Raw genomic sequence first — 65,450 nt, 5'->3', positions numbered from 1 at the left:
ACACAGCTGCGTAGTACACTCCTACGCACATGGACACCCACTCACATGCGTACACACACACACACACACAAACACGCACAGCACATGCAGACACATACATTTACTTAAGCACTGTTTCCTCCTCATGCACATGCTTATAGAGATATATTGTACAATGCAGTTTATGAATCTCAAGACATTTTAAAGGGACATTTTGGTGAGAAACCACCAGAGCAAATTCACAAAATGGCTTCAGCACACAACAGCAAATATATTAACACTGCAAATCTGCATCTAAACAAGTCCACCAATATAGGCTACAACATATTATTATATATATTTATAATGCCTGTTCAGCACACCCACACAGTGGCTCATGTGGTAGTGAAACCACTACAGTGTTACGAAAACCATTACAGTTTAATTCAGTGCTGTTCTTTGTTAGTCATACTTAGTGGGTTTGAAAGTTGGGGAAAAAAATTCAAAGTAGTAAAGAAAAACACAAGATGCTCCTCAACACTCAAGCCTCAAACTAGGCTGCTGCAGTACATGAATATCGCCCCCTGGTGGCAGGAGCACCGCACTGCAACATTTAGGGCAAAATGGAATTGCACAACATATAGAAACCATGACTTCTAAAAATTGCAAACAAATCTATAAAAAGTATAATATTAGTGCTATTGGGCTGTATTGATGATGTGCCAGTGATACGAGACAGACATTGCTGAACTGTGGTATTTATATTGTGCTAAAAACCTTCAAAAATCTCTAACTAGACAAGCAGCACATTATTTTTATTATTCACATGAATCCCTACTGGCAAACACATGATCAACAACACAGTGCAGACAACACATGACATATATTTGACTATTTCAATGATAATTCTGTCTCCTTTTGATATGATAAATGTGAAAGAATGAAAATGATGGTTAAAATTACAAAAAAGGGAAAAAGAACAAAAGTGAAGAAGTAGGATTGCCTAAATTCCTAGAAACACACTAGTCTCTACTCAGGTTTCTCTCTATCACAGACTGCATGTACGATACTCTGGACCCCATCACAGTATCAACAGTATCAGCCAGTGTCTGAGTGTGTGTGTGAAGGGGGGGAATGTGTGTTTTTCTGAGTGACTTCAGCCCCCCTTCACTAAGGTGAAGTGGGGGCAGATTTAAATGAGTTAAGAAAACCAAAGCCCCCTCCCCTCTCTACCCACGTCACTGTGTGTCTCTGTGTGTCTGTCTGTGTGTGTGTGTGTGTGTGTGTGTTTGTGTGTTGTGTGATTTTAGAATGTTTCAATCCCCATGTGTACCACTTCCAAAATTTTTTCCCCTATGCAAAAATGGGCAAATGTGTTTTTGTGTACTTTGTGAGTACAAATTATTAAGTTTAAATTATTAGTTTTTCCCCTGCTGACTATATGTTCAGGCGATATGTTCCTGTGAGAATATCTGTAGTGTGGACGAGGAGAGGAGGGGGTTTCTAGGGGCCCAGATAAAGGAGGAGGAGGAGGGGGGGGGGGTCACATGGGAACCTTCCCCGGGCCCTGCGGTGGAGGGGGGGCATTGAGAGGCACTGGGGTGGGGTTAATCCCCATTCACCCTCTCCTCCACTCAGCCGGGCCGGGCACAATAGGCCCCGCCCGCCTCCCCCTGCGTCTCCGCGATGACCCCTGACCCCACGTTTACCGCTGCTGTCCCTGGCCCCTTTATACCTCCATCCTGTTATTATCTGCAATATTTACTCCTTTTGATTTCCCTGCTGGCCATTGTCGTCCCCCCACACACCACTCCTGACTGACTGGAAAAACTCAAGTGCTCTCCTTCCCACTCCAGTCTCACCCCCGCGACCCCGAAACCCACGGCAAACACTACCTGAAGTGGAAATAAGACCGCTTACTTCCACTTGTTTCTGACTTCAGATGATTTAGGCTACAAGGAGCTGCACAGAAGAGCAGAAGTCAATGAACGGATAAACTAAGTGAAAGAATACGTGTAACCTATGAAGAAACACATCTAGATTAGATTAGATTAGATTAGATTAGATTAGATTAGATTAGATTAGGGTCATTGGAGCAAATAATAGCATACAGCAAAAAAAAAAATTTCATAATAATAATAATGTAAACATAATGTACACATAACACAGTCAACATATTCAATGCTAGAGCATATTAAGTAAAAAATATCTGAAGTAATTTATGAAGGTTTTATGGATTTAAAGCATATATGCAGGATGTGCAAAATGCAAACAGTAGAACATACTGAGGCAACAAAAATGTATTAAAATATATAAAAAATATTAATATAGAAGCTTTTCCATACAAATTAGATGCATAAAGATGCATCTTGATACCAAAAGATTGTCCTAATTGGGTTGTATGTTTTAAAATATCCAGCCCTCCTCTTCCTCGCCCTGTGTGAGTCTAGATGATGAAGGCTCACCCTGGATCTCGGCCTCCATGTCCCTGTAGTTGTAGATAAGCTGGACATGCTGCTGATGAGCCTGGAGATACCGCTCTCTCTGCTGGTTCTTCTCCACCTGCAGCTCTTTGTGCTCCTGTAGCCCATCCAGCACCACCGCTGCCGGTCACAAACTCAGTCTGGGGGGCTGGGAGGAGAGAGAGACGGAGAGAGAGGTGTGTGTGAGGAGGAGAGAGAGACGGAGAGAGAGGTGAGTGTGAGGAGGAGAGAGAGAGAGGGCAGAGAGGGATGGAGAAGGTTCTGCAGAGGATGAGAGGGTGGGAAACTCAAACTGTGTGTTTTAGTAAGTACTTTATCAGCTGGATTCACAAAAAAGGAGAGGAAAAGGAGGAGACCAGACTCATGACACTAACATACACCTCCATGTTTAAAGACATTCAAAACCATTTTCAGATGTATTTTCACAGAGGTCTGGGTGGTGGCTGTTTACCTGTTGCAGTCTGAGAGGAACCAACACGTCCAACTCATTCACTTTTCTCTTGTCTCTCCCTGTTGAATAGCTCCAGGTTGCCATCTGCTGCCTTTAGACTGCTCTGCACCACGTTCTTCTGCGGAACCAGGCTCTCTCTCTCTTTCTTTCTCTCTTTCTCTGCCTGCTGGAGCTGAGAAACAGCAGAGGATGAGTATGAGTGCTGTAGTAAGATAAGATAAAATAAGATACAAACTTTACTGATCCCTAAGGTTAAACTGGGTCACTGCAGCACTAAAATACAGTAAATAAACAAATGTATAAAAATAAAATATAATGAATAAATACAGCATCATTCATCATAAAACAGCTCATTTTAGCTAGAAAGAATTCCCACTATGTGAACTACAAGCAGATTTACAGACAGTAGAAGCAGTAGCAGTTTATAAAAAAAAATGAAAAAAAAGGACAATGCACATGAAGAAAGAGAGAAATAGAGAAAATTGTTTACATCTGGTGACTATTTTTTCACTTTTTCCCCACACTTTTTCAGTTGAATAACTCAAAAAGAACTGTGTCTAAGAGAGAAAAATAGCATGAAAGAAAGAGATATGGGGAGGATGGAAGTGGAAGAAAAAGACTGAAACAGAGACAAAAAAAAGAGATAAACAAAGACTTAAAAAGAAACATGAGAGAAACAGAGAGGAGAAAAACAGATGTGTGTGTGTATATGCGTGTGTATGTGTGTGTAACAGAGAGCCAGAACAGGCCAGGCTGAGTTGAAGCTACAGTGGAGAGGAATTGCTGGGGATGTAGATGGGAGGCAGCTCTTCTTCCTCCTCTTCCTCAATGGGCTCTCTCTCCCTTTTATGGCTTGTCAGCACGCAATTTCCCTCTCTCCTCTGAAACACACAAGTCAAATACAAACACACTGAAGCTGAAACTAAGTGATCAAAAACACGCTTCAAAGACAATGGAAACAGAGCTTAACCAAACCAAACCAAACCACAGCCTTAGAAACAAAAAGTCAGACAGACAGACAGTCTGTCCTCGCTCAGTTTGGACCTTGATGCGGGATTTGATGCTTCTGAAGTTGAAGTTGAAGTCCATACTGCTGTTAAGTCTTGCTTGGCCTCTGGGCCCCTCAGCCTGTAGACTGCACCTCGACCACATGGCTCACTCAATGTACTTTTGCAGGAGAAAATACAAACACAAATACACACATACACACACAGAAGGTGCACAATAGGGAATCAACAATCATTTAATCAGTTAGGTTTGGAATTTACAAATAAGAGATTCTGTACAGAAACACTTACCTGGATTGGAAACTAAGACTCACTCAACATTGGACAATTGTCTAAAAATATCACCAGAGGAAAACAAATTTATATGATTTTTATGTTACAATACTTTCAGTTAGCTCATCTCCTTCAGATAGCATAAGAATGAAATAGGAAGAAGAAATGGGAATTTAAATTCCTCAGGGCTTAATGGATGAGTCTCTAATATACACACATGCTAAAACAATTCCAGACATTGCCTCATTCAATTTAAACTGCTACGTAGACTACATTATTCCAAAGTAAAATTATATACAATATTCCCAGACATTTCACAAATAATGTGATCGATGTAACACGGCAGAAGCCAACCAAAGAAAAAAATGGATCTACTTTGCACCAATACTGATTTCTAAATTGTTTATAGATTCTTTGGTTTTATACAGGTGTTCCATAGATACAGCGTGTGTGCCAAGGCTGGCCCACTCAGTGGTTAGGACAAAAAAAAAACCCACACAGTTCACTTTTAAAAATCAACACATTTAATTCATTCATTTAATAATGCATCCATAAAACAATAAAACAAATATCAGGTTGTCACATCCTCAAGTTTCCCAGGCTGAATCATTATTTCTCTTCTTGTCATCTCACATGAGTGGACAAGGCGAACCATCCATCTCGTTCTCTCAGCTTGTCCGCCTGTTTGGGAGAGAAGGGATGTGTTATTTTAGACCCAAGTGGGAACAGCACAATGAAATAAGAGTGCATCTGTATAATCTAGACTTTGTGTGTGTGTACCTGTGTCTTGCCGTCCCTGGTCTCTCCTCCAAGGCTTTGTGAAGACATTTCACCACTAGCAGATCTGCAGCACAGAAAGCATCACAAGAGTTAGCAAACAGAAATTCTTGCTGTGTGAGACAAGTGTTCCCTATAATGTATCTGCTATATACATACAGATGTAATAGTAAGTACTGTCCTTACTAACCATACTGTACTGCTAACCGTGCTGTTTCGCGATGTACAATGTGAAAAATGTCAAAATGTTACATGACACGACTGTCAAAATATCTAGTCACATTGTCCAATTTTAATTTTTAATTAAGGCATTCATTATTTTCATTCCAAATATACCCTTATAGATATAAATAATACCCTGAGATAGGGTAGGCAGAGAAGTGTACTTACCTGACAACAGAATTTAATTTGGGCAAATAGGGTGAATCTACGGCATCTCAATTAGTGAGGATGGGATGGATTACTTTGTGATATAAACTGATAAGAGGGGTGTATTTTTTTTTTTACATAAAAACATTGGCCAGTGTAGCTAGGTAAGTATGCTAATTTCTGAAGAAAATAAGTCTATTAAACCATTTTCAATGTCAGTATACTGAAAAATCCAGCTGATTAGCAAGTACGACATTCCCAGGCCTTAACACAAAACGCCCCCCTCTGCCAGGTTGTGCTACTCACCGTCTTCCACCACCACTAGCCTGTGACAGGGGGTCCTGTGCAGGCAGCAACATGGACGCCTCTGGGGTCCCTCCTCCCCCTGAGAACGACATGATGAAATGATTTGTAACAGTCACTTGCAATCAGACAGGCAATCAGACAGAGACACGCATGGCCGACCCATCGTACCTGCTGTGTGTGGGCTGAAGGCAGAGGGAGGTATGGGGGAGACGGAGGGGGAAACCCTGCCTGAAGCGCTCAGTTTCTGCTGCTCGATCAGCTCCAGCAGTCTGCTCCTGGCCGCTGCACTCTGCCTGTTCAGCTCCAGGAGGCGCTGTTCCACACTGGGGGTGTTGTGCATTGCAGCCTGGGCCAGGAGACAGAGACACAAGTCCTGAGTGAATGTTAAAGATATGTGCATCTTCACTCAAGAAGGATTACTGATCTAAGTAAAAGCAACATGCAGGAAAGTCTCACTTCATTTTTCAGTTTTAAGAAAAACTTTTTATCATTCTACAAAAGATCACAATTGTACATTTCAAGAAAGTTCAGTGATATATCAGGAAAAATGAAAAATGAGAGGTGAGAGGCTTCGGAAGAGTAGGATTTCATGTTTAAAGACTTAATAGTCTCCAGAAAAGTAGGGTTTTATGTGGCAGCCTTTTTCTGTAAAGCCTGGGAAAAATTTAATATACTTGAAACATGTTGTATGTATGTGGGCTGGTCATCTTGAGTGCATGACACAGAAATAATAATCAAGCAGCTAATCAATATACGTGCCATCTCACCTGTTGAGTAAGGTGCTCTCTTTCAGCAGCCTGGGCATGCTGGGTCCCTCTTCCTGTGCTGCTGGACCCCGACATCCTCCTCTCTCCAGCACTTTGAGGTGTGGCTCTGCCTGTGCTGCTGGAGCACGACCCTCTCCGCTCGCTGCTGCTGTTAGACGATCCTCTGGCCCCTGACCCAACACCCTTAGCCTGGCTCAGCTGGGCCCTGATCAGGTCGTTCTGTCGGGTGAACTGAGTGATCTCAGACAGGATGGCCTCTTGAGAGAGCTGTGAGCCCAGAGGGTCAGAGGTCAGGGAAAGGGAGGAAGTGGAGGGGAGGCTGGTGAGAGGCAGGCTGGAGAGGCTAGCGGCTGGGCTGCGGGCCTGGACGTCCTCACGGGAACGCATGGTGTCAAGAGGAGGAAGCTCCTGGTGCAGCGGTACGGGACGAAACACTGGTGAAGAGGGAAAAAGGCATAACAGGCTGACTGAGCGAGTGGACTAAATGACATGGGATGATATGAGCGGAATCAGAAAGTAACAGAGAATAGAAACAGGGAGATAAGCTGGTACCAGGGCTGTGTTGCCAGTTGTCTCCTTGTCGAGGGGGGGAGAGCAGGACAGCAGGAGAAACAGGGGCTTGTGTTCGCTCAGGATCTTGCTCAGGAAAGGGTCCAGTCTGACACACTGTGCAAGACACATGCAAACCAATTATGCCCCATTTACCACATAAATACGCATGCACACACAGACAGACAGACAGACACACATATGAACCTGTAGCTCTGATGTCACAGTCTTGAGGTCCACAGTCCCTCTGTGTCCCCAGAAGTCCAAGTCCTCCCAGAGCCAACACCACTGTGTCCAACCTCTGCTCCAGCTCTGCTGTACGCTGCTGCAGCCCTGCCTGGGAGGAACCACAACAGCCACACACCAAAGTAAAGCATGTGGATTCAAACAATTTAAACTGACTTCATATAATGTGGTCATAGTGTAAGCTTTATTGCAACATAAGCTTTTAATTCCTCCTGCAGGCACCTACACTCAGTATTGCAATAATAACAGATGGGGCATTCTTTTCTATGATTATGGGTGCGACAGTGATGCAATAGGTGCAGCTGAGTACTGTCAGCATCACCGAAATATCACTCATCCTGAAGAATATTATGGCTTTTATACAACGGTGCATTCATAAGGTTAAAAACCAAGACAGAACACAAGAAAGACTGCTAACTCCCTGGTTACCTTAGCAACAAATAAAGCACGGCAGGCCATACTTTATGGGATTTATCAGCACAGTTGGAATGTGTCTGAACAATATACTAGTGACAGAAAATATGGTAAGCTCTGTTGCGTGTTGTGTTGAGTCTTACCTGCAGGGCGGCACTCTCCTCTCTCAGAGCCATGGTCTCAGCAGTGAGGGCATCGATCAGCCCCCGCTGCTCTTTCACCTCCTCCTCCAGTCTCCTCCTCTCCTGAGCCTCCAGCTGCGCCTCCTCCTCCCTCTAACACACAGGGGGGCAGAAAGCGAGCCAAGTCAAACAGATCAGTCATAAAACTTGGGATGCACCAGCACCAAACCCAGTATCAGATATTGAGATGATACCAGGCTAAAACAGTATCACAGAATTTTAATCTGATACCAAAAGTCAAATCCAGTTTATTTGTATAGCCCTTAATCCTTTAATCATCATCTCAGGGCTTCACATGCCAACGTTTCAATACAACAAATAAAAAACGATACTCCCAGCCTTAGATCCTCAATGAGAACAAGGAAAAACTCCCACAAAAACTTAATGAGGAAAATAAATGGAAGAAACCTTGGGAAGTGCCACACAGAGAGAGATACCCATTCCAGGACAGTTAAGCCAATAGCAAAATGTCAGAAATCAAAGCAAAGCCAACTGATTTACTGCCTTGTGTACACATAGAGGGATTCTGGATGTATGCGTACATATCTGTAGGAATGCGTGTTTAATCAAGATTTACATGGATCAATTACTGTACCTGTCTGAGTAGATGCACTAAGCGTCCTAGAGTGGAGACCAAGGCAACAGAGAATCCAGTGAGGCCTTGTGTTTTGTGCTGCTGTGGACCGCGGGGTGACGTGGGTACTGTCTCAGGACTCAGGGAATCCAACTCAGCCTCCACCTGGCCCAACATGGCCTGCAACAGGCCCAGACTGGACTGGTCCCCACTGAGAGCGCTGACCGTGGAGCCATCCAGCCCTGAACTCTGAGAAACACACTCTGCACGGCCCTTCCTGGTCCTGCTGGGGTGACTAGTGTTCCTGCCTGGAAAACACACATGCAGACCACACAAATACACACGGATACAAAAAAACAGATACCACAAAATCTTTATTTGTTCCCGTTTACAGCTGAATTTACCAGTTCATATAAAAGGTATTTTCTTCTAGAGTAATTCATTTTTGAGAAACAGGTCCCTTCCTGATTCTACCTGACTGGTTGAGGGTGGTCTCAGGGTTCAGGACCTGAGTAACCAGGGTTGAATGCTCCTCCTTGCCTTCTTCCGACTGGCTCTGTCTGGACCGTAGACGCTCAACTGCCACTGTGGCATTGAGAGCTACAGATGGAAATGAACCAAGGAGGGACAAGTTTGTGTTTAGAGTAGGAACTAATCTCAATATATATACATATATATATATATCAATATAATCTCATCTTGTGGACTATTGTGGTGGCTAAATATGATAAATGAATAAAACTTCCTCCTAGTCCAACACGCTATGAGAGTGCATCTGTATGAGTCCCTCCACTCCTACCTGCTTGGTTTGGTGCTCTGCCTGATGTGCAGGGGGTCACAGGAACACCATCTCTTTCTCCCTGGTGCCTAGAGTTGGGATGGACTCTCTGCTGTTGTACCCCTCTGCCCCGAGCCTTTACCTTCATTTTCCGTAAATTGGCCCTACAAAAGAAAAGTAAGGTGAGCACTGGAGTGATAACAGCAGGGATTAACACTTCAGTAGTAATCAGTAAAAGCTCCTAGTTTACCAGAAAACTTTTCTTACTATCAAGGATTACCAGTCAGTTTTTTCTCAAATTGCTGTGATGGCATATACTGGGCAGTTGGTGTTTTGTGTTTTGCAGGCATTACTACCTATGTACTACATGATAATCCGAACTGGCAGTAGGACAGGTATCTTCATCACTGTGGTCCTCCTCGGAAGCTTCTAGTTCATTAAGAGCCTGAAAGGAATGATTTTACATAAAGATATGTTAATACCAACCAACATTACACACAAAAGGATGAAACTTGGGAATGATGTACATTAGTATATATTAATACCAAGCAAAAAAGCTAAATTAACCATAAATGGATAGAACTTTATCTCAGACCCTCTTTCTCTCTCGCTCTCCCTCTCACTGACACAAACACACACGCACACACCTGTTGGTCCATCATAGACTGACTCAGGAGTGACAGCTGGGTTGGAGGATCTGGTCTCTGGACCACAGGCAGTGCTGAGTCAGAGTCACAGTTTGGCGCCATGGTCACACTGGGATGCCCTGTGGAAATATACACACACACTTAGGATTATTTATCATGCAACCACAAAATAGCTTTTGAGGGTCAGGAAAAATGAAAATAGAGCAAATAACAGACTTAGCACATTAACATCTCTAAAAGACAAAACAATGTTGTTTATAAAAACATTGCATGCCATTACAGTGCTGCTGGCATTGCCAATCACAGAACAGGCCATATATGCACAGAGGCCATCTGGGTGCTTGTGGGGTAAAGTTATTTCATTAACAATACCACCAGTCCCTCCTTATCCATGTTAATAAAGTTAATAATTCTTTCCACTATTAACAGTGGAGACAGCCTGAGCCAAAAATGTAAGAGTCAGCATGGCATAAGCCATGAATGGGAATCTACAAGCAGGGGGTGAGTATGTTAACATTTTTGGCTTATTTTTTTATCCACTTAGCACCAGGCACTTTAGATCTACATAACAGAGTGAATGAGTAGTTTGCTACCAGTCTGCCTGCGAGGAGCGTCTCCGAACAGGTCCTTGACCACAGCCATGGCTCTGTCTGAACGGGCCAACACATCCTGCAGCAGGAACTGGTCTGAGAAAACCTGTGGAGGCATAACACACCACCACCATGACGATGGCAGCAATTCACAGTGTGCTAATCTCAGCACCTGAAAATGTCCATATTAAAATTCAATACTTTTCCAGGTCTCAATTTTTACACCCTGCAGATTTATCATGTTTTGTAATGTTTTACACCTTAGGCTAATAATATTATTAATACTTAGCAATGAACACAAACTTTCTAAGGGGCAAGCAATTCACAGTATAGTGGTGAATTTTGGGAAAGTTTGGAAAGTTTCATAATTTTGGTTTGTTCTATACCCGGAAATTGTCAAACTTATTTTCCATACTTTTCCATACTTTAAAAAACAGGAACAGGAACAAAGTGACTATGTTCTGGTTTAAAACTAGCAATATCAACTAAGCATATAAGCTAATCAAAGCAACAGACAAATCATCACACACACATATGTACACACACACCTCCCTGATGATGCTGAGGCTGGCGCGGTCCAGCGGTGCAGGGCTCCCAGGGTGTCTGAGATGCCGTCTGAGGGCCTTCTCCTTCAGCTCCCACTGAGCCACAGCCTTGTTGTGGGACTTGTGAATCTCATGGCGATGAGTCTGGAGGGGAGGACAAAACACTTAGAATAGCTTACTTGCATACATGTGTAGTAGTTGACGTGCTAGTGGACCGAATTACAGTACTGTACTTAAGTTCATGTGCTATTGGTAGTAGGCTACATAGTATGAAATGTTACTGAAGTGCTGCTCTGGTATACAAACTCACACTTGACAAATCACCATTCATAGAACAAGCACACGTTCAAACAAACACCTTACCAGCTCCTCGGGCGTCAGCTTGTGCACAGAAAGGTCATTGACAGTGCTCTGTAACCAACAACAAATGGCTGCCATTACTTTCCAGCTTGTGTTAAAGATAAAGGTGCACTGTTTTGTGGACAGCTGCAACAAGTGTACTCACCACCCACTCTCTTTTAGGAGCCCCTGCCTTCTTGGGGCGCACAGGCCTTTTCCCTTGAGTGTGTTGTGAGCGCCCCGTCCTCACAAACGACATCTGTTTACAGAGCAAGATGGAAAAAAAAAGAAACAACGACTAAGTTAGCTATGGAGATCACAGAAGACACGTTCAGAGTTGAAGCATCGTTTTGTTTTGTAACGTGGGGCTGCACACATACTCTTGGATGCTCCCCTGTTTAGAAACGTCATTTTATTTTGTTAACGTTACAGTTCCACTTCCGTGTATGTTCCTCGTCTAGCTAATGTTATAGACCCAGGCCAGAGCATGATAGGGGATAGAAAAGCTAATGTTTTGTATTTGAGCGTCAGTTGGTAAGAGTCTGTCGTGTTTTCACTAGACTCTGCCTAAGCACGTTAGCTAAAAGTTGTTTTGGTAGCTAACTAATTACGGAAATAGTACTTACGCTTTAAGAAGTGAAGACGCGGTTAGCTAATTATGAGAAGCGTTGTCTTCGTTTATTTATGTTAGCCAACTTTGCTTCGAGACTGAGCTGTTGTGTGTCACTTTTTCAACAATTGCGCGCCACTTCCTGTGTTGTTAAGGACGCCGCTTGACAGCAGACCGTGATTATATTATTTATGTATTTAGTTATTTATTTTGACAGTAGAATTAAGGAATCTTTTAGAAAATGGTATATGTGTACTTCGATGATTAACCATTCTGTAGTAAAAACTGGAGAGTAAAAAGGTAAAGAAAAAATATATAACTGGCCCACCTTCCGGTCAGCAAAAGTGTTAACTATCACGCATGCGCTATAACGCCGTTACCATAGCGACCGATCTGGTACAGGCCTGGAATAAAGTTGTCTCTCTCCACATACATGTACTCATCACGAAAACGTACATTTTAGATTTCAAATGTCAATGTTTAAACGTTAATTTCAAAAGTTAACAATACTTTCGGTCTGTGTGTATTTTGGATGTGTCTAATGGACGATATCTGCATCAGCAGGTCCAGAGATATCCTTGGGAGCAGACATTTGCGAAGCCGGTTTTAGCCGTTTGTCTCGCTTCCTCTCCTGTAGACCAAAGATCTTTCTACAAGAGATCAAACTTCTATTGAATACATCGTCAAGATCAAGCACCTAGCAACACCACTAGATGGCAATGTCAACTTGCAAATCCCCATTGGCTGTACAGTGTCTGTGTGGGGAGAGGAGGAGTACGGGACAGTGGACTAACCTAACTTCCATGCTGACACCACCAACTGCAGAAAGTTGGGTTTTCCAGCATAAGCATAGAGTCGCGAGAATTTTGGACGATCGTTCAAAGCGCACCCCGATATGGAGTAATAGAAGTAACGTTAGCTGCGCCAAGCCAGCCACAATAAGACCGGAAATGAAATGTTTTGCCTTCAAAATAAAAGCGTAAAATTGTCACGTTGGACAACAGTGTTATGTTTGGCTGTGAAAAGCACGTTTTGAAAACAGTAATTTTATTTTCATTCCTTCTATTCCTCTAAAATATTTTCACTTTGGTGCTTTTTATTTGGCTACTCAAAAAGTTGCAACATGCCTCCCAGTAAGGTTTTTTATTCTGAAGGTTTTAACCGGAAGTCTTATTTTATTCTGGGTGTCTTGACAATGAATTGTGAGTGACCATCGTTATGGCGAGGTGTGTGTTTGGATCTGACATTATACACGCCTCTCCCTCTCTCTGACGCAAAAGTAGGGTAGACTATGCGCGCTTTAGTTCAATTAGAGTAGACTGGCCTAGACTTAGTTTATGGGCTCTTACACCCAACAATGCAGACCAAGCCATTAAAGTTTGAAAAGTTAACTTTGCACATGGGGCCGGTGGTCAGGGGAGCCAGGAGTGACAACAGGAGTGCGCCTATGGATTAGGCTACAAAGTGTTGGTTTCGCTGCATCTCCGGGGAAAGCCATTTGAGGAGCGCAGCTCAGGAGGAGACATGAACAGCCTCGCTGCCGTGCCAGAAGACATCCATTAAGTCTCCTGATGCTGGATTTACCCCGAGCTCCGAGGGCTCACAACTGGAATATCAGTTAAGTGTAGGTCGATATCATTTATGTGGCCATTTTTTCCACTTAATAGCATAATTTAGGGTTCTGGACAACTTTTGGATACTTTTCTACACGCATGAGCCATTTGGAGACGTTGGATCTATTGCATTACGCATGGGATTCTCCTAACAAATGACAGCTTCGAAGTGGTTTGTTGTTCTCTCACTTTATCTCATCAGCTCCTTTTATCGCATCGACCCACCGTATCACTCCCTTAACCAGGTTAGACAGAGGGAGTGAAAGCCTCACTGTCTCATTCAGTGCACCAGCGTGCGGCCACAGGCGACCTGGCCAAGGATGTGGGGAGGAGGTTTCCCGATGTCTGTCACCGTGATTGTGACTCTGCTCCTGGTCATCATCGACGTTAAAGCCAGCGGGGAGTACTGCCACGGCTGGCACGACTCCCAGGGCGTCTGGAACGAGGGTTTCCAGTGCCCGGAGAAGATCGACGCAGAGGACGCGATCATCTGCTGTGGGAAATGCGAGCTGCGCTACTGCTGCTCCAGCACTGAAGCGCGGCTGGACCAGGGCAGCTGCGACAACGACCAGCAGGCTCAGGAGCCCGGGACAGACAGCAAGGAGAGCAAGGACACCGGGGCAGGTAATAACATCCTGGAATATAGTCTTCAAATCTCTAGGCTGCTGCTACCACCACCACTATCATAGTACTACTACTACAACTACTTCTACTACTACTACTACGACTATTACTAGCCTACTATTATTACTAATTGATTACTATTACTGAATTGTATAACTAACTAAAAGCAAACAACATGCTCATAGAATCAATTAAAACAAGTAAAAACAAAAAAAGTAGGCTATCATGTGATAACAAGAGAAGAATATAGAGGGTGAAAACAATGCAATTGTAAAAATAAATAAATGAATAAAAAAATGGAACAAAAACACCACATAAAAGCAAATCTATAAATAATAAGGGTTCAAGAAGTTATTTAAAAGTTTACACTGATTCTGATAGCCTTAAAGCAGGCAGGTCGTTCCAGATTATGGGAACTCAAAAGTTCACCTTTAATCTTTATTGTGCTTTATTGGCAAGAATGTAAAAAAGCCAGCACTTTTTCCTATTGCCAGGCGCTCTATTGCGGGTTTATGTGCGGGTCTTTGTTTGCTTCAAAGTGTAGCCGGGACTAAACCTGTTTTTAAATTAGATTTCATACAAATTTAATTGAAAGTGACGTACTTAATAATTGCAGGCTAAGTGGCCAGTTGGCTGACGCCATGTCCAAGGCGCATGGGCAGGAGGTCTTAAATTTGATATTGTAAATTGCAGATAAGACTGCTGGCGGCAGGCGGCCTATTGCTTGCACACTAGACCTTTTAGGTTTAGTTTCTATTCATAAAAGCAATAGGCCTATCTCCCCAAGAGCTTAATCTTCTCCCTGTCTCAGTTGGCAACGACAGCTGCAGAGGAGACAGCGGACTCCCCAGAAAACCAGTTAACTGCTCCACTCACTCACAAATGGCAAATTGTGCTGTGCGCAGTTATAAATAGCTGTGTTTGTTCTGGCTGTAACAGTGCACAGGCCGGGCTCAGATCACACTGTCCCCACGGGGATCAAGTTTGGACTTGACCGGATCCTGGACAGTGGCTCACCAAGGCGCTGACAGCTCTGTTCATAAAAAACAAATCGCGTTATGTATCATTTCCTACTAGACTCGTGGATTCACTTTCCAATCCACAAGCTCCTCCTGTAATCCCCACTGCCGCTCATTGGTGGCTCTGGGCTTTCAAGGGATTCACACTCAGACTTGCTTTCAACTAGAGCCTCATATAGACCACATGTAACTTGCATTTAGTTACAGGAGGCATCATCACCAAAGCTAAGGGGATAGTGTAACCCACGCATTCCAATTTATATGATGTATTAGGTTACAATAGACACATGCATGATCATGTTTTTTCATTCATTATAACAGGCCATTCATTATTTTATTTTAATGATGCTAGGGCATGTAACATAACCTGGTTCATCATTGCTTATTCTCATAATGTAAACTACACACTCCTTGTGGAGCTGCATCATATATTGAATAAAAGACAGACAAGTAGATGACTGCACTCCAGGAAAGCAGAGCAAATAATGGACATGAGAGAAAAGGGCAACAGGCCTACTTCATGTTTCCCTGGAGGATTTGCCTTCTTTTGTACTGAATACTTCCCTGCAACCATAATCTGTCATTTGCTAAAACTATCATGCCTTATCACTCCAGGAAGAGGCATATACATTTTCATACAGTGGACTCCAGCCAAAATAACTTAAAGGAAAGCTTTTTTTTCTTTCCCCAGGACAAAAAAGGAAGTCTTTTGTCGTGCAAGGCCCAGTTTGTGCATTTCGTTCATTTTCATACACTTGGCAGCCTATTAATCATCGAGCAAAGATACACACTGTAATGTCAATGAATAACGGGCAGGAAATTATTAATGTGCTCAACATGAAGAAACATATGGTATTTAGGAACAGGAGAATGCCCCTGGGATAAGCTCTGGGAGAAGAGAGAGAGTCCAGCCCGCTACAAAGACTATGCCCAAAACAAGAGCTTAGGGGAGGGGGTTGCTGCTGCTGCAGCATGGCTGCCACAGCTCAGCTCCAGCAACAGGTGTGGAAGAGTGACAGCGAACAATAGGAGCGTTTCTTCCCAAGCTGAGACAGCCGCCATTTGAAAAAAAGTGATTCATACTCTTACAAAACAAAAAGTAAATAGATAAATAAGGTCCTTTTTAAAATATAGAAGGCAACTTAAGTCCTCGCTCGACAAAGTGATAACATTTTACAGATAGGATCCCCTATATATAGTATATAGAGATATTAAATGCTGAACTTTAAGTAGTGCTTTTTTCCCCCCATGGATTTACTGTATAGTGTTTTGGATGGAAAGTAATTCTGCAGTAACAGCAGCAGGAGTTTTTTGCAATTACTAATCCTCATCAGCCATGCAGAAAAAGGGAGTGGAGCAAGAGATATTAAGGTCTAGGCCATATAAGAGCAGGAAAACAGGGCAGTGAAAGGCTCTCTGGGACGTTTCTGCTCTTGTAACTTATATGCGTTGCCATAACAGTCTTATTGAAACAGCTCATGTAAAAACCTGTTTATGGGACGGTGTAGCTGTAAGGTGCATTAGGCTATGAAGCTGACACCACCTCCTGTCAATGGGAAATGGGTCATGGTCCCAGGTTGTTGATGTCAAAGTCTCCGTCTCTTCTGACACTGGACTGCGTCTTTTGTCACCTGGACTTATTGCCTTACCTAATGAATGACCCCCAGCTCTTAACAGGTTTTATGCTGGATATTTGGCTACTTTTGATGAGCACTTTGAAAAGTTCCTCAAGGCCATGTGTGTATTTCAAAGAGCACAGAGCAAAGGGAAACCGGTGCCAGTTGCCACCTTTCTGGGGTGTAGAGTTACACCTCATAACACATTGGCATATTCAAAGTGGAAAATAACTACACCCTGGGAACAATAAATCAGAACAAATCACTTCTAATATAACATGTTCTTTATTGTAGTCTCGAGGTGTGTGTGTGTGTGTGTGTGTGTTTGTGAGTGTGAGCGGACATTCGAGTGAATGAGTGAGGAAACACCTCAGCAGTGACCTCATCTTGCCTCTTACTCTGTTGCTGCCAACAACATTCCCTGTGCGGCTTCACTATTGGGTCAAAAGGCACAGTTAGCACAAAAAACAGTGATTTTTTAAAACAAAGTGTTTATTCAACTATGTTTCAGATTTATTGTCAGAGCTTCTCATGCTCACTTAGCAAAATTTGCAGAAGTTCAACTGGAAATTAGAATCCTAAAAAACTGAAAGACTTTTACCTGTTTAATAATGCTTTCATTGTTTTCTGTGACCTGAATTGTGCTGAGGGGAGAGTGACAGCGGTGAATTTGTGCGCAAATGACATGCTGATTGATGGAACCATGTGAGTGATCGGGTAACACTGATACTAGTATGATTTGCTGTTGCGGAGAGATAGAAAGAAAGAAAAGGTTAGAGAGAGAGTGTGGGATTACTTCTTTGATTTAGGGACTGAATAACCTCCCATTCAACTACTTTAAATCAGTCAAATTTAATACCCTTTTCTAAGAATAAGCCAAGTAGTTTAACTTGAAGACTTTTTTTCAAAGGGTCAGGGTCATAAATATCTGAAGTAAAAGAAGGGTCACAAATATCTGCTGGCAACATGGCTTAAGCATGTCACCCATGCAAACAGGCGTGCACAAACATACATCCACACATACACGCACTCTGATACAGCAACACACACAAACACACACACACAGGGGTGCAGGGTTGAAAAGGGGGGGGAGGTGGTGGGGTCACAGTTGGGTGCAGAGGATTAGAGCAGATCAAAACAAAGTTAATAACTGCTAATGAGAGCCTGGGGCTCCCTGGGGACCCAATCTCAGTGCACCTCTACCTCTCTCTTTCTTCCTCTCCGCTCACTCTTTTGTTTAACTGTCTCACCCGATCTCCACTCACATGTAGGAGCTTTGTCTGTGTTATGTGAGTCAAGGCATGTGAGTGAGAGTCTGCTACTCCTTTGAAGTCTTGCACAACTATGTTCACAACTATGTTCTTTTCATCAGGCAAATGGCGACATTTTGTACAAATGAATATTCTGGCAAAAAGCTTTTTTTTCATGTGCATTGATAGTATGTATGTTTTCTGCCTGACCACTCATTATCTCTCCCTCTCTCTCTCTCTCTCTCTCTCTCTCTGTAGTGCCCATCTATGTGCCCTTCCTGATCGTCGGCTCAGTGTTTGTGGCTTTCATCCTGGTGGGTTCTGTGGTCGCTGTGTGCTGCTGCCGCTGTCTCCGGCCCAAACAGGAACTGTCGTCAGGAGGCGGGACAGGAGGCGGGGCCGGCGGTGGCCGTCTCCTGGAGACCATCCCCATGATGGCTAGCGTGGGCACCTCCAGAGGCTCATCCTCCCGCCAGTCAAGCACAGCCACCTCCTCCAGCTCTTCTGCCCCGGTCGCCGCGCCGCGCCCCGTTCCCCGCCTCTGATGCGCGCCCAGGCCTCCTGCTGTCTGCCCCCTGACGCCAGCGTCTTTGTCAACATGCCCACCAACTTCTCTGTACTCAACTGCCAGCAGGCCACCCAAATCATGCCTCACCAGGGGCAGTTCCTGCACCCCCAGTACATCGGTTACGCCCACCCCGTCTCCCCTACCCCGACCTTCCTGGACCCCACCCAGGGAGGCTACAGACCCCTCCAGTCCCCCTTCCCCCCTCCCAGTGGGGCCAGCGTCACCAGCGAGCAGAAATACCCTCCGGTGACTGTGTGAGGGGCCACCCTACAGACCACTGTGCCACTTTCTTGTGAAGACTAACTTGTGAAGTGTAACCCGTGAGGGCCATGCCAGAGACCTTGTGGGGACGCTGCCAGAGTGGAAAAGAATGGCATGGAGTCAGGCTCACATGAAGGACTCATAAAAGCTTAGCTGGCAGCAGTGCCTGCCCTGCCATTGTGTGTGGTGTGTGTCTGTTCAGTGTGTCATATGATCTCTTGGCAAGTGGCTGTGAGCTAAGCTCAGCCTAAGATGGAGTAAGAGATAGATGCATATATAATTTGCTGTCTTTATGCAAAGACAAAACTACATATTGATGGGTAATACTGCACAGATGGGCTCACTGCAGCCTGCAGTTCTAATAAAGACTGTGCGTGTATTTGTGCTTGCATGTATGTGTGTGTGTGTATGTGAGCGAGAAAGAGCATTGTGGGCTTATATGTGTGCGGGAACAAGTGATGAATGGATGATTAATAGCAATGAACTGTATGCAATGTGGATATTCAACCAAAAAATTGTGACCACATGCTGTGTGTATGCCATGTGCACATCTGCACTTGTGAATGGTTTACACAATACACTAAATGTATGTTTGTGTTTTAAGTATGAGATGAGAAAGTGTGTGAGATGCTGTGTATGTTTGTACTGTACTTGTGTGAGTTTGAGTGTGGGAGTGAGTATAGTGTGCAGGGATGTGGTTATACGAGTTGTGAGTAAGTGTGTGTAATGGGAAATGCAGGTGGTGTGATGTGAAAGGCAGTCGCAATCTCCCTGTAGGCCATTAAACTCTAATGAAGTGAACACAGGACATAGACTGTGACGCTCCACCCTTACTGTACCCCCCACCCTCCCTCCAAAAAAAAAAAAAAAAAAGAAATACTGCCCCAAGCAGAAAAACACACATACACAAGAAGCCAAAATGAAAATATACTCATGCAAGGACTGGCAGTTAATGTACCTAAGAGGTGTGTGTGAGTGAGAGAGAAAGAGAGGGAGACGGAGAAGATCACAGAGTAAATTATGCAGTAAATAGCCTGCCAACTGTCCCCTTCACTTCTCCCTCCGGTGTGTGTGTGTGTTTGTGTGAACTCAGTTCAGTGTGTTAGCTGAGGGAACCGGAGTTGTGCTGGACGGTTCCAGGGCACTTCGAACATTTTGAATAATTTTTTTCCACTTTGGCCAGGCACAAAAATGACAAAGTGAAGGCTGGCTGCCATGTTGGTTGTTAATCTCAAAAATGCTTTCCTAACTTGGAGAATTTTCAGCCATTCTGTGTACTGTTGTGCAACTGGCTCTGTAATGGGGCTGGTAACTCAGTAACTTACAACTTCAGGAATGTACTGCTCCATTGAACATGCAGTCTGAGATGTCCCATAGTACTGAAACCAGTAATGTCTGTGTGCCTCATCTACTCCAAGCACAATGTCTGTAAGATAGGCAGCGTGTGTGTGACAAATTAAGAGTATGTGTTAAAAGGAGGATGATTTGAGGTCCAATGTGTTCCCTCCCTCTGTGAAATACAGTGATTTAATGCAGGAGTAACATTTTTCATATGAATTTAAAAAATAAACGACTTTCAAACAGAATGCTGTGTGTTGAGACCTTATGTGTTTCATTATTTTATCACCTTTTCCATTGTCATAAATATGCAAAAAGCATGTTTTGTGTGTTAAAACCATGAAGAGAGAAGTCTGTTGCCATGGCTTGTGGCCCCTAAGGGGTGGTGAGATTTACATACACTTGGAGACAGGCTAACAAACACAATGGTCTGTGTTAAAACTGGGGAATGGGGCTGCACACAGAACTGTCTCAGAGAATGGGCCTTCAACAGATTCTTAATCCCCTTGAAACACACACACAAACACACACACACATATTTTAGCTATTAGACACACTAATTACACACATCCACAGACAGCCCAACCACCCACGGTGGACAGAACGAATACCTGTCACATCATCCGACACACAGAGCAGGAACAACAAACCGCAACAATAGACCGTTTAAAACTATGACTACTTCCTTAAGCCTGTGGAGGCGCAGTTTTGGCACGCGTCTATAGAGACTCGGCTAATGTGGAAAGCGGAGCGGGCCGCTGGGGAGTCATTGGGGAGGAGTTGAAAAGCATAAATGGCTCCGTGGCTCCTGCTAGGCCCCGGCCCGATGGATTCTCCATACTGGAGCAGCTGTAGTCAGTCTGGGCTGGGCCGCATCCAGGAAGGTGGGTGGGAGTGGGATCCCCAGCCGGACGCGGCGGCCAGGCGGCTGGGGTCTGTATTAATCTGCTAATGGTTGATCTGCACTGGCCCTCCCTCGCACACCCTGCACACAGAGCGGGAGCGTGAGAGAGTTTATGTATGAAATCATATGTATCATCCTCATCCACCATCTCTCTTCCATTCCATCCTGTATGTCTTCAGCGTACAATGTGAAGTGAACTCCTGTTGCCCAGACTATGACCCGTATTCCCCTCCAAACCCCCAACCACACTGTCATCCAAGAAGCCCAGTGTGAATGCATGATTACACTTAATTTGCAACAACTGAGTCAAAGACAGAAACACTTGGTCAGGCCATGGATTGATTAGATTTAATGATTAGGACTCGGATGGACAAACCTCGGACCCACCCCCTTCATCCTTGCATTCTTGAACCCGAGTGTCCTCAACACAGAGCACACAGACAATGGACTCTACATTCAGGCACATCCCAGAGCCAGAAAAACACATGATGCCACCGGGCGTCTCAATCAAATCCCTTGTGTCGGATGCCTAGTAGCACTAGTTCAAGTAAAATATTCCCTCTAAGACATTTCTCCACAAATGAGTACAAAAAAACAGGCATTAATGAAAAGAGAAAAAAAATAATAAACAGATACACATGTCCACTTTATTCAACAACAAAAAATAAAAGTCCAGTAGTGAGTGGAAATCCAGCAGAACTGAAGGAGGAAGCTCTAACGCCAAGCTGCTGCTGCTGCTGCCGCTGCCAAGTCAGTCGACCTCCCAGGCCAGACAGGCAGCATCGCGACTCGGGAATCACAGGAGCGGCCGGAATTGAAACGGGAAGAGAGAAAAAAAAACAAAAAAACAGAGTGGATTCAACCGGGCAGGACGAGGAGACGTGCTGTAGAGGAGGAGAGACGTGGAGGCCGCTGAGTGGCTGGGAGATGGAGAGATAGGAAGGAAGAAATGAAGGGATAGAGAGAGATAAGTGAGAGACAGAGAGAGAGAGAGAGAGAGAGAGGGGGGAAAGGAGGGTGCTCCTGTGTGTGTGGAGGGACGTCCCAGCGGGGGGAGGGGGGGCGGTCCAGGCGGAATAGGAGAGTTTGGGGTGAGGGTTCTGCCTCAGTGGCATCTCAGTGGTGTTTGGCAGTGAGGCTTGGGGCTGGGATGGGATGAGACGGGATGGGGGCCTGTGGCTCTGGGGGTCCTGGGTCCATGCCTCCTCCCTCCCTCTGTAAGGAATTCCTTCTGGGCTTGTGTGTGTGCGTGTGTGTGTGAGTGTGTTTATTTTGAAGTCACCTCCCCTCCCCTCCCACATCGGCATGTGATGACAGACTAGCTAAACCGAGCTATGGAGAGAGAGATGAGAGGGAACTGTGGAAGCAAACGCACACGCACAAACACACACACCTACACACACACACACAAACACACACACGGACACACTTACACACTTACACACACACACACACACAGGAGCGCAAATGCGTGCAGCCACACATGCACAGGCAGATACAGATGCACTGGAATGCACACACACACATATTAACACACAGTGGCATAAACCAAACCCAGTCTGTGGGATATACAGATACAAGTAGCAGTCTCTGAGTTTGATTCCTCATGTCTGTGCGTGGATATGATCGCTCATGCCTGTGCGGCTTTGTGTAGGAGTTTGGAGAACATTTATTCCATATAGTTGGCCTGGTCCCTTCTCCCAAGTCAGTCCTCCACGCCCCAGCGACGGCCTCCCCGCCTAACCGTGACCCGGGGGGGGGGGGGGACGGGTCAGGTCGTAGTTCCAGTAAGGCCACAGCAGGGGTCGGTCATCCAGCAGCGTGAGGGTGTCACATAAGTCTCTCTCTCCGCTGTCACCCTGGCAACCGTTGACTATGGTGAGCCGAGGCAGTGGTCAGGGGCGGGGCTAGAGGCTGGGGCGTTGGCGGGTGGTGTCGTAGGAGCGCACTACCTGGGACTGGGACACCACCCCATGCTCCTCCTGAGAGAAGGCATAGCCATCTGGAGAGGGAGAGAGAGAGAGAGAAAGAGGGGATATTCAATTTTAAGACCTGTATTCAAGCAGAACTTGGATGTCGCAACATATGGGGTGGCGTGTTCGGAAAGGACACTCACGTGACACGGTCTGCTGTACCGAGTTGGAGCGTCCTACGCTTGAAGGTGTTTTCCTAAAGACTCTTGTCAGCAGATGGGCCCGTTCGTTTAGACTGCAGGGAAAAGGAGAGAAAGAAAGGTTACACAATCCACACAATCATGACACATATCCACTTAGTGATAGGTAATTAAATCCAAGAATCTGCACTACTGAATACTAAAACAACACCATCACTTCTGTGAAATCTATTTATCAGTCTACATATTCCCTAATGCTCTTTCCATCCTTTCAATTATGACCAAAATTTTGATTGTTTTTTTTCCTCATAGTCCTATATCAGTCAAATGTTTTGGAGATCAGTGATCGTGAAGTAAAAGTAGGAATTATCATCATGTAACGCCTGAAATCATTCATAGATCGAGGGCAGCAGGGTGATTAGGGAGACTGTCCGTCCACCAGAAGGCCCGGGTTTAATCCCCCGTAACAGCAAGCGTCCACTTTGCTGAAGTGTCCTTGAGCAGGACACTGAAGGATGCAAGCAAAAAGAGAATTTGCCAGGGATCAATTGAGTTTCACAATGATCACTTAACTGCCAAAACCTGAATGGGTTTAAGCCAAGTAACTGGCAGGGGTTGATTTGAGACCAAGTGCTTCTAAAATTCAGGGTAATCCAATAGTAAGTCATGGCCTGGCTGCAGGCTAACAGGACAGCCACAGTAAACTGCTCCTCACCCCCCTCACCCCCCTCACCCCCCTCACCCCCCTCCTCTCCTCTCCTTCCCCCCGTTCCAAGAAGAAGACTGGACCCTCTGTTCTAAGACCACACGCCGTCACGGCTCCTCTCCTCCCGTGACCAAAAATAACTAAGCCCATTCCAGATTGCACACAAATGCGTGCACACAAAAGCATGCACACACACACACTCACTTATTTAGTCCATAACCTTCCTCTCTCCAGTCCCATCATCCTCATCATAGCCACTTATGGCTACAATTTGCCATTAGACATAGGCGGTGGATGCAAATGTCAGGATACCAGAATTACTAACTGCTGTGAGAGGAAGTTTGCTGAATCCATAGATAGAGGGATTCTTTTCCTAGATTTTGCTAACGAGGCATTAAATCACACAATAGGGGTTTCCCTGGCGCCTTGGCAGGGGTTCTGATACGATCCACAAAGCGGTTATGGACTAGGGCCAGCCTTCCCAAGGTTACAATTTGGAGCAAGCAGTTAGGAAATTCTCCCTACGTGACCGCTGGGAACCTTCACTGGTGTGTTTGTCCAAAAGAAAAAAAAAACACTGAAAAAGGGCTCTGAAGTGTCTTTGGCCAAAGAAAATGACGTCTGTTAAATGGATGACAGGGCCGAGTGAATGAAAGAAGGATGAATAGTTGCTGGACAAATAAATAAAATGCAGACACATGAGTATGATTGAAGTTGTGCTTTCCCTACTGTGGTGTCTCTTTCTGGCAACCTTGCTCCAAATGGTCCAAGGATGCGTCACATCCGAACTCTTCCCTAGAGACACTCCCTATGCTCTACCTTTCCCATGCCTTCCTCAGGACCTCCCTACGAACTACAAACACAGATGTGCTCTTTTTCATGTCACTCCATTCTCTCTGCCCACCTCCACTTTATTTCTCTTATTCTGAATGGAGAGGACCCAAGGATCCAGGCCTGCTTCCCCAGCTCTGTAAGCAGGGTCAGCCCAGGACAGGGTCCTCGCCTTAGGGGTCAGGAGGAGCAGTATGTCATCCCACCTCCCCCTCCCACCCTGAAAACAAAGCTTGGACCTCCCCAGCTTGGTCCAACACCAAAACTGCTCGAGGAAAGCAGCCCGTTTCTGTGACTGACTAACCTCTGCTTTCTTTACAGTAAGTCCCCCAGAACAACTTCTTGTACTTCATACCTACAAATGCTCAAACCTCTGCAATCTTTAATACACATCTTATAACTCACAAAATTTCCCCCTACACTAAACAATGTAATTAGTCCAACACAACTCTACTGACACCACACACAAGGCTAATCTGAGTCTACATCACAGCCACGGGAGCTACAGAAAACACAGTAAACACACCAGGTCTGTACAGCAGTTCAAATTGGTCCACCTGTGAGAAGCGGTCCAAAAATGAAGAGATGGGGAAACGGATAAATAGAGATGAGGAGAGAAATAGCAAGTATAAAAACGATAATGAAGACAGAGGGGGGCGAGTGAGTAAGAGAGAGAGAGAGAGAGAGAGAGAGAGAGAGAGAGAGAGAGAGAGAGAGAGAGAGAGAGAGAGAGAGAGAGAGAGAGAGAGAGAGAGAGAGAGAGAGAGAGAGAGAGGGGAACCTAGTTAATGGAAAACAAACAAGGGTCACTCCAAAGCAGCTTGCAGTGGGGCACACAGGTCATTTGAGGTCAGAGTTCACACAGTCGGACAGGTCAAACCCAGGCGCTACCTGTGTGAGCGTGTGTGAGCCTCGGCTCTATGGGACCTCAGCCTTGGCTTCAGTCCTGCGGACGGTGCCACCAGGGAGTTAGAAATGCCATGATTATGTCTTTATTTTACTCACACAGAACCATATCCATACACTTATTATACTGAATGTATGTAAAGTGTTACTACAAATAATAACGGGTCATTCTACAAAAAGTGTATGCACTCATGGTACTATAGTGCGCCTTGGATAAAAGCATCCAATAGCAAAGTGTTTTATGTTGTATGCTATCATACATTGAATTAACAACACTAATCCCCATGGTATAAGGTAGGAACAGTGTGATATGAATAAAATAAATGTAACAGAAGTAAAGGCGAGGGTAACGGTCAAATAAATCCTACAACATACCAATCCACCAGAATAAATAAGCACTCTGATCAATGACGTGATGAAACGTGATGAATGCAGGTGAGATCCCAGGATGCTTTGCAGCGCACCGTACATACCTGCGGCCGCTGGCATCTCTGAGTACAGCTGCCCCCGGGTCGACGGCGCGCGCCTCCAGCTCCTGCACCTCCTCCAGAAGAGACTTCCTCACAGTGCGACGCCCGCTGCAGCACAGAAATAAGTTGATCATGAAGGAAAGTATGAGTGTTTTGGTTTGCAGACATGTATGATTCATAACAGAAAGTATGTTAAGTGCTGACATGCGCTCAATATGGGTTCATGTGTATGCTTGGGTGAAGTCAAAATAGCCTCTGTATGGATTTCACATGTATTTGTACTAAATGCATTCTACTCACGCGTTCCAAGCAAAGTCTTTGAGTAAACAAGCTGCAGGCACCAGGATCAGGCCCAGCCAGAAGTGCCAGCACTGCATCACCCTGCCAGCCTGCAAAGACAACACACAGGCTTCATTTATTTTGCTTGTATATTAATTCAAATTGAGTATTAAGTCATTTTTTTCTGTTTGAACTGCACTGCAACTTGCACAGAAAAACACCAGAGGCAGAGAGGAATCTGAGACTAAACGCATTCAAAGCTTAAAGCCATACAAAAGTGGGAAGAATCAGTATCAGCCAAATCTGCATACCCATAATGTTAGCCATGGCTTTCTCACACACTGTCTTCACCACACACTGAATTTAACACATCATTCCCGTGACTAATACTATACTCCTGCAATGCTATGGCAGACAAGTAAGATAAAAACGTCCCGTTGACTAACAACAGCTCCCCCCTATCTGGCTCTCTGGTCCAGCTGCAGTTGGGCTCATTGACCTTTGACCCTCATCCTCCCTCTGTCTCCAGGGGTTAATCACATACCTAACTACTGTCTCAATCTGTCTATCTGTCTCTTACTCTACATATCTCTTTCTTCCTGCCTCCCTCGCTCTCTCTCCCTCCAACTTTACTCTTTCACAATGTCCTCTCATTATGAGTGGCTGTATCATCCAATATCTTGTCCCCGCCTGTTACTGTAAATCCCTCCATTTTTCATTTATTACCCAACATTTGCCCTTTGCTTATCTGTAAGCCAAGAGTTAGCACTATGGTATTTCATAAGCTTAAGTCTTTGTGTCGGGGCGTGAATCATGCAGTAAATAGTCGCAAACACTTTATGCGCCGTGACGGCCATAACTTCCGTTACTTTATTGCCTTTATCAAGTGTTTCCTGTGTCCCAGGTCCAGAGCTGTTGTCCACAGATAGAGATAATTTGGGTCTCAGAGGCAGAGGCCCCAAGGAAATCTCTAAACTAAATCGGAAAACCATTAAGAAATATTCCCCCACGACAGCTGGAATCACAGCCAAGGAACAGACGATCAGACTACACTCACACACACTCTCTGTCTGTGACAAACACCTACACACAGAGGCAGGCTGTTCACTTCTACAGCATGGGACATACAGTATATCATATAGTCTATATGCACCGTGTAAGGATGGAGGCATGCTTAATAAAGGTATTTTCTGCTTTGTTGTATCCATGGAAACCACTGTACAAACAGCACAAATCACACAGAGCTAGACCCACATACTGCATTGATTTCACATGCACAAACTCACACACGCAGTTATTCTGAGCAAAAATATACAGCCATGCTAGTGACACACAGTTTGTCTTTTTCATCCCCTGTTCCCCGTGGACAGATGGAAATATAGATAGGGGGAGCAAGGGAAATGGGAGAGGTAATAGGGTAGTTAGGGGGGGACGATGGAGGGTTTGGGGGCGGGTAAGGGGGGGCTGAGTGTCTCTGACCATTCCCCAGTTGGACCAAGCAGCTGCAGAGTTATTTGACCGCATTCCTGATTTCTGACACAAATTGAATTAATGGGCTGAGGAGAGTTGAGACGGGCCCGCTCCCTTCCCCTCCCAAGACTCGCTACCCTCACAGTGGGGTACACCACCTCAACCCCCCCCCTTTCCCAACCTCTAAAATGGGACCCTCAATCAAGGGGTTCTACGGACACCCTTCTCACCCCCAGTGGACTCTCATCACCCCCCACAGCAGCCCACCCTCTTGAGTCAACACCTCCAGAGTGGCCCGTAAAAGTCCAGGGCTCGGGTGACGCGCAGCAGGTGCGGGCAGCCTAGAGAGAGGGGCTGGCGGGGCATAAATCTCCCCCCGGGGCTCCAGCCGTGCTGACATGGAACACCCAAGAGGAGAGTCACATAGGCGCCATGTATTGGCAACTAGGGAGGGAGGGGTGGGCGATGGAGACCGGAGAATAGAGATGTGGAGGGGTGGAGTGGGGGTATTTTATCCCCTCTCGCCCCCTGTTCCTGAAATGAGTGACACATGTTTATGGAGAGGCGACTTGCCTGGCCCAGCATGTCGGGGGCGATGGGGATGGTGGGCCAGATGGCTGAGTAGACAGCGAAGAAGACCATCCAGAGCGCCATGCTGCCCCATACCGCCAGGTGGGAAAACTACAGCAGAGAGAGAGAGGGAGAGAGGGACAGAAAGAGGAGGGAGGACGAGGGCAGAGAAAAAGGAGAAAAAAGTCACAGGAGAGGATGGAGATGAAGAGAGAAAAGAGAGGTCAAATAGTTTACACATAACCCGTCCGAATATAGACAACCTTGTCCCTGAGACTCCCTCCCTCCTCGCCTGTCTTCGTCCCTCTCTCTGTGATCCGCTGTAAGGGGACACTGTGTGAATTCCTGTGGGACCCTGCTTCATTACTGCAAGGCTGCTGTGTGTGGACAGCTGAACGGACGGGGGGTGTCAGCGCCCCTCTGCCCCCCCCCCACCCTATCCAACAGTGGGCATACCATCTTCTCAAACTCAACATCCGCCTCTGCTGTACTCTGATAGCTGTCAATCAAGAGTCATCCCTATCCTGTTGCATAAAACTGGCGGCTCTAGCATGACTACTGAGATTATAAAAAGGTGGAGAGCATGGAGGGATATACTGGGTCTTAGGTTACTGTAGGCTTGGGGACTAAATGTATATGTGGATGTTCATACGAGTGGAACTTTCCATTGAAACCAATGCAAATAAAATTCTTACAGGGAAGGTGGCTCTACTACACAGTATAACCAACTCAATGGTGAGGAAAACATTAGTTTGTATACCACATGTGGCACAGAGTGTGTCATTGTTCTTACCCTGGTCCAAGCGGTGGTCTCCATTCCAGCTTTCAGACACACTGTAACTACCACATACTACACACACACACACACACACACACACACACACACACACAGAAGGGGGGGCAGGGGGAGAGAGAGAGGGAACAGAAAAAACAAAGAGAAACAGGGTTAGTTCACCGGCGACTCCGGAGATAATAAACATCATTAATGATATACTGTAAACTCAGCAATGTCTGTTAAATCACTCAGGACCCCAACAGCCCTCTGCAATCCAAACAGACACACACAGACACACACACACACAAGCAACACCAACAAATAAACACTGCCGACATACGCGTAGGATAAGTGTAGGGAGCAGAATAACACAGAGAGTGTAAGATGGAGAATGAATGGAGAGAAGAGGTGGATGAGTGTAGAGCGGAGACAGACTGGCTAGACTCGACTAGATTGACCGGAGACCCGTAACGGCTCTGAGGAAGCAGCGTAATGTTGGTGTGCACACAAATACACATGCAAACAAGCACACACATACAAGCCAAAACACACACACACAAGGAAATAAAAACATACAAAGTACAAACTTGATTACAAAAGCACACAGACACAGACACACACAGAGAAAACATGAGTAAGATGCTTACTGTGTAGACCATATTCCCTACAAACAGGTAGTCATTTCCATGACCGTTACTGAAGGGAGAGTCTGTGGGGAAAACACACAAACTCTCAGATATCTCATGACAAAATGTACCGGTTAACAGCAAGAAGTAGAAGAATGTACAACAGTTAATCAGCCAAGTTGCTTACCATGCTCTAACATTTTGAGTGGAAACCAAAAGAGAATAATTGAATGAATCAGTGCGTTGATACAGTGACCCCAAAACACCTGAAAGAGAGACAGAGAGAGAGAGAGACAGAGAGATGGGGGGGGGGTGTAAGTCAGTGCAAACTAATGCCAAGGCACATATATCCCCCCCATCCATACACACACACACACACACATGCACACAAACACACAAAAACAGTAGTTCCCCACAGTAACACTACTTCCACTGTGTCCTTGCCATCACAACTGCCCTCCTGTACACGTACACACATATACACACACACACGCACAGACACACACATACACATAGGTTGGGCTGCTGCTGTACCCTCGAAAATGAAAGACTTCCTTATTCTGGCCCTATGAATCTCATTAAGGTTGCTATGGAAACATCCCAGTCTCCATGCCACTCTTGTTTACCCGCTGGTGTTCCAAACAAACAGCCGGCATCACCGTCAGTCCCACAGACACAACCCACAAGGCATGACAAGTCAAACGCAGAGGAATGACAGAACACTGATTTAACTTTCATTTCAGATGCAACACTTGGTTGCGTTTGTGTGCATGTGCATGTGTCACATGTATGTGTGTGTGTGTGCATACCTTGGTGTTGAAGCCCTCGGCATTCTGGGTGATTCGGTAGAGCTGGGGGAAACGGAGCATGTTCTGCTGACTGCACGGCCGGTCAAATATCCCCAGGGTAAAGGGAGGCAGCGCAGTAAAGATCTGGCACACACACACACACAAGTATGAATACACACAACCACAGAACAGCGTTCACGCACATACACACAAGCTGACTTTGTTACACACTTGCATAGCTGGATAATCAATGTTGCAATCAGAGCGACACTATCAAAAGGAATTTCATCACTTTCAAAGATGGAGAGCCTGGGGGCCGAGCTGTATACATTTGCAGTCAAACGAAGAAGTACACAACAGTTGGTGTGAAGAGAGGCCAAAATACACACACGCACACAAACACACACAAACACACACACACACACACACACACAAACAAACACACACACAAATACATGCGTACAAATGTCTCTGGCATGCAGAAAGAACAGTGATAAGACAAGAGTAGCTAGAGAGACTGATTGAGAGATAGGTAGACAGAGAGACGTCAACCAATTACAAGAGAGAGGGAAAGAAAATGAGAACGAAGGGAGAGAATGAAGAAATAGAAGAGTGAGATAGACCGAGAGGGAGAGAGAGAGAGGGTGGGTACTCACCACGTTGTAGAGGCCTATACACCAGCGCTCAAAAAGGATCTGGCCAGAGAACCCGTTCACAAAGGCAAACCAGAGCTGGGCGACAAAGAACGGGATGAGAGGGGATGAGTGGGACAATAGAGAAGGGTAAAACCGCCTTAGGGATGTACTGATAGTATAAAAAGGAGGTAGAGGCGGTCATATTTGCATTCTTAAAACTGGTAACAAGAGTTCTGAGCTAGGACACATGACAAAATGAACTTCAACAGAACTTTAAGGTGCTACATGCGGCATTTTAACATCAATTAATTGTTATCGCATTCATTTTGAGACATTGGTATGATTACCGTAAACAAACATTGATTGACAGCTACACTGCATTTTACATTGTGTGCCATCAGGTCGGATTTTGCCGGCACAAAAGGAGATTGCTTTATGGCACAAAACAGGAAGATGGTGCTGTTCTTTCCAACACAAACGGAGCTAAAGTTCTCAGAGTTTCTCACGAAAGGGAGTTGGTTGAACGAGTGAAAGGCCTGGAAAATCACATGTTTATCCTCCTCAGTAAAGCAGAAGAAAAAAACCTCCAAAGTACCAAAGGAAACGGGGTTTATGGGAATGTGGTTACAATTTTGACAAACACTTGCACTAAAAATACGGCTGGCGTGAGACAGAGGCCACCAATTGTCTTGACCATGGTCTCATTTATTTACGGTAATTATACCAAGATATCACAATTAATTTGGCAATGATATGTTGATGTTTATATTACTGCACGTAGCACCATTAAGAGGTCAACTAGTTTTAGCATACTAGTTTTAAAATGCATTCCAAATACAGGTTGTGGCTGGCTCTGAAACCACTTTCTGACTCTATAGAACTTAATTTGCCTAAACACAACACAAGTGTCTGAATGTGACTCTGGCCCAGGGGAGACTTTCACTAACGCCTTCACACAGACACACACACACACACACACACACACACACAGCAGACACAGGCTGATCTGAGGGCAGATAGGGAAAATGTTTGGGGCCGCTGGTGGGTGTTGTGGCATTCCTGGGGCATACAGTGGAGCATACAGCCTAGGGGTGAGGTCAGATACACACAAACACACACACGCACGCGCGCACACACACACACACACAACATACACACCCATCCCCCCTACTCTGTCTCCACTAAGTGGACAGAGACAGTCTATAACCTTTGGCCTAGAGCGCTCTGCAGGGAGCCAATCATGTGAGATAATCATGGAAACACACACACACACACACACGCACACACGCACACACACACAGTGGTAGTGTGAGCAGGACAGTAGGCCAGAGGCTGTGGCTCCCATGAGGGCCTGCACCTGCTGGCATCCTTAATGTCAGAAAGAGGGGGGGGGGCACAGCTGACAAATACCCTTCATAACAGGCCAGGGCTGCAATGTGCCCCTTCAACCATCACACACACACACACACACACACACACACAAAGTAGTCGACCCTTGGAGCCAAGGTCTCGCCACTACTGATCTAAACATACTTTTTTCTGTGTGTGTGTGTGTGTGTGTAGAAGAGAGACAGAAAGCAGACACCAGAGGGGCACCTCATCCATCATTGTCAACCAAGTCGACAAACAGCTGCAAAATGTCTCTGTTAATGTAACTGTGTGTGTGTGTGTGTGTGTGTGTGTGTGTGTGTTTAAACAGAGGGGGTGTGGTGGGGAAGCTCCTACCTCTATAATGTAGAGGACCACATTCTTATAGAAACAGTAGAGGATGCACTTGGTGACACGGTTGTAGCTCCAGGCCCCGTGGACCAATAGCAGCTTCTCCAGGTAGGAGAACTACCAATGAGAGAGAGAGAGAGCGGGGGGGGGGCATTAATATAGTTGGGGGAAAAAAGTGTAAAAATGAAAATGTGAGATAGAGAGAGGAAACCAAGGAGAATGCGACTGGGGGAAGAGAATGTTGAGGAAGCAGGAGAAGCAGCCTCGCAGTGATAGAGACAGATAAGTTGTACAAGATGCCCAAGGGGTAAGAGATAAACACTCAAACAGTGAAAGAGAGAGAGAGAGAGAGGGTATGTGTGTGTGTGTGTCTGAGTGAGAGAGAGAAAAGACAAGATTCCTGGATTCCAACAAGCCTTGAATAACTCAACTCCCCTCTCACCCTCCTTTGCCCACAGAAACACATGCAAATAATTAGCGCCACCAGCAATAAGCTGTGGAACGGATACTACTGCAGCTCTCAGTGGGTGTGGCCATGTGCTATGACTGCTGGATTTAGAAAACATACAGTATCAGACAAAATCTGAACGATATGTATGTATATCCCTCTATCAAAGCTTTTGTGGGTACCTAACATACTAGCGTCAGAAATTAACGGGGGCTCGGAAAGTTCATAAAATGCCCATGAGGTTAAAAATGCCCCCGATAATTAGAAGTACCCTTTATTGCATTTCACCCTGTACACATTATTTTAATTTAGTTGTCATTTATTCAGACTTGAATGAGACTACTGTCCTCTGTGGGCCACTGTAGATGATTCATGGGAGTGACTGGGTGGTTCTTTGCTGTGCCTTCTGGCTTAAAAAAAAAAATGGAGCGATTTGATCAGAAAAGAACCGAGTACGCAGCCTGAAGCAGCAGAAAATGTCTCTGATTGTTACTCTGTTTATGTGATGTTATGATAAAAAATAAAAAAATCTTAGTGGTACAAATTGTGTGTTTATTTGCCAATATGCAGTGCAAATGTCTTATTTCATTGCTTGATAAAATTGACCCTGAAAAACAGCAACATGCCCCTAAAAATCAGATCAAGGGGAAAAAAATGCCCTCTGAAAATTTTTTGTTGGGTTTCTTTTATTTGAAGATGACATGAGCAATATGTTTATACTAATAATGTGATACTTCATTGATCCCTGTGGGGAAATTCTCCTTTCTGTTTACGCCCCCTACAGGGGGGTCAGAGGTCAGGGTCAGCTGCAGCACAGCGAGCTGGTAGGGATTCAGCGTCTTGCCTAAGGACACTTCAGCAGGGCGGATGCTTGCTGACATGGGGGCTTCGTTTCGGAGTGGCCTCTCTAACCACCAATATATACATAGGAGTATCATGTATGTGTGTAAAGCCTGTAACACATTTTGCATGCCCCTAACTATGCATGAATGAATGCTTTGTGTATGTCCCACCTGTGCTATGGAGTAGTCAGAGGAGTTGGTGGCCTGCATGCCCTCGTTGCCGCTGATGCCCACTCCGACGTGAGCCGTCTGGATCATGCCCACGTCGTTCGCACCGTCGCCTATGGCCAGTGTGATGGCCTTCACATGTCTCTTCACCATATCCACGATCTCCGACTTCTGGAGCGGAGACACTCTGGGGAAACCGTGAGAGGAAACATGGTTGGTGATATTAAGTGTGTACAGCTGTCTGCACAGGGGGAAGAGAGGTGGGGAGAGGGAAAGATGAAAGAATACAGTTGGAAAGAAAGCAAGAAACAAAGAAAAGGAAGAAATTCAGAGGCTGAATGAAAGAAAGCCAAGGAGAACCAAGAAAGAAAGAATAAAACAAAGGAAAAAGGAGACGTGGGAAACAGGGATAGTTAAAGGGAAAATAAAGAGAGGGGAACAGTTGAAGAGGAAAAAGACAGAGAGAGGGAGAGATGGATAGGGAGCTGGCAGAGGCACACCTCACACACACACACACACACACACGCACTCACTCCAGGGCTCTGTTTAGTGCTCTTCACCAGGTATTAGGAAACAATGATTCACTGTTCTGCTAATAAGACTCTGTTTAGCTTACGTTTGATGTGTATGTGTGTGTGCTCATGTGGGTGTGTGTATGTGCACGTCTGCCTACATCGGTGTATGCCCAAGCATGCGTTTCTTCTGTGTGTGTGTGTGTGTGTGTGTGTTCAGGGAGCTTCCAGTGGTACTCCACCCTCTTGACCTGTATCACTGCTCCTCTGTCTATAACCGGTTCTGTCTCTCTACGGACAAAGAAGAACCCAGGATGGCTCTATTACAGACGCCTCCCTGAGGCCAGTGCAGAGCCTGGTGTTGTGTTATGCTGCGTTTGTTAAAGCGGATACTTTTTACACTTAAAAGTGCTCTGTGTAGCATATTTAAACATCTATATATCATTGTCAAATTGTGATACCTGGGTATAACTACTGTAAACAAATGAGACCGGGGTCGAGACAATTGGTAGCCTCTATCCCGTGCCAGTGGTATTGTTAGTGTTTCTCAAAATTAAGAGCACATTTCCCATAAACCCCATTGCTTCCTGTTGCAAAGAAGATGTTGCTGCTACCCCCATGCTGTGCAGAGTTTGAGTTAATTATGTGGCTGTAGCCTAAAAGCAGGATAAAATGAATCTGTGTGACAGGCTATCTGTTGCACAAGTGCTTAGCTAACTGTCAAAGCTCAACGGACTTAACTGTCAGTGGAGTTAACCTTAACTGTCACAACTCAACTGCTTCAATCCTTGCTGCAAAACCTCTCGCCTGAGTGATTTAACGCAAGGCGGTTTACATGGAAACTAGCCAAACGGTACACATAAAAACGGCCGCTGCCCTGACGATCCTGGAACGTTCATTTGAATAGCTGTGCCAATTCTATTAATTCAACTTGTGTGATTTTCTTGTTGGCTTTACTGAACAGGACAAACATGTTGCAAGGGATTTTTCCATCAGCCTTTCACTCGCTCAACCATCTGCCATTAGCTCCATTTATGCTAGAAGAACAGTGTCCTCTGCTTGTTTTGTGCCATGAAGCGATCCAGCAGATTTCACACAATATCCAACCTTCTGACACAAAATGTAAAATGCACTGCAAAGGCTGGTAGAAGCTGCCAGTCTTCTCAGGGATGGTGTTGTTTGTTTATGGTAATTATGTTAATGTGGTAATGATTTATTAGTGCTGAAATGCTACACATAGCACTTTTTAAAAGGAGTTATTTTTAATGTCACCTTTACTAAGTATGGACATTCTGAGAAAAAAATCTGTTATAGCAGTGAATGATATGAATAAGAGTTTCTGTGTAGCCCAGCTACTGTAAGTTCCACCAATCTGCTTTTATCATGAATTCGTACTGCAGGACGTTATAGACAATTCCTTGAGGGGGTGGAGTGGCTTCTGCAACGACTGAATAACTTCTGTATTTATGTCAATTAGTGCTATAAGGCCCGGGGGCCACAGTGTGCTGTATGTGCTGTTTACTACAATGCGGTGATAATGACATTACAAAATTAAATTATGAACAGCTGTATGAGTCAACGTGCGCATAAACACTCACGTGGAATACAGTATGATACTTTTGATAAAGATACTACAAAACAAAATTATAAGCAGATGTATGATCCATCACGCACACACACACACACACACCCCTGCACTAGACTGAAGCCCACAAGTCATAAAGATGGCCTGTCTGCTGTGAATATGTAAGTAGGATCATGGCCCGGTCAAGCTGAAATCACAGAGCTGGGTGGTCCACTTAGTATTCATAAATACGCGTGCACACACAAACATACACACATGCACAAACACACAAATACACACACATACACCCATCCCACCCATTCCAACTAGACACACAGGATATTTCCAGGGGGAAACCCTCAGAGAGTCTTGGCCTCTGTAGTTGGTGCTGAAGGATGGGATCAACCTCTGCTCTTTGTTTTCCCTGTTCCTGCGTCTGAAGTGTGTGTGAGTGCGAGTGTGTCTGCCTGTATGTCTCTCTCCGTCTCTGACCGCAAATCTCTCTTTATCTCTCTCTCTTTCTCTCTCTCTCTGGGTCCCTCCTACCTTTTTCTCTAAACACAGCTAACAGTGTCTGGGACTGTGTAAAGTGGCGTTGTAGAGATGAAAGGCTCCTAATGCGCTTCATGGTGGAACTGAGCAGAAAATAAGCAGCCTCAAGTCCTCCTCTAAACAAACACACAGTGAAGTCAGGAACCCATGCATAGCGCTGACACACACACACACACACACACACATACACCGTGAACCGTCACACACTTTGGTGAGACATTATCTCACTGACACCTCTATACATTAAAGTCAAAAGCTATAGCTCATTAAGCACAGGCACACTATTAACAGTACGGCGCCCGGCACTCACATATACACACAGCAGGGATCACACACACAACCATGCCAGGATAGGTAGAGAGAGAGGGAGAGAGAGAGAGAGAGAGAGAGAGAGAGAGAGAGAGAGCGAGAGAGAGAGAGGGAGAGAGAAAAGGAAGGAGTGGAGGGGGTATGGAGGGAAGGATAGAGGAAAGGGAGCTGGAGGCCGTTTGCAAGGCCTCGGAGACCCGAGTCCGGATATGGCCTTTATGCAAGGGAGAGTCAATTACTCCCCTCCTGCTTAAACACACACACACACACACACACACACACACAGACAAAGACGAGTGGAAACTCTTTTGTTAAACATCACAGCTGGTGCTGAGTGGAACATGACCAAAAAAGGGAACATGCAGTAAACATTCTATGAGCAGAGTGCACTTTGTATCAATGGAAATGTATAACGGCGTGTGTGTATGTGAGTGTGTCTGCGTATGTGTGTGTGTGTGTGTGTGTGTGTGTGTGTGTGTCTATTCCAGGGGTAACAGCAGTAAGTGAGTCATGACTTTGACATTTCCATGCAGCGCGGTGTATTACATTACCCCCGCTGAGCAGCACGACAGCCTTTTATCATCCTCGTTCGTTTGCTGACCCAGGGCAACCGACAACCTTTACAAACACACACACACATGCAGGCATGCAGGCGCACACACACTCTCTCTCTTTCTCTTCATCATGCACACACCAGGATGAGGATCAATGTGTGTGGTGAGGTTTTAAGTCTTGATTTTCTGAATAACTTGCATGCTTTTTCCACTGCACTTGTATGCCGTACTGTAGCCATGCTGTCCCGGTAGATGTACGTTTTCCATTATATTTTATTCATGGTTCAGATAGAGTAAAAGCATACTGACACAGCACCCTTATGTATCTGATACCAGCCCGCTTTCAAAGGGTGCTGGCAACATGTTGTCATCATGCAAGTAACGCATGAGCAACGACGCACAGGGTCAACGATCAGTTACAACCGCCATTTTTAAATACCCAGCTGGTGTGCACAAACAGTGAAAGTGGAAAGTCAGAGGAAGTTGAGAAAGAGGCAAAACATGAATAAACAACAACAAAGCACTGCAATGTCAGGAATTGGAAGAACTACAAATCTAATTACATTACGGGCCGACAAGAAAGTTCAGAACGATCTTAATTTCGTTGCGCACAACAGAAAACAACTTGTGCAGTGGAAAAACCATATCAGATGAGTGGCTGCAGTGGCTGATTTCCTCCAATTAAAAATAAAAAAAGGAGCATTGTGGGTATGTAAACCCCAACGACACCCACCCTCACCCACCGACATCAAAGCTTGTTTTCTACATCGGTGCTTTCCCAAAATAGCACAAGGGATACATGCATCCGATCCAGCGTATCAGTAAAAGTAACAAACCCAGTGTTTCTCTGTGTGTGTATGTTGTGTGTGTGTGTGTGTGTGTGTGTGTGTGTGTGTGTGTGTGTGTGTGTGTGTGTGTGGGCTGAATGTGCGTGTCCTACCGGCAGCAGATGACAGCCTTGCAGGACAGAGCCAGGTCAAGGAAGGCCTGGCGGAGCTCGAAGGACAGGGCGTACTTCAGAGTCTGGCCGTCGATGATCAGCGCCAACTCATTTTCCTTCCTCAGAGAGTCGCCCAGAGACGAGCAGTGGGCCGTCAGAGTGGCACGAGTAGCCTGCAGGGAGACACAGACACAGAGATATAAGGAGGTTTTTTTTTTTTTTTACCTTTTTTATCTAGGGAAGGTTGAGTGAATATGCATGTTCTTTTTCAGGAGAGCGTTTATCTTTCCCTTTCCCTGCAGGGTCCAGGATTTGCACCGACAACCTTTCAGTCACAAGCCTGTATGCTTAATGCTGCGGGGCCAAGTTAGCAACATACACACACAAACACATTAGTGCTATGAGATTTATGAGGAAACGCTATAAAAACCTAACCTCTAACCCTGATCCTCACCACTAATTACCTAACCTTATCACTTACCCTGACCTAACTCTAATTCTAACCCGAAAAATCGGTCCTCACAAGTGACCACTTTTACAGGTTTTCTGTTTATGTGGGGATATGTTGACCCCACAAAGTGGCAAAAATACAAATCACACACATTAAAACACACACAAACACACACACGCACACACCAATTTGCTGAAAGGTCAAAACCACTGGCGGAAAATGGAAGACATATGCTGCTGGTTGCATAGGCTATTTCATGTGGTGCTTTCATCTGGGGAAAGAGTTTGCTTCTGTGTACACACACAAATTAAGAATGCCAGTGTAAGGTTAACTCTGGACCCGTTTCTTCATAAAGCGCTGGTGCTATGAGGTCTTGGTGGCCTGCTGAACCATGGCATTAAATCTTAAATCCTTCACAATGCTGCAACATACAACTGCACCAATCTGTGCTCACACACACAAACACACACACGCAGGGCATGTAAATGTGCAAGCTGGAGAGAACAAGGGAGAGAGAAAGACAAACAAATACACAGAGAAGAAAGGGAAAAAGATAAATGAGTGGAAGAAATTACAATGTTGTGAGGGGGCATACACGCATCACTCATTTGTAACAACAGAGTTTTTGTGTGTGTGTGTGTGTGTGTGTGTGTGTGTGTGTGTGTGTGTGTGTGTGTGTGTGTGTGTGTGTATGTGTGTGTCTGTGTGTGTGTGTGTGTGTGTGTGTGTGTGCGTGTGTTTGGGGGCATTAGTTTGGGGCAGTTTTGATGGAGCTCTTGATAATAGAGGAAAAGGGATTAATAGAGAAAACAAACATCCCATAGAGATGTAATGAAAACCATGTGGAGGAGCAGGCACGCAATAAGCTACCAGACAGGCCCACACACACACACACACACACACACACACACACACACACACACACAGACACACCCCTACATGCTTTATTTGATCCACTGAATCAAATTATGATTTGCACAAGATCCCAGTGTTACAGAGCATCAACAAGGTTTACGGATATTCCAGTGTCGAAAACGCATCATGTCTGCCACGGGCCACCTTTTACTACAGAGGCTAAACACAATTTTAGCTAAATAGTCATTTGGCCCCTCTGTGGATTGGCCCAATAACACATTTTCTCCATGTTTGTTGAACGTTTTGCTGTTGTAAAAAAGAACCAACTGTCAGCTTTTCATTATGGGTCTTCATTTGCCTCTATGTTAAACCATGTTAGAGCAGTGACATCAGTGAAATAAGACCTACTTCAGCTAACTTTCTTTCCATGAAACAGGTGACCAGGTGAATCCAGGAGAAAGCTATGATTCCTTAATGATTTCACCTATTAAATCCACTTCAGCTGTGAAGGGGGGATGAACATGGAGGTGAGGAAACAGGTTAAAGAAGAATTTTTAAGCCTTGTGACAACTGAGACGATTGGCCAAAACCTCAGGGAGGCGGTCCTAATATTTTGTTAAGTGCAAAACTGTGGAAGTGGAATTTGGCTCATACTCATAATAAACAAAGAATTAGGCAAAATGAAATTCCCCAAAACAGGAATTGTTTGTGAAAACATACCCAACACAACTAAACAAAAAGGTGGTATGGCTACACAGGATTAAAACCAAACTCCATACAGACACAAAAGCCCACAAACATATGAAAATATGGCGCCGTTAAAATGTGCACAGTGGGTTATTGGCGGCCAACAGACCTCAGAGGGTCCTGTGACCCGCAGTGAGACGACCCCTCTGTTAACTGACCAGCATGTGCTAGAGACAACACAGTAAGTACACACACACACACTCACACACACATACACAGATACACTGATATGAACAATGTGGTCTCTCTTTCCTGCTAATAGCGATGCACACATGCGTTCCCTCTGCACATGAGTGGTCCTCCTCTTCCCAAAAATTCCCTGCGCTTGTTTTCTCAGCCTCGGGCTGTGTGTTTTTCTCTGTATTCCGGAATTCCTGTTTGCATTCACCTTTTTCCCCCAAACAGGAGAAAGGAAAACAAAAACATAATGAAAGGATTACAGGAGATTACAGGTTGTCAGGGTTCTGAAAATCAAAGCCTGTGTGTGTGCGCATATGTGTGTGTGTGTGTGCGTCCATGTGCGCGTAGGGGGGTAAAACAGCCGGAGACGTACACGTGTGTGCATGTACCAGTGTGTCTGTTTGCATGTTAGTGCACAGGCGTGTGTGTATACATGGTGTGCAAGTGTGTGAGATGGGAATCTGACACACACACACACACACACACTCCCAAAGCCTCCTTTCCCCTCTGTCCTCACCTCATCACAGAGGAATGGACACAAACGCTCAAAAAGCCTCGGCAGCATAATGCTGAGTAAACAGCGCGTGAGTGAAAAATGATTGTATAAAAACACTGTCCCATGACAGATTTGGGGGGGGGGGTAACGAAGTGTTGAGGCTTGATGTCTTGCACAACTTTCTGCATGGTGTTAGACTCTGTGAAGCTCTGCCAAACAATATCAGCGGGGCGTGTGAGAGGACAGGTCCAGTTCTCACATCGACCTTCCACTGCACTGAGAGGAATATCACAGTGTCTCAATGCTCCATGTGTCTGATATACACCAGGACCCAGGGTAATAACCTGCTCATAGAGACACAGAAAGAGCGGGACACACACACACCCAGGTCAAAACCCAAGTACTAACAGTCTACTAACCTAGCAGTGAGATGCTAATAAGCCACAGCGACTTGTCACAGCAGGTCCAGCCGAAGCTAGCGGCGGCTAGGCTAACAGGGATAATAACCAGGCTAAGTTAGTCTAATGCAGGGAGCTAAGGAAGCTAAAGAAGATAACTATATTAAGACAAACACTAGTTAGCGCTAAAAGCTAACAAGGAGCAAACCGCTAATCCACAGTGATCCCAGGCCTAAGCATCAAAGTTATTCTGACAAAAACGCTGAATGTGTCTCAACATGAAAAAAATGAGCCAACAAGGATTCAATATGCTCCGTCTGCACTTTTACAAAGAGAACAAACATGAGACATGAGGAAAAATTCATTCCTTACTTAACTTGTTTCTTTCTCACACTAAAATATAGCCTATTTTTGGAGAACGTTGCTGCAATCAAGGATTAGGCATTTTTCCCCTGTCGCAATATGACAGATCTCATTAGCAGGCATTTTTATGTTCCAAACCAAATGTTATTTTTCATTTGCATCTGAGCTGGGAAAGGGCTAAAACTCTAATTCGCACAAATGAATTACACATACGACCACGCTCACACACACACACACACACACACAGACACACACACACTTGTAAACCATGTTCTCAGGCCCTTATATGTGAAATTGTATCAGGTTTATATTTGGATCTGAAAATGGGAGGGGTGTGGAGGGGGTGTGAGATATCACAGGTCACCTTCTCTCATCACATACTTTAGTATAATACACACACACACGAACACACACACACACACACATCAACAAAGTTAAGAGGGGGCAAGCCAAATGGTGATTTATTCCAGGCCACCCTCTCCATTCAAAGAAGGCTCAAGGGTTACTGCTTATTTAAAGAATGTACATAGGCATAATATAAGATAGATGAACACACACACAGACACTAGCAGAATGTGTGTGTGTGTGGGGGGGTTGAAAGAGAACAAGGCAAGATGAAGGGGAAAAGGGGGAGAAAGAAAGGGAGGGAGAGGAAAAAATAGAGTACAAACTAGGGTGGGGGAGAAGGAGGGAGATAGGAGAAGGGGTAGAGAGAGAAAGGGAGAGAGAGAGAGAGAGAGAGAGAGAGAGAGAGAGAGAGAGAGAGAGAGAGAGAGAGAGAGAGCGAGCAGGGCTGTTGAGTGAAAAGAGGGCGGAGAAAGACGTGCTCATATCTGAAGTGCAGATTCTGTCACCAGTGAGATTTAATATACCGTTTAATTATCAGCCTGCACATCTGTGCAAACAAACACCCACATCCTCCGCCGCCTGGGCCAGAAACACACACACACACACACACACACACACACACACACACACACACACACACACACACTCTCAGTGGGAAGTCTGATGGTCCAAAAAACAATTATAAATTGTACATGTCAGTACATTAGTGCATGCAAGTTCAGGGTCTACAAAATGTGTGTACTTGCACGTGCGTGTGTGTGTGTGTGTGCATGTGTGTGTGTAGAGATGATTAATGAGCAGAAGAGTGATGGTGTTTGTTTAAGAGTTGTAATGCGGGCAGTGTGACATTGTGGAGAGGGGGATTGTGGGAAAGATGGATGAAATGTATATTCAAGACTATCAAGCACATGATCAGGGTGATCATGTGCCACTGCATCTACTGTAAATAGCGTGTGTGTGTGTGTGTGTGCGTGTGTGTGTGTGTGTGTGTGTGTGTCGGGAGAGAGAGAGAGAGAGAGAGAGAGAGATAGAGAGAAGATAGAGAGATGTTTGTATGCTTGTTTGTCCCTCAGAAACAGAAAGAGAGGAGAGACAGGCAGAGACAGAAAGAGACAGACAGTGTTGGTGTATATATGTGTGTGTGTGTGTGTGTGTGTGTGTGTGTGTGTGTGTGTGTGTGTGTGTGTGTGTGTGTGTGTGTGTGTGTGTGTGTGTGTGTGTGTGTGGCATCTGATCTGAAGGTGACAGATGGCGCTTGTCACAGCTTCAGCGTCACAAACCGTTTACCCAGGAGGCATTGCTCACAGGGTTTGTTTTGACGAGGAGGAGCACCAAAAGGAGATCGCATTACCACTCACTCATCGCCCTCACATGGCTCGGCATAGCCCCCCCCCCCTCTCTTTCTCCCTCTCTCTCTCTCTCTCCCCCTCTCTCTGTCTTCTCCTCACTCTCTCCAGATTGTCCATCTCACACATAAAAGTACAATAAACACTTCCCCTGCTTTATTCACAAACACACTCCTGCGCTTCCACAAAGATAAACACACATACTTTCTTGCTTGTTCACACTCTCTCTCTTTCTCTCTCTCTCTCTAACACACACACACACACACACACATACACTTTTCCTGTCACACATCATAGAGACTGTGTAGTCGCTTCCTGTGCATAGAGAGGGTGCTGACAGATGTGGAGGTAGTAGCGTGAAGGAGACATGGCGCGGAGGGAGGGAGGGAAGGAAGGGGGGTTAGAGATCCGCCAGACTGGCAACCACAAGATCCACCACACAGATCGGCCCTCGCACCGACAACAGGAGGAAAAGGGTGAGAGAGGGGACAGAGAGAGAGAGGAAGAGGCGGGTGTGATAAATTAAAAATGTGGGGCAAAAGGTCAATCTTGAGGTGAGATTTTGATAAGTGGCTTCTGCTTTTGCTCACCAGGTCACACTTTCAAATACGCACACACACACACACACACACACAAAAAGCTGAGCTGACATGAGTTATTTTAAGTGCAGTGTGAGATAAGTGTTACACTGAAGTTGCTTTCATCTGGACCGACCACCACTCACCACAGCTCTCTGAAGCTGCCATGATGGACACACATGACTGTGACACTGTGTGTGTGTACACAAGCACACACACTTTTCATAAATCCAATTTTTGAGTTGTATGGGGGATGCAGCGTGAAGAAGAAGAAGAAGAAGAAGAAGAAGAAGAAGAAGGTCAGGGTCAGAACAGCACCTCTAGAGCTGGGAGGGATTCAATGGCTTGCTCGAGGGCACTTCAGCAGGGTGTGTGGTTGCTATAATGGGGGACTGAACCCAGGCTGTCCAGTTGAAGGATGGGGTCCCTCCTCTCTACGCCACCCTGCTGCCCAAGTTGTTTAAGTTGCTGCTAAGTGGCGTGTTTTGAAAGGAATGTCTCCATCTGTATTTATCGCATAAGCAAAACCTACAACTACATCACATGAAATCATCTTAAGGATAATTCTGGCCACAGTGAATGTTAAGCCTGTTTTCCCTCTCTCCCTTCTAGAAATTCCTGTGGATTTTTATATGCTATTATCAGAGACACAGTTGTAATGTGACTTGTTTGCCTACCTGGAGACGCCATTGGCTTTAATTCAACTCCAAACAATATCAATGTGACTAGCTCTGACAGTTTCACCAAAAACTCTCACCACTAAAGAAAAAAAAAGTGTTTGCTAACATTTTTTTGTTTATATCGAAGGTCCTTAGACAGCACTTCTCACCAATTGCTAACGTCCTCTGTATTACATTCTGCCTCATTTAAAGCCTGAGGAAGAGAGTTTTTCTGCCTGAAAATAGTTTCTATGGAATGGATTAGAATAAGGTGCTTAGTAAGCAAGTTTTATTCTTCAACATGTAGAGGCACAAATCAGTTGGACCTAATGATAATAAAAAGCTTGTTTCTTAATGCCATGAGACCTTAGGCTGAGGCTTAACATTCACTATGGCTGGAACTAACCTTTACAGACAGTTAGGCTTACAGCCCTGCATTTTAAGTCTGTTAAAGTGATGGTTGTGGGAAAAGAATGGCTGAAAGACTTTAATTTAACACCTGATTGGACCAGCAGACAGCCACTGTATTAGATGTTGAAGTGTTTGCTGGGAATGCTACGTGATCAAACGTAGTGGACAGGCTACCGATACTAACAGAATCAACCAAACCATGTTAAGAGTGATCCACTCAAGTGCTGAGCTAACTGTATTGACTTTTACCCTCCCATACTAACTGCATAGGCAATTCTCAGTCTAAGTACCCTAATTACTCTGATATTACATGTTCACCGTGTGCAACTCAATTTACTCGGTGTCTGAGCGACCTTGCACGATGTCTGGGTCTCATGCTTTAGACCAGCGTTTCCCAAAGTGCAGTCCGGGGGCCTCCAGGGGTCCTTCAGGGGGTTCCTGGGTGAATTTAAATATTAGTCCATTTACTAGAGGTTAGCACAATAAGAGAGTGTGCAGGTTTCACTGCACCCTCCCCACCTAGCTACAGCTATGCAATACTGTACTACATCATTACAAATAATAAAAATCTTCCTAGATGGACGCAAACTTGACAAAATGGTGGTCCATGATGTAATGTTTACCTATTTGGGGGTCCTTGAAAGCTTTGGGTCTCATGCTATAGACCACACATAATGAAATCACACTCATAACACATGGTCCAACAGACCCCATCTGTGCATTGTAAGTGGAAAATTATAATTCTCAACATACAGACATCTCATCACTTAAGTTTAACGCACACCTTGGGCCCACAAACAGGCACTCACACACACTCACACAGAGTGCCTGCACTTAAAACTTTATGAGCCATAATCCCCCTGTCTAACAGATAAACAAATTCTGTAAAACTGCGCACACTGTGATTGTGTGTGTGTGCATGTTTGTGTGTGTATGCATTTTCACATGACAGCAATCAAGCCACTTAGGTAAAGCAGTCACACATGAAACCAGAATGCAAAGGGACACATAACTCAACCAGGCTAATTCGGGTCTAAATCTAATCTAGAGATTGTTTGGCGACCAGAGAACATCATGCATGCAGCAAGAGATAAATTAGATAAAATCCATAAATACTGTAAGCATGGAATGCCATGTGTGTGCATGTTATGTATGTTTGGGTGTGTTTGACAGAGAGAGAGGGAATGAAAGAAGAGAGACAGAGAGGGAGAGAGAGAAAGAGTCAGTGGGAAAGAGGGACAGAAAGAAAGACAGAGTGAGAGAGAGAGGGAAAGAAAGAGAGAGGGGGCAAAAAAGAAAGAGAAAGAAGCGATAGTTGCAGTATCTGTCTCCTTTCATCCCTTTCTCCAAAGGGACACCAGACACTTTAATTACCTTCACCTGTGCGCAGACAAAGAGCCCCACCCACCAATCTGGGTGTGGACCACACCCTGGTTCCCACGGTAACCTTCTGAAGACCCCCCACCCCTCCCCATCTCTACACACACAGACACACACACACAAAGTCCCAATACTGTACAAACTGTACACAGACAAGGAGGAGGAGGATCTACTCACATCCAGAGAGTCCTCATTGACGATGATGAGCGACATGCCGTGTGTCACCAGACGACAGGAGTAACCTGAGAAACAGAGAGGGAGAGAATGGGGGGATGGGGGAGAGATTAGATTAGATTAACTTGAGGCCAAAACACACAGAGAGAAACCGGTCTCATGTATGACTCCTGCTTCCTTCTCACACCCCAGTACACACAGTTATCCCACTCCTTTCTCGTCCTCCATCAGCCTCTGTCCAATCCTCCCATCACTTTTCGCTTCACCTGTCCATTCAGATCGTCTCCCTCCCTCCCTCCTTAACCCCCCCCCATCCTCTCTCTTTAGGTGCTTTTCAAATTTATTCAAGAAAGATTAATTTATGAAAGAAAGATTTATTCACAGAATCCTTTGAAAGTCTGATGTACAAACATCTTTGCATTCATTAAAAAAGGACAAGAATTTAAAAATACAGCACAGATTTAAAAAGATATAATCCCACCAGATCTCTCCTGTGTCTACCCCACTCTGTCTCCCTGTTTGCTTTCCCACGGTCCAAAATAAAGAATAGAAATACTAACGAGGAGAGTGGACTTCCCACTCACTCACTTTTTTAGAATTCAAGGCAGCACTAGGCAAGATTCTTATGTAAAAATACACCCGTTTTATCAGCCTAATTCATGACATGGGGCAGCAACAGCAAAGAGTGTTCCATCTCCCCGTAACTGAGACGCCGTAGATTTGCCCCGATTTCCTCAAATTTAATTCTGGCGTCAGGTATGTATGCTGGCAGGAAATCTTGGTGACAAAGTAAGACCAAAATCCAAAACCGTCTCCTCAACAGCAGTTAGAGAGCGCTCTGTCCAGTGAAAGTTTGACTCACCAACAGTGGCTGAACTGCGTCACCACCTCCACCCCAACCAGCCACTAAGAGGTCTGAGGAGAGCGCAGTTTACTGACACCACACTACATGATTTCTGCTGGGTAATTAAATCCTCAATATTTAGTTATATCTCGCTGCCATTTGGGGCTGCTAACATGCAAAATTGCCTAGTGTAGCTTTAAAAGAAACTGAGAAAAAACTCCACATATCGGTCAAGCAGACCTGTCTTCTCTTCTCCCCTTCTCCATCCATCTCTCCCTCCCTCCTACCTATGTTGATGGCCGTCTCCTGCTTGTCTCCAGTCAGGACCCAGATCTTGATGTCGGCCCTCATCAGAGTGGCGATGGTCTCTGGGACGCCGGCCTGGAGACGGTCCTCTATGGCGGTGGCGCCCAACAACATCAAGTTCTGATGGCGGTGGAGGGAGAGAGGGAGACAGAGAGAGGGAGAGAGACCCCAAAAGCATTGGGGGAGTTAATCAGGTGCAAAAAGAGAGATAGAGCAAGAACGAGATAGCATAAGAGAGAAGAAAGTAGGTCATAAGGAAATCATATTTTGGGCCAAAATTTCAGCCGAACAACACCGGCCTATGTGAGGGCTTCTCGTGTCCGGAGAGCATCATCCATATCTAATTTGAGGATGAGGGCGATGCCAGCGAGTTCAGTTCAGCTGGTACAGGAGCTCTGTTGGACCTCTGTGTCTTTGGGCCAAGAAGCAGCCCATTACTTTTTCCCCCCTCGCCTTAATTTGTTCAGCATTTAAACACACGTGTACCCTCATTATACACACACAGACACACAGACACATACACACTCAACGCAGACACACAAGGTAACACTACTGTGTTGTTGACTCCAGTTTTATGGGGCTTTTGGCAGGCTGGTGCAGGTAATTACCCTTGTGGTCTCCCAGTCTGAGCTCCCCTCCTCCTACTCCTTCCTCTTTTTTTCTCTTCTCTCACTTTTCTCACCTCTACTCTCTCCTCTAAATCCTCGGTTTCCCCAGCTATCAGTTGACGTCTGCCCTGCTTATCCTCTCGTCTGAAATCTCTACTCTGTATTCTTCTGTTCAGTTTTTCCCTGCAATGCTGCCTGTCTGAGCAACAAACAGATGACTTTCACACCAGTTCCCGTTGTAGCAAAGAACTACTTCTCTTTATGTGATCGCTCCTAAAAGACGAGGCACACACTTATAAGGTGAAACGGCTTCTGACTGTGTTTTGTATTGCAATGTAAGGCCTTGATGAATGACTGAGGTGCAGGACGGCTGTTGAGGTGGGGGGATCATAGAGCCACTCTGCCACCTGCTGGCAGACATGAGGTGTGTGTGTGTGTGTGTGTGTGTGTATCAGGGAGACTGACTTGCCTTGGCAAGATATCACAGAATGTTAAGAATCTGTCAATGCTTCTATTTAATGTCATGCAACAAAATCAAACTTAAAAAGAAACCGGTCATAACATGGTGAAAAATAAAGACATCTAAAAACTGTATTTAATACATTTTTATACTTTTTGAGGCCTTGAATTTAGACTTTTTCAGGACTTGCAGATACTGTGTTTTTACCCAGATATCTCATATCAAGTCAGAGGGCAAAAATATGAATAAATACACTTAACACAAAAACTCGCAAACACCCACAAACATGCACAAACACAAAAAGGCACTACCAAAGCAAAAATCTACAGGGCTAGCAGCCCACACAAGCACGACTGACATTTAAATACCACGATCAGACTATCTTCTTCTGTTGTACATGTTGCACTGTGCAGCCCCGAACACTGATACAGAGAGAGAGAGAGAGGGAGAGAGAGAGAGAGAGAGAGAGAGAGAGAGAGAGAGAGAGAGAGAGAGAGAGAGAAAGAGAGATGGTGTGTATACCTTTTCCAGCAGTTCGTAGCACTCCTCTAGCTTCTGAGCGCGGTCTTTGAGCACGGTGCTGACACAAGTGTATTCCTTCAGCCACTCCTGGTAGGCGCCTTCCTCCAGGTCCACATAGGCAAAACATAGAGTCCTGAGCCCTGGGTGGAGGAGAGGAGGAGAGGAGGAGAGGAGGAGAGGAGGAGAGGACAGTCAAACAGCGTGGTCATCAAGCAGAAATAGATCTTTTTTAAACAAGAGTCAATGGCCCTAAGTTTTTTTTTGAGGCCATAGGAAGGCTGAGAGGGAGACAGAATAGAGGAGATACAGGAACTACTGCACAGTCTAAAATGTTCTTGCAGTTTAAATGCTTGTCTAACATGTTTATAATGCAATATAATAAACGTAAAGGTGAAGCAGAGTAAAGGCAAAGGCAGAGAATAGTTGGTGCAGAAATATCCAGTCGATGCGGAAAGCCAACATATAACAACTGGTAGAGATATCCAGAGAAACAAACATATGGCATATTTTCAGACAGTTCCTCTCTTCCTCCCTTGCTTCCTTCCTACCTTCAGTAGCAAACTGTTCCAGATGAGCAACGGTTAATTCTTTGTACTGGGACGCCTCAGTCAGACGCTCAAAAATGACATTATCCTGCAAAAACACAACATAATAGCTTCAGCATTAAAATGCAATGTCAAATGAAAAGATGTTTGGAAACATTGTGAGTGCTGAATGGATCTGCTAATGGGATAAACATACAGCTCCTTTGCAGTAGAGCCGCAGCTTCCCATCGGGGGTCCGGACCACCACAGACATGCGTTTGCGGTTACTGTAGAGGAAACAATGGAAACAATTTTTTGTTTCAAAATACACTACAGTCTCATATCACTGACAATGGAGAAGAACATTGCTGGGCATGTATGTGGTATTACCTGGAAAACTCCAGCACATTCAGTAGCTCATAGCTCTTCTCATTTCCTCTCTGAAATACACAAAAATCTCAGTTCTTACCACTACAAAAAGCAGTTCTTGGAACTCTAAAAAGTAGTTCTTACCACTATAAATAGCGCACACACACACTTACAGCGTCGATGATGACTGAATGCGGGGTCCTTGCAGTGAAGACGAAGCCCAGTCCTTTGGCCCCTTTGACCAGCGCTCCTTCGTCAGGCGAGGAGGCCTGGTAGATGATCTGGTCTCCCTCTCTCTCTGGGACCACCGTGTGGCACACTGCCATCATGGTCAGGAACTCACAGATCTGAGGCGAGGTAGGCTGGAAACACACACACACACACACACACACACACACACAACCAGAGAGGAGATGGTTATCTACAACATACAGTCCTCCAGTCATTTTGGGCAGAATCAATTTGCTTCAAATGAGGAAATCTAAGAAAAGCGTCTGAGAGAACCTACATGGTCCTTCTCGATGTTCTGGATGAGAGCCGGGTCGTCGAACTCCGTTGAGTTATTGCTGCTGGACGGCAGATTGCTGTGAGAGAAAGAAACGGCGAAGGTGGGGATGAGAGGAGGAGTTACAGTTTTGTCTGTGTTTTGTGTGTAAAAAAAAAAGAAGAAGGTATTTTTGAAGATAGTCTAGCATCAAAATATTAAAGGGGAATGCTGCCCATTTTAAAAATTCACATAAGTTATGCCTGTGCCCCAGGACAGTTCAGTCAATACTTGTGAACGGGCAACAAAAATATAAACGCAACACTTTTGTTTTTGCTCCCATTTTTCATGAGTTGAAATAAAAGATCTAAGACTTTTTCTATGCAGACAAAAGGCTTATTTCTCTCAAATTTTGCTCACAAATTTGTTTAAATCCGTGTTAGTGAGCACTTCTCCTTTGCCAAGATAATCCACCCACCTGACAGGTGTGGCATATCAAGATGCTGATTAAACAGCATGATTATTGCACAGGTGTGCCTTGGGCTGGTCACAATAAAAGGCCACTCTAAAATGTGCAGTTTTATCACACAACACAATGCCACAGATGTCGCAAGTTTTGAGGGAGCGTGCAATTGGCATGCTGACTGCAGGAATGTCCACCAGAGCTGTTGCCCATGAATTGAATATTCACCAACAGTATAGAAACTCGAGAACTAATCCTTGAATTCGTGATGTATAATCAAGGGCTGCTCCGTAGGCAATGAATGGGACGCCGAATTTGTTGACCCTTAAGATTTTTATGTGAGTTCTTGCTCCCAAATGAGGTTTAAATTCTGATTCATACCTGTTACTTATGTTAGAATATAAACTTAATTTTGGTGTGACAACATAACTTAGCACTTAGCAACATGACTTCACAAAGTCAGCGCCTCATTCATTGTCTATGGAACAGCCCCTCATTTTACATCTCAGTGACAAATTCAAGGGTTTTCTCTCTGATGTCTAGATTTAGGAAAGAGTGGTGCAAGTTCACAAACATTGACTGAACTGTCCTGGGACAGAGAAATAACATATGGGAATTTTTTACATTTTTATCTATTATTTTCATTCCTTTTTTGTTGTAAAAATCTGTGTTGATCAAAGCATATACACTACATTAATTTCTCATAGCATGCAGAGACTAAAATGGAGTAAAGAATGAATTGGAAAGAAAGGAAGGAGGAGCGGAGAGGAGAAGGCCACTGACCTGAAGTCCTCCATCGAACGATCACAGTCAAGATCAGGGAAGTGGCTGCAGCGATCAATGAGGTTGTATTGCAAAGGAATCAGTCAGTTGATGAGTTGATTAGTTCATCATCCAAACAAGCATGCAAGAACTATATCAATCGGTCAGTCAGTAAATCATGCAATCTACCAGTCTATTCAGGGTGAATTAAAAATTAGCTTGTTCTTTTCTACGAGTTAGTCTTGAACAATTAGTGATTAAATGTGCCTCTGTGGAAAGGTTTCATGTAGGTGTCTCCTTCTACAGGGAGAACTAAGAGGTAGGATAGAATGACTAAAAAGAGAGACGACTGACCCGTATGTAATTCCGGCAATGGTACACTTTTTGAAGTGCATGATGTTACAGGTGAGAGTTCCTGTCTTGTCGGAAAATAGATACTTCACCTGGGAAAGATAGGGAGGCCAAGAGGAAAGAAGAGATCAGCTAACAGACGCTAGGTAATGAAAGCCTGCTTTAGGTGAAAGATCACTCTGCTAACTTATAAATAGTACACAGTGTAATGGTAAATTTGTATGCGTGGTTCAGTTTCTGGAATTTGACTGATATTGTTCTTAAACAGGAGGACACTGGGATCTTTCCGTCACATAACCATTGACTGTTCTGGAGAGGAGAAGAAGAGGGGGAGAAGAAGAGGGGGGGAAGAAGAGGGGGAGGAGCCTGGACTCACCTGGCCCAGTTCTTCATTGAGATTGGACGTTCGGGCCATGGCTGGTGTGTCTGTCTCTGGGTAGTACATCTCCACATCCTGACAAATGAAAACACACCAACAAGGAGTTCAAGGATATTTGACCGCCTACCGCCATTTGAAAACGTGCGCTACAAACACACAAACACACACACACACACACACACTGTTGTCCGTACCCAGTTGATGAAGAGGGCCTGTGTGAACTTGACCACCTCCAGAGTGACCAGCAGGCTGATGGGGATCAGGTTGTTGTAGAGGATGATGAAGGTCAGCAGGTTGTACGCAAAGTTAGTGGAGATATCACCTGCACATAAACACACACACACACACACACACACAGTTACTGACCCTTAAATTATGTGCTAGGCCTACTGTATTGATTCTCAATAGGGAAATTCTCTGTTCAGGGTCAACTACACAACAGCAACAACCCCTCAAGTACATTGCTATTGCTCATTACTGTGAATAAACGCAAGGTGTAGCTGTTGAAGTGTGTGTATGTGTGTGTGTGTGTGTCTCACCAACGCGGGACAGGTACCAGCAGGCCTCCTCGGTGTGCTGTCTGTTCCAGATGGCGGCGCCCACAGAGCTGATCAGGGCCATGACCAGCAGGATGCAGAAGAGGACCAGGATCTGCATGTTGGTCACCTGCTCCACGTTTGAGCGCTTCAGGGGCGCCTTGGTCGAGTTCTGGGAGGGGGACAGGGAAAGAGATAATATAGGTAAGAAACACACACAAATCTAGGTAGGTGGGAGTTAAAGGAATAGTTTTACTTTTTAGTGTACTGCAGGTCCTTTGGGTTAAAAACCATCACATCACACTCCTTTCAAAACACTTGTTTCACAAATTAATTTGCCATATACAATGAAAATTTCAGAGGAATTTCTCAAAAACCCAAACACTGGAACTGAAAAACAAAATGTACTTTTTGCCCTGAACAGGCTCCCAGTTAGGAATAAATCAGACAGTTTTCTTAAAAGCCTTAACTATCCCTGTGAATTTCACAAGGAAGGAATTAATTCATTCATAATTCATTCATAAAACTTGACTGCTCCAAAATGCCTTCAATATTGATGTTTCGAGGCCAAGGCTTTCCATCCAAAACTCATCCTACACAATATACCGAATTCAGACAACCAAGACAAGACATTGGGTTACCTGCATCAGTTTGGAGTCATGGCCAGTGTAGACTACAATTCCCACAACCCATTGCGTGTTCCTGAGCTGGGCGCCACGCAACAACACCTGGTCTGGGCCCAGAGGAACCGGACTGAAGAGGAAAAGAGAGGTGATAAACAACATAAATATCCTAAAATTAAAGCTAAGTTTGGGTGACCTGCGTCTTTAAAGAACTCATCTGTGCATTCAGGGGGAAACCGTTTCATCACTCCAAACTTGCAAAATCACTTCATATATCATCATCAATCATATACTTCTTATAGTCATTCAATAAGTGATTGGGGCAGAATTATGCATGTTGTGTGTGTGTATGTGTGTAGGTCATACTTCTGGTTTTCCAGCCTCAGAGTGCCAGTGAAGTCATACAGGTGTCTGTTGGGGCCTTCGCACTCCAGACGACCGGACAGCCCCATCAGCTCCTCCAGAGACTGGAGACCGGCTGTGAGGGAGAGACCCTGGAAACACAAAACCACATCAAGTCAAGTTTATTTATAGAGTGCTTCTAACCAACGGGCTTGTCACAAAACACTTTGCAGAAAACAAGGAGCATAAAAACCTAAAAACAAAATATAGAACAAGCACAACACAAACTCCAAGAAACAGAGTGAGAGTTTGTGTGTGTTTGTGACTCACATGAGTGGAAAGGAGTGCTGAGGAACACCAAGGCAGCGTGCTCACACATGCACACACACCCATGCCAATATTTTTGTATTGAAGCTGCCAAGGGCCCACATTTTGAGCCAATATTCAGTATCTTTAAATTTGACCGTTTTCATGCCAAACAGTTGTAGGTATTGAGTGTTTCCCCCAGAATTGTATTCTTGGCAGGGTGGAAAAACCTCTGAAACAGCATTGACACCATTATGTGACACTAAAACTCTCCATTGAAACCCAAACTAATGCAATTATTTTAGCGTTAGCAGCTCATTAAGGCAAGGTGACCCACTGCACCTATCCAATGGTAGGGAAAATCTGGGATAGATTACTAGCTTTAAATGAAGAATAAAATTACAAAAATCATTATTGAAAAATTAAATAAATAAATGAAATGTGCAAAGAAAATCAAATTCATTGCAGGTTTAACTGTTTATAATGTAGCTGTGGTCAGGGGGGAATCTTCATCATATCAGTATTGGACAACGTGACTAGCCGATATTTATTCTTATTTAATAAAAGGCCAATGTCGGCTCAAAATATCGACAAATCTGTATATCGGTCTAACCCTAATGCCCACACACACACATACACTGATAGACTGAGTACACACCATATACATGCCATGAGAACTTTCACAAACGATGGGAAGTATTCACCAAAGTTCTGGTGTTTTCTTAAAGAGATCTACACAGTTTTGTCCCTGTGTCCCACCTGTCTGATCTTCAGGTTGGTCTCTCCATCCAGGTTGGAGGTCTCAGTGTAACACATGGCCTGGGGCTCGCTGTGGGGAGGAGGCAGGGACACATCAACACAACATCACTGATAGTGTAACTCGCTACAAGACACACAAGACAACGGTAGAATGCATCAACCAAATTTCAACACGATGGGTAAACAAAACAAATCTGTCATGCAACTAGTATATCAAAAAACTATGATGGGATTAAAAAAAAATTGATCAAATGAGTGGAATACATTGATGGAGGACAGACAACAAACCACGATCCATGGATGGACAAACATAAAGACACAAACATACACAAATGCATATGCTTGCACACACACACACACACACACACACACACACGCACACAAACACACACTGGAGGCTGACCTGGAGGACACAATAACCATGTCAGCTGGAAGGTGTTGGCCATTGGTCACCTTCACTATGTCTCCTACTGCCACCTTGTGGCCAGGATGCAGCATTGCGACAGTGTGAGGGAGACAGAAAGAGTGGGAGTAAGAAAAAGTGGGGTGTTAGAAAGAGGGGCGGGGGCAACAGGGGGGGCAAGGGGGGGCAAGGGAAGGAAGACAGAGAGACAGAGAGAGAGAGAGAGAGAGAACAAGATGCAGGTTAATTTGGGACCAGCGGAGTTGGAGCAAAGACAGAGAAAGAGAGAAAAAGTGACAGTGAGCAGCGCATAGCTTGAACTCTTCTGACTGGAGCAAAATTAGACACATAGGAAATTACAAGTGTGTAGATGAGGAGAGAGAGAGAGACAGAGAGAGAGAGAGAGAAAGAGAGCTCTTGACAGGAGTGATGAGTGAGATAGGGATGAAGTCTGCGATGATAGTGTTACCTGTTTCCAGATGATCGTCTGCCAGGCTCCATTCCGCAGCACTGAGAGACAAGGACAACACAGCCATCAGCCCGCCTATAGAGCAGCTCTCATACAGTATTCATAGCGACTAAACTATTGTCTGTGGCTGCGTGGCTCGCCCTATAGTGAGTGACAAACAACCGCCATTCACTCAGCCATGAAAGGTGAACAAAACCCAAGTAAAGAGACACAAGGGCACCCATGGAAAAGCGCACATACAGTTGACGCACATGAACGCGTACACACACAAACCCACACACACACACACACACGACCAATACCTGTTGTCTTCTTCTTGTTGACCGTGTTGTCTGCCTTGTGCCTTTTCTGTAAAGAGGCAGATGAAGATGCGTTAGTCTTCACAATGTCCCATCACAAAATGAGTAAAACCGTCACCGCCGCCCATTCCTCCAGGCAGCAGGGGGCGCTGCGGTACTCACATAGTCCTCTATGATCTCTTTGATCCCGGCCACGGTGAGGATGAAGATGAGCGGTACGAGAGTGGTGTAGCGACCCGTCGGCGATACGTCGGGGATTTGCTAAGGGCAGACAACAGAGGCGGCACTCAGAAATCATTGACAATGAGCTAACTGATAACGAGTGTTGAGTAACTCATTGGAATATATCAGGTATCTGGAGCGCCAGACTGGAATAACATCCTGATCTTAGACCAGAACTCAATGTAGCCCGTCAGCGGTAAGTTACTCAACTCTGACTGTGTTCTGTGTAGAAAATGAAAGTCAGGGTTCCTGTTGAGGCTCTGATGTAAAATTTCCATGACTTTCCATGACTAAGTCGGAGCGTTTCCATGACCTAAAGATTTAATTCCTGCCTGGTTTGTTAATGATGTTTTTCAGTCCAGGAAAGTTCTAAAAGCATAAAGAGTGGTACACTAGCTGTGAAGAATTGTATAAACAGCTGGGAAAAAAAACAGTTGAAAAACCACAAACTAATGCAAAAATTGCGTAAAGGTACTTGACACAACTTGTAAAATACATTCTCATACTGACTCAGATGTAAAATTCCTTGCTATTCCCTGACTTCGCCAGAGAATTGATCAAATCCCCTGATTCTCCCTATCTGGAATATACATCTCTAAATTCCAGCGGGAACCCGGAGAGACTTTTCATAAACCCAGTCACATCTAAGGACCGAAACCAAACAAATACGACACGGAGTCAACGCAGCTGACAGCTGCTGTTATTAGTGTGGTTTACCTGCATTAGGGCGATGAACAGGAAGAAGGCATTGGCAGCCCGCCTGATCTGCTCGTACAGGAACCGGGGGAGGAAGGTGAGCACCCCATACTTGGTGGTACTGCAGAGCAAGACAGCAGAAGAAGAGACATTACACTCATTACACTGTTTACATTCAACAGACGGAGACGGAGCCAGATTGTGCATTAGCAAAAGTGGGAATTCATGCATAAATGTTGTGCTAATGATTTCGCAGCCTGACACACAGCAGCAGTACTAGCTAAAAGACTAAATAACAACAGACTCCATTTGGGTTTCAATTATTGCAGTACTCGAAAACCTATTAGAGACACTCAAGTGTGCTCAAGGAGGACAAATAGATCCATTATAGGGTGCACACACACTCACCTCTATAAATGGACCAAGCCCTTCAGTTCAATAGCCTAAATTTAGACCCAACACCCCAGAAAAGAAGTGGGAGATGCCTTTGGCAGCCTCAACTTGTCAGTCAATCAGCTGTATTGATCAGACAACTGTATTGATTAGCCTTGATTTAGCCAGCAGCTACCGTAAGGGCTTTTAGAGAGACACTAAAAACAAAAGTCAACCTTCGTGTCAGGGCCTGCTTTGTCTTTTCCTATCAAATTCAAGGGCTTATGCAATGGCTTTCGATTAATGGTTTGTGTGTGTGTGTGCGTATGTGTGTGTGTGTGTGTGCATGTGCGTGTGTGTCTTCAGCAACAAACCGCATCCCTTCATCACATCAGGATCTCCTTGGAGATGAACCCGCAACCACTCTTTCTATCTCCCGCATACACACACACACCCAAAACAAACAACTTGGGTTCGGAACATCAAACACTAAACAGAGTTGCAACAGCTGTTTCTGCCTGACACACACACGCACGCACGCACGCACACACACGCACGCACACACACACACACAGTATCCTGACCCTGATGATCTAGATACGTCAGAGTTACTGATACTACACCCCTGATCCAGCAGATAAGGCTGCTTTAACCTAATCAAAGACAAGTGATACCAGACACATGCACACGCACGTTTCCATCGCACCAGGCACACACATCTGGCTGTGTTATTTTACATACAGTACTATGGATGTTTAGGTTGCTGGTGGTGTTAACAGCTGTGGGCTGCAGGGGTGATGCCCTCCCGCTGCTGTGTGGCTTTGCAGAGCTCTTACACAACAAGGCCAGTGTTCTTCATACATTAAAGGCCGACAGAAACACTGGCCTGAAGTCAGAGTGGAGTGATTCTTCTGAGTGGTAAAAGTGAGGACATGGGGACCTCATAAGTTTTTTAGTTTTTTATTTACATTTTAAGTTACTTATTATTGCCTGTGTTATTCAGTATCTGTTTTCTGTAGATGTTATGGAGTATGTTTTGGTATGTTTTGGTCGTATGGTCATATGTGAAGGTCATGCCACTATGTCTTTATTGTGTATATTGTGACCACCATCCTCCAAATAAAAACAGTTGGGCAGGTAGATTTGTTCAAAACTAGAGTGTTTTATTGACTTTCTAAAGTAATTCTAAAGCAGGTTACTGCTGTGTTTGTGTATCGAGGACAAGCAAGGAGAGCAGCACTAATGCTCAGGGTGTATAAAACAACCGTGACATATGGAAGTGAAAGTGGTGGGAAATGGAGAGGAGGTGAAGCGAGCGTTCGGATAAAAGCTATGAGCCTTTAATCTCAGAGAAATCAATAAGGGTATTGAACCTTTAAAACATAAACTAAAGAGATACAGGAACACAGGGACATCAAAGGGCACGGCTCTGCAGTCGGGCTGCTGCCGTCTCTCCAATCCGGGGGAGGAAGAACAACACACGTGACCCAATCAGATGAGCCGGGGAGTGCCCGCCTTAATCTTATTAGCAGACCTGAAATAGTTTCCTTTTAAAGCAAAATCGAATCTCCCGACAGTAATGGCAGATCAATGAATGTCTTCTGACTAAAGGCAAGCCTTCCTCCCACAGAACATGGGCCCACTGGTCCCTATGGCGCCAGACACAGTTTGTACATGCTAATAGAAACAATAAAAGGTAAAAGGCAAGGGGCAAATTGCATCGGTGGCGTCAGTTTGAATCAAACTCTAACGCTGTTCGCCTGACTGCCACTACGAAGCATTTATAGCCACACCCGTGCCCATGAAATATGCAGACGACAGCTGTGAGGACATTGATAATAGAGATTCCCCGCTGAAGTAGATGCCGTTGGGCCCTGCCCATGACCCTGCCTCTGACAGATAACTACATGCAAGCAGAAAGTTCACATATGTGGTAGCTGCTGGACTAAATAGCTGCCACCAAGCCACACTACTAGCCTATGTGAAACGATGATACTCTGGTGAAAGTGTGTAAATTAGACTATGTTACAAGAATTGTCTTCCGCTTCCTCTTCCTTCTACTGAGCTGATCAGCAAAACAACGTGACTAAGAGAATCGCCCCTATAGCCTTTGACCAACGCCTGAGGAATCATACAGTATTTTGTCACTGAAGAAGAGTAAGAACATGGATTATTTTATCACCAAACAAAACGAAAAGAAAAAAAGAGCCTATTCTATTCATTGATATATTGATTCTTAATGTCCACACATTCTACAACAATCCAATCACAACTTCTCCTCTTGATGCATTACTTACACTGCAAAACACAAAATGCACTTTCAACCATATAAACGTAGCCAAGGTGCTTTCTGTAATTTATGTACAGTACATGCCTCTGAGTGTAGTTACTTTACTTTCATTGACAGCTTTAAATATTCATGAGGCCTTATTGATTAAGTAAAACGGGCATGTTAAGTTGTTAAGCCAAGCACTTTTCCACTGAGATTCTCTAGTGGACATGAAGCAGTAACACACTTTACCCTCACCCTTTGGGACTGCTGCAAAGCTGCAAACAATCACTTAATAAGTAAGTTATTAAATAGCCTTATCAATAGAATTTCAGTTGTAAAATTGTAGTCGTCGTGGAGCTGAGAAACTTCAACAGATTTTCGTTACTGTGACTTAAGGCAAAATAAAAAGAAAGCAAATGTTTCAAAATAATAAAAACAAAACCAACAACAGTCCAAAGTCTAGTGTCACATGGCTTGGCTGGTAGAAAAACATACAGCAAACGTGCTGTCCTTTAACCAGGCGACCTCGGTTCAAACCCCATGTGAGCAAATATCCGCTCCGCTGAAGTGTCATGAGCAAGACTGTCTCCCTTCCAGCCGATCCTGCACTCTGCCCTCCGTGGAAAAGGCTGCAAGCGAAGAGAGAACTTCCCTACGTGGATTGATAAAGTAGAAATGCTCCTCCATGTCCAGAGAGGTTGGACTCATCAACATTTTGTTCCGCTTTTAAAAATAAACTTATAGATTAGAGCTTTTATTTGATCTCAAGGAGGAAATCCATTGCCACAACCAGAAGAGACACAGATACATTCATACAAGACCATTATTACTCAGACACATGACAAACACACCATGACAGAGGGAGAGGAGGCATAACAAGAAGACATTTCACAAAAAAAAGACAGTCCAGTGGGTTATGACTCCAGGGTGCTATTAAGGGTGGTGATGACATATGGGACAAAACTGATGAGATGTAGCCTATTCTTTGCTCTGGTAACTTTGCATTGTCTGACAGACTGAAAGAGAGTAATATCCTATTACTCTCTCTCTGTTGTGTTGGGTGCAAGTAGTTCGCTCTCAGACTTTTAGTGGACAACCAACTGATTTTATGTGGCCAACAGGCGCAGAAACTTTGGCAAAATAGTCTTCACAGCACAACCCACACAATCATAATCATTATCATACCAAAAGGTGCAGTCAGCACAAAAGGCAGCCCATGAGTGACACCTACCTGACATGGTTGTCGCAGAACTTGGTGTTTTGTGGCCGGTTGAGCAGCACCGTCCGCGCCGTGGCGTCTACGGGATCCGCCTGGGAAGTGGTCCCGGACATCTCATCATCTGCCTTGCGGTAACCGGCGGACGAGCAAGCAGGTCCTGCACCGTTGGATTGATGGGAGAGAGGCGAGGCTGGGTGAGTGTGAGTGTGAGATAGAGAGACAGAGAGACAGAGAGAGAGGAAGAGAGAGAGAGAGAGAGAGACATAGACGAGAGACGTGGTTTACAGTTCAAAAGCGAAGGCGACCAATTACTAGAGGCTACTGTATGCTGATGTATGCTGAAGCCGGCGGGGTCGATTCAATGACGTTTCCCGTTATAAACAGCCTCCCTTGTCTTTCAGTATTATTATGCAGGTACCGTCAATGCACGCACACACGTTTCGCGACGCCCACGGGACCCCTGTATATAATGAATGTGCTGAGGGATGCACAATGGCGAACAAACACGCCGGGTTTGTCTATTTTATGAGCACGCCAACTTGTCCATGCACTACACAGGGAAGACCTGGTGCACACCGCGGCTACTATCCCTACTTATATCCTTAATCCAAGAAAAAGTAAGAGAAGGGATGCAACACGCTTCTCCTGCAGACCCGCTGCCTCCCCGCCCGCCTGGCTTTGTCATTCCCATCCATTTTAAAGCATCGTGATCTCGGCGCGTTCACCACCCCCCGCCACCCCCCACCCCCCCGCACCTCAGCTTCAGCAGCGGAACATTTTCCATCCTCGGCTCCGCTAAATAGCCTAACGTGGGGAGTATGGAGAGAAAGAGAAATGCAAACAGGTCGGGACGCGGCAGTTTACCCAGCTGGTGCAACAACGTCGAGCCTGGGCGCGGACAGATGCAGCAGCAAGCCCGTCCCTCCTCTCTCCTCCCTCGGCCTTGCTGTCAAGGAAGCCCCCGGCCCTTGTGAAAGATACTGGCCCGCCAAGCTCCGCCGCCCTGTCATCTGGCCGTCTGCCGCCCCGGAAAGCCTTTATTCGGCGTGATCGGACCCGCTTCCCCCTCCAATTTGATGCTGCACTCACTACTACCGGTCCAGACAACGGGAGGAAGCCATATGGAGCTCCTTCAGCGCTGCGGAGGGGGGAAAGCTGGGTTTTTTAAAGGGCCAGAAGCCTCTTATTTGCCTTGAGGTCTCCTACGGTCGGGTACAGATGGGTCAAATAACATCCCGGAGGCATCAGTCATCCATCAGGAGATCACTTACTGCCGGTTCCCCACAACTGTTGTTGCCTGTGCAACCGCAGCTAGATCACTTTCTACAGGTTGTTTCTCCTCGCGCCTTTCCTGTTGGCTATGCAACAGATGATTCATAACTATTTCATCTATGTCACATCTCCAATTATGCAAAGTAGAATAATTTTTAGAATGTTTTTAATCTGGTATCAAGCAGGTAAGCCACCCCTAAAATCAGTATCATATTCTTATATTATTCCTATAGGGCCTGATATTGTGCCTGTGGGTTTTAATAGTGAGTTAATGACCTTATCATACTTTAAGGTATTCTTATCATTAAATATTCCTATAATGCTTTTATAATATTCCTAGAAGGACTTGTGATACTTGTGTGGTTTCATTCTAAAATCTATAATAGGATTAAGTGATAGTACTATCATTTGTTGGCAAGTGTGCCTGTGTGGGTAAGGCTGAACATGAAAACAACAGTAGGCTAATTGCATCAATAATTTAGAAAAGAATAACTGGCAGCGCTTGGCAGATTGAGTTTCTGCAGAACTGAAACCCCATTGTATTTCTGCAGCACTGCAACTATACAATGAAGGATAGGGTCATTATTTCCCCTTATTAACAACAGACTGAAGGCCAACAGAAATTAGTTTATATAATTATATTCCACTCTAGCTTGTTGGTTTCTGAAAGGGAGTGTAAATCGACCCAGTCATTGAGCCTCATTTGCTGGACGTACTGTACATCATCAGTACTGAAACATCAAGCTTCCTCTTTTTCACTGAAAGATAGATTAAAGCCTGCATGTTCCCAGGAAACAGCTGCCATTCTTCCATCTTTTCAAGTGCAACTAGGGGTTATTTGAAGGGGTGGCATGCCTTTAGTTTTGGCAGAAAACTCTTAAAAGCTCAAACCAGTTTTGGATGCGATATTGCTTTCCATCTGGGTATAATGGCATTTTTATCCAATGAAGGAATCACCTTGTATAACTTTGCTATTTACATTTTACACTTTATAAAATATATTGTAAGTAAAGTTCTGGTATAGATTGTTTAAATAGGGATTTGTATGATGCCTTTAGCGCATATTCTATTAGGCTACAATCAAGGTCTGATACCTCAAGTTTTTGTTTTGGTATTTTTGGATTGAAATACCCTGTATAGTCTTATATATGTAAACATTGACATGATGTGTTGCTATGTTATTTTGTATTTGTAATGTTTATAATAATAAAGGTAATTTTGGGAGCAATCTGACTGGTCTGCTTGTATTTCTTGTATGTGAATTTGTATTCATAATGTTCATTGAGGTCATTTTTTTTGCGCAGTCTAATTGGTCCATGTGGATCCACCAAACCTACATAAGATGGTCTCTCCCATTTCTCTGAGGATAACCTGAGAAAGGTCTTTGTACTGAAACATTGTTTCTAATAAAATCAACATTTGCAAGTGAAGTGGATAGTGTGCGGAAGCTTTTTCCTCTCAACTGCTGTAAAACTGAGGTAAAAATTTTACCTCAGTTTTATCCCACTACAATGCCACGTTTGTATAATACTAATACTGTGCCTCCCCACTCTATCCTTGCCAAGGAAGCCTGCCTGGGATTTTATGAGCACAAATACTGTGAAATTCATTCAAATTTCCAACATCCAACCTTAGCAGAGCGCTATTCCACACCATCCCACAAAGCGTCTGCACAAGCCGGAGAGCAAGGGTCAAAGTCTATCCAAAATGATAATAACCAGCCTATCTCCTCTCTCACCAGGCCATTACCCAGGAACAACGGGGCTGTAAGTCACAATCACAGCTCAGCACTCCGCACAGCAAACCGCACTGGGGTCAAACAAGATAGTGAGTGATTGTAAAAAACTGATTAAGGGTGGTTCAAGGTTGAAGGTAGTGAAGAGCAGCACATATGATTACCCACTATCATCTCTTTTCCCCATGTATTCCTCTGGTTCTACTTTATATTCATCTTATCTTGTCTGTTCCCCTATTCTGTCGCCAAGCAACCTTCTTATGCCTAGATTCTTATTTCCCATTTTATCTTTTTTTCTCTATTCATTGTGTGTTATATCCTTTTCATATGCCTTGCTTGTTTAGTCAATGATATCTGTCTTTCAACTATTTTCTTTCCCTCTGTTTATCTATCAGCTCACTTCTATCACCACTGTTTCTTTGCTTTCAATGTATCCCTCGTCTCTTCTCTCTCTCTCTCTCTCTCTCTCTCTCTCTCTCTCCCTCTCTAACTTTTCACTCCTTCACACTCTACCTTTCTTTCCAAGCAGATCAATACTGGCCTTCTCAGCAGCCCACTCCGGCTCTGATTCATTTCTGGCCAGATCAATGCCTCCGTTACTCATCTCTGATGGAGTGCAGGCACAGTCACCT

At 44.8% G+C, this 65,450-nt stretch overlaps 3 protein-coding genes across 8 annotated transcripts; 1 reads left to right on the top strand and 2 right to left on the bottom strand.

Moving 5' to 3' along the window:
- Positions 1–4,705: 4,705 nt before the first annotated feature.
- On the bottom strand, positions 4,706–11,982 carry spice1 (spindle and centriole associated protein 1). Of its 2 annotated transcripts, none has more exons than XM_071544269.1 (18): positions 11,882–11,982; positions 11,422–11,514; positions 11,280–11,327; positions 10,920–11,060; positions 10,375–10,477; positions 9,782–9,900; positions 9,491–9,579; positions 9,156–9,298; positions 8,831–8,956; positions 8,378–8,664; positions 7,744–7,875; positions 7,148–7,277; positions 6,944–7,057; positions 6,392–6,825; positions 5,793–5,997; positions 5,625–5,703; positions 4,953–5,016; positions 4,706–4,853 (listed from the first exon to the last, which is right to left on the bottom strand). In XM_071544269.1, exons 2-18 carry the CDS (start codon positions 11,512–11,514, stop codon positions 4,797–4,799), a joined length of 2,364 nt encoding a protein of 787 aa, XP_071400370.1. In that variant the 5' UTR covers positions 11,882–11,982; the 3' UTR covers positions 4,706–4,796. The 2 variants fall into 2 exon arrangements, with proteins under 2 accessions (XP_071400370.1, XP_071400378.1); XM_071544277.1 differs by having other exon boundaries at positions 5,793–5,970.
- A 1,197-nt stretch (positions 11,983–13,179) lies between these two features.
- Positions 13,180–20,382, top strand: LOC139665049 (protein shisa-2). Its single transcript, XM_071544002.1, is given in 3 exon segments — positions 13,180–14,102; positions 18,246–18,502; positions 18,505–20,382. Coding segments are annotated over 3 exon segments (870 nt in total). The 5' UTR covers positions 13,180–13,798; the 3' UTR covers positions 18,814–20,382.
- A 1,043-nt stretch (positions 20,383–21,425) lies between these two features.
- atp8a2 (ATPase phospholipid transporting 8A2) lies at positions 21,426–62,886 on the bottom strand. 5 transcript variants are annotated; one of them, XM_071543955.1, is made up of 36 exons: positions 62,676–62,886; positions 61,824–61,968; positions 57,970–58,069; positions 57,193–57,291; positions 57,034–57,079; positions 56,732–56,772; positions 56,263–56,336; positions 55,860–55,929; positions 54,819–54,946; positions 54,471–54,582; positions 53,833–54,001; positions 53,488–53,615; positions 53,291–53,368; positions 52,918–53,006; positions 52,585–52,629; positions 51,363–51,438; positions 51,028–51,216; positions 50,876–50,925; positions 50,703–50,772; positions 50,510–50,594; positions 49,962–50,101; positions 48,353–48,491; positions 47,225–47,289; positions 38,836–39,008; positions 34,408–34,591; positions 32,953–33,063; positions 31,249–31,323; positions 30,614–30,736; positions 29,992–30,070; positions 29,826–29,887; positions 29,197–29,253; positions 28,407–28,514; positions 26,385–26,473; positions 26,088–26,192; positions 23,175–23,266; positions 21,426–23,060 (listed from the first exon to the last, which is right to left on the bottom strand). In XM_071543955.1, the coding sequence occupies exons 2-36, from the start codon at positions 61,922–61,924 to the stop codon at positions 22,966–22,968; spliced, it is 3,447 nt and encodes a 1,148-aa protein (XP_071400056.1). In that variant the 5' UTR covers positions 61,925–61,968; positions 62,676–62,886; the 3' UTR covers positions 21,426–22,965. The 5 variants fall into 5 exon arrangements, with proteins under 5 accessions (XP_071400056.1, XP_071400082.1, XP_071400065.1 ...); XM_071543981.1 differs by lacking the exon at positions 62,676–62,886 and having other exon boundaries at positions 26,385–26,493; positions 28,403–28,514; positions 61,824–62,089; XM_071543964.1 differs by lacking the exons at positions 31,249–31,323; positions 62,676–62,886 and having other exon boundaries at positions 26,385–26,493; positions 28,403–28,514; positions 61,824–62,234.
- Between the last annotated feature and the right edge of the window lie 2,564 nt (positions 62,887–65,450).

Source organism: Centroberyx affinis, unplaced genomic scaffold (genome assembly GCF_046629955.1).
Source record: "Centroberyx affinis isolate AG114_WGS23_722 - 3 ecotype Tasmania unplaced genomic scaffold, CSIRO-AGI_Caff_v1 ptg000243l_1, whole genome shotgun sequence".
Taxonomy (NCBI): Eukaryota; Metazoa; Chordata; class Actinopteri; order Beryciformes; family Berycidae; genus Centroberyx; species Centroberyx affinis.
This window is presented reverse-complemented; position numbering and strand designations above follow the sequence as displayed.

Coding starts and splice junctions, on each gene's coding strand:
- atp8a2 (XM_071543981.1), bottom strand. CDS start 61,924: ATGTCCGGGACCACTTCCCAGGCGGATCCCGTAGACGCCACGGCGCGG. Junction 54,002..54,470: donor ATGACTCCAAACTGATGCAG/GTAACCCAATGT, acceptor TCCCCCTCCCAG/AACTCGACCAAGGCGCCCCT. Junction 33,064..34,407: donor CTGACTACTCCATAGCACAG/GTGGGACATACA, acceptor TCTCATTGGTAG/TTCTCCTACCTGGAGAAGCT.
- spice1 (XM_071544269.1), bottom strand. CDS start 11,514: ATGTCGTTTGTGAGGACGGGGCGCTCACAACACACTCAAGGGAAAAGG. Junction 10,478..10,919: donor GCCTCAGCATCATCAGGGAG/GTGTGTGTGTAC, acceptor ATGCCTCCACAG/GTTTTCTCAGACCAGTTCCT. Junction 7,058..7,147: donor CTGTGACATCAGAGCTACAG/GTTCATATGTGT, acceptor TGTCTTGCACAG/TGTGTCAGACTGGACCCTTT.